This window comes from Thermobia domestica, chromosome 2 (genome assembly GCF_964235325.1).
Source record: "Thermobia domestica chromosome 2, izTheDome1.hap1.1, whole genome shotgun sequence".
Lineage (NCBI taxonomy): Eukaryota > Metazoa > Arthropoda > Insecta > Zygentoma > Lepismatidae > Thermobia > Thermobia domestica.
In genome coordinates this window covers 156,136,143-156,208,231 of record NC_137455.1, presented here as the reverse complement: position 1 = coordinate 156,208,231, position 72,089 = coordinate 156,136,143, and positions in this window count along the sequence as shown.

The window sequence follows — 72,089 nt, the reverse complement described above, 5'->3', positions numbered from 1 at the left end:
TATGATACCCAGGGAAGTGACAATGCTCCTGTGAAACACACAATAAATCCTCATTCTTCTACATCCCCTTGTCCTTCATTGCCTTCACGCATCTGTTTTCGGTTTGATAAATCTACCTGGACCTGCTATGGCTCTTATCTCACTAAACGCACTCAATACCTTTCATCGCCCACTTCAGAAGACGACCTATACGCACTATCGATACACTCAGTTCTACTATACAGGAAACTAGCACTCTTTACATTCCTACCAGCAAAAATATTCCATATCAACCTCGACTGCCACCACATTACCTGACTATGATAACACCTTCTCGCAAACTTTATCGAGACTACATTCACACCAGAAATGCTGAAATCTTACATCATCATCAACAATTGCAGAGAACTATTCTATCTTATAAACTTCGGTGTTGGGTAAAAACCTATAATAATACTCCTACCAAATTTTGGAAAAAGTTTAACGCTTTATGCGGCAAGTTCACAAAAACTCACTATCCCATTCTGATGGGAAACTCAGCATCGCACACAGATACGGAGAAAGCAAATGACTTTACAGGTCATCTACAGAACATTTTCACGCCACCACCACCTGGAATTACACCCCATGTTGCAGACAAAGCCGTGTAAGGTTGGCTCCTGTCACCACGGCATGGCGCGTCCTCAGGTTGCGGATCGAGGAGAAGGCCTCTAGATATAGAGGTTAGCTGCGAATATACTGAATAAGCAGTCGCGGACAGACGACTAGGAGCTTGGGGGTTTGGGTAAGGCTAACACCCTCATCCTGTAAAAAAAGGTACTTGTTCAGAAACATTCACAAAAGCCTCGGACAAGGACTGATAACTTGGCACGACATCAGCAAAAGAAAATGGACATGAGATTTGGAACATGGAATATTAGAAGTCTTTATAGGGCAGGCGCGTTAAAATCTGTAACGAGTGAGTTAGAGAAATACAGGATGGACTTAGTAGGAGTTCAGGAAGTTAGGTGGGAAGGAAATGGATCTGAGGATTCCGGAAATTTTACGTTCTTTTACGGGGAAGGAAATAAAAATTACCAGTTAGGAACAGGGTTTTTCGTTCACAAACGAATATTACCAGCAATTAAACGGGTTAAATTTGTTACTGACAGACTTTCTTTTATTACTCTTAAGGGACGGTGGTGTGATATTATTGTTTTAAATGTACATGCTCCAACTGAAGATAAGGGTGACGATATAAAAGATAGTTTTTACGAAGAAGTGGAACGGATATTTGACCAACTCCCGCGATACCATATGAAGATTCTCTTTGTGGTGGACAAACACCGTGTGCGTGGGTTTTCTCGGGGTTCTCCCGTTTCCTCCCACTTTCTTCATTCCATTCGTTACTCATCATCACCGTCTCCTTTAGCCTAACCGGCATAACCGTGGGACGTAAAACTCAGAGATTTCATTTCATATGAAGATTCTATTAGGGGATTTCAATGCGAAGGTAGGACGAGAGGATATTTTCAAACCGATTAAAGGGAACGAAAGTTTGCATAAGGAAAGTAATGACAACGGTGTTAGACTCGTGAACTTTGCAACATCCAAAAACCTAATCGTGAAGAGTACAAAATTCCCACATCGCGATGTTCATAAATACACTTGGACATCACCAGACGGAAAAACACATAATCAAATTGATCACGTTTTAGTAGATAGAAGAAGACAATCTAGCATAATTGACTTCCGGTCGTTTAGAGGGGCTGATTGTGACACTGATCACTACTTGGTAGCAGCGATAATACGGGAGAGATTATCGTTGAATAAATGTAATACTCAATATCCGAAAACGGAGAGATTTAATTTAAAGAAATTAGAAGAGAGCCAGGTAAGAGAGGAATACCAGATTGAAGTTTCGAATAGATTCTCGGTTTTAGAAGACTCGGAGTTCACTAGTGTTGAGGATACTTGGATTGAAATTAGAGATAACATTAAAAGTTCAGCAATAGAAAAATTGGGACACGCGGAAATACGTAGGAACAAACCATGGTTCGACCAAGAATGCATTAAACTAGTAGAGAAGAGAAAACAGGGAATATTACGGTGGCTACAAAATCCGAATGAAATAACTACACAAAATTTCGCAGATATCAGGCGGGAAAATTCCAAAACTTTTAGAACAAAGAAACGGGATTTTTTGAAAGCTAAAATTAAGGACCTTGAAGATAATAGTAAAAATAAAAATATTCGGGACATGTATAAGGGGATCAGCGAATTTAAGAAAGGCTATCAACCTCGTGCTTATATATTAAAGAAATCTGACGGAACAGTTCTCACTGATACGGATAGCCTCTTAAATAGATGGAAAGATTTCTTTGATGATTTGCTGAACACGCAGCCAAAAACTAGTGTGCGTGGAGAAAAGGATATACACACCGCAGAACCGTATATTCCAGAACCCAATCGAATAGAAGTGGAAGCCGCTATAAAGAAATTAAAGAAACAAAAATCTCCGGGTGTAGATGAAATTCTGGCTGAGTTAATTTTAGCTGGAGGCGAAAAATTGTGAAACAAGATACACAAACTCATTCTCCTTATCTGGAACAAGGAATAATTGCCACAAGAGTGGAAAGAGTCAATCATTGTTCCAATTCACAAGAAAGGCGACAAAACTGACTGTAATAATTATCGAGGCATTTCTCTTCTGTCTACATCCTATAAAATCCTTTCAAATTTTCTGTTAGCAAGATTGACCCGATACGCAGATGAAATTATTGGAGATTATCAGTGCGGATTTAGACGAAATCAATCAACTATCGACCAAATATTTACCATTCGCCAAATACTCGAAAAGAAGTGGGTATACAATACCCCGGTACATCAACTATTTATTGATTTTAGAAAGGCTTACGACTCGGTTAGGAGAGAAACATTATGCAACGTTCTTACAGAGCTTGGAATACCGAGAAAGCTAATTAGATTAATTAAGATATGTTTAAGTGAATCCCAAAGTAAAGTCCGGGTAGGAAAATTTTTGTCCACAAGCTTCCACGTCGAAAATGGCCTGAAACAAGGAGATGCGTTGTCGCCATTATTATTCAACTTTGTCCTGGAATACGCCATAAGGAAAATCAAAGATAGCAACCAGGGCCTAGAGTTGAACGGCATTCACCAGGTTATGGCATATGCTGATGATGTAAATTTAATAGGGGATGATAGGAGAACAGGAGAAAGAAATGCAGAGATCTTTTTAAACGCTTGCAGGGACATGTGTTTAGAAGTAAATGCAGAGAAAACTAAATACATGGAAGTGCATCGGGACCGTAATACGGCAAATTGTGGAGGCGTTAAAATATTAAATAATACTTTTGATAAAGTGGATACTTTCAAATATTTAGGATCAATATTAACAGACGAAAATCATATTCACGAAGAAATTAAATGTCGACTAAAAGCAGGGAATTCGTGTTACTATTCGGTTCAAAATCTCTTGTCGTCGCGAATTCTGTCGAAGAATTTGAAGCTTAAAATATATAAAACGATAATCATGCCTGTTGTTCTGTATGGTTGCGAAACATGGTCGCTTACTCTGAGGGAAGAACCTAGACTGAAAGTATTTGAGAACAGGATCCTGAGAAGAATATTCGGACCGAAGAGGAACGAGAATGGGGAATGGCGGAAGCTTCATAACGAGGAACTACATAGTTTATACGGTTTACCCAACATTGTTAGGGTCGTCAAGTCTAGGAGGCTTAGGTGGGCAGGTCATGTAGCTAGAATGGAAGAAAGTAGAAACGCTTTCAAAGTCTTGACTGGAAGACCAATCGGAAAACGACCATTAGGAAGACCTAGGCGCAGATGGGAGGATAATGTTAAGATGGATCTCGCAGAGTAGATGGATACAAAGTAGAAACTGGATCCAATTAGCTAAGGATAGAAGTCAGTGGAGAGCTTTTGTGAACGCGGCACTGAACCTCTCGGTTCCATAGGCCATAGAGTTAGTTAATTGCAGACAAAGCCAACACTTCTCCATTCTTGCAACCCAATACCATGCACGAACTGTGTCGATCAACATGTTACTGCATCCATCACTGTTCAAGAGGTCACAGATACCGTCAAATGTAAACGAAACACAGCGTCAGGCTTCGATAATATCACCTATCGCCAGTTCAGGGAGTGTTCACTACATTACTCATCCTCATCGCGAATCTTTTCACTTTTATACTCCGTACAGGTTACGTTTCTATGTCTTGGAAAACATCTAAAACACTTATGTTTCCAAAACCACATATGCCTCCTAATGAGATCTCTTCTTACAGGCCGATCCAACTCACAAGCACATTCAGTAAAATCCTAGAACGCATACTCGTCAAACGCCTTCATGCCTACCTCAACACAAGAAATATCATTCCTCTCACTCAAGCAGGTTTCCATCCTTCGTTCTCTATAAACAAACTCTTACGACTCATAAGCCTTATCACCACACACCATAATAGAGTGAAACCATCATGTCTCGTCTTATTCGATCTCTAGAAAGCGTTCGATAAAGTGTGGCATCTCGGACTAATTCATAAACTGATCGGACTCCTGCTTCCTACACTTCCTACAACATACATCCGGCTTAATTTTTACTATCTCTCAGGTCATTTTACTTATCAACGATAATCTATCTCATCCCATATTCTTACTATCCGGAGTTCTAAAGTGTTCTGCCCTTTCCCCGCTGTTATAATTCTGTTTGTTGCTGACATGCCACGTCTCCCAGAACAAATCTATTATTTCCAGTATGCAGACGATACTGCCTTTCTTGCTCTAGAAACATCCATCAAGCTCATAAATAATATCCTACAAACGCCATATCTGATTTCTGCTTTTGGTGCCGGAACTGGAAACTCACCATCAACTCTGCAACAACACAGGCTATCCCCTTTATCCCGCCAAAGAAAACAACTAAGTTTCGCCGCAATCGCCGTTGCCTATCTCTTCACGTCGACCAGGTTCCACTACGGGCTATTAAGGCAGTCCTAGTCAGCTACCTAGACATCACATTCGACACACACCTACCTGGACGCAACATCTTAAAACAGTTGTGACCAAACCATATAATCGTCTCAACTTACTTAAACGTCTCGCAGGAACGACATCGGTTCTCAAATCACACAAGTCTTAAGCACCTATAAAGTATTTCTCCGTCCTAGTCTCACCTATGGTTTCACAGCGTGGTTTGCAGCATCAGACAAATTCTACAACAAACTTCTTATTATTGAACGTCATGCCCTCCGCATTGCATTTCGCATACAATTACCTAACCCCACACAAGACTTGTATCAACGCATTACTTTTCCAACATTGCAGTACCATCTTGAATCCCTTCGACACTCCTACATACGGCGCAGATTTCAAACCCAACATCCACTACTTTTCGACACATAGCTCTACATCCCACCCCCACACGGTATCTTCACACGTCATTATCTCTTCTATTTACATTATACCATTACACGCTTTCTCCTGATAATCCCTCACTCTTGCTTCTGAACGATTACGGTTAGGTTGATGAGCCAAGAGTGGCTTTTGATATTTTAGTGACTTATGGTAATGACAAGTGGGATCATAGGTATTGTGATAGATTTGGGACACAGGAAGGCTCCTGTTTAATTGAGTGTATTGGTGTAAGTCAATTAAGGGTTGACAGTGAAAAGAAAGTGTATAATTCATTTTTAAACTCTAGTAGATTTGAGAAGTTAATTAAAATAATACTTTGCTTCCTGAAGGCACCAAAAATAAACAAATCTTACAAATGGCGCAGTTTTATGGTTTGGAATCTACGAATAAGATTATGCTGCAAAAGATGAGAGATCTAGATGCAAAAGGGCTTCGTGTGTGGATTACAGAAGAGATTAAAAAACGTGACCTTGTAATTAGTCAGTTGCAAGAAGAAATAAAACAGCTGAAATCAAAACAAAATGCACTCATTATACATCAAGTGGATCAAGTGTAGCAAGCAGTATAGATCAGAGATCTAGATATGTGTTGCCATCTGACTCCACAAGTCAGAAGAAGGAAGTTATATAAAATGTATTAAATGTAAAAGATCCCATGTGAAGCAAAAATGTCCAGCGTACGGCAAGCCTTGTTTTCGTTGTACAGGGCTTCATTATTTCGCGTCTGAGTGTGTGTTACGATCAGTAGAGGCAGAAATGAAACAAAAACAGGTGAAGAGCTTAGATATTAGTAGCGACAAAGGAGGAGAGGCAAGTGCAAGGCCAGTGTTGCTGAAGTCTGAAAAGGTGATGGATTCTCTTCCTGTTCTCATTATGAAGACACTCCATTATCAATCAGGAGAAAACAATTTACTGGAAGTCGATCAAGTAAAAAACGATTTAATAGATTTAAAAATGACAATCGAGGACTATCGAGAAGAATGTCCCAATAGAAGGAAAGCTGGATAAGGTTGTCCCAGTGATTTGTTGAGGACAACTTGAGAAAAGCAGATCAGTGCAGGACTAGAATCAGTGAGGTGGCAAAGCAAATGTACGGAGTTGAAAAGGAGTAGCAACGAGTATAAGTTGCTGTCTGATTCCAAAAAGGAGGAAGTTGAGGCTCTTGAAAAGCGGAAGCAGAGTAGTATTCATAGGGGTACAAAACTAAGCTGTTGAGGGATAGATCGAAAAATCGAGGTGCATACTACCACTCCGAGTAAGGAAAAGGATAAAGTACATAATTTGGAACTTAGTATGAAGCAACAAATATTGAAATTTACGTTTACCGAGCTTATGTGCAGAGATCGAAAGATGCAGAAGGTTAGTGACAAGATTAATGAACTTCAACAAATGTTGAAAAAGAAAAGAAAGAAATCAAATGATGGATTGCAAAGAATGTAGCTGTGAATTAGAGATCATCTTTGTTGTAGTTGTGTAGACTTTGAATTCTTTTGCTGTTTTATTTCGGTAATCGTCGGGAGAATATCGGGATGATACTGTGCTTTTTACAATTTGTTTTTTGCTATACCCGGGAGAGTGTTGGATTATATTAGTTAGTCGGATAAGGTGTTAATTTTGAATAATCGGAGAAAGTGTTGGAAAATAGAAAAAAATAAATGAAGGATGTTACTATGTAGAAATAAATAATGTGTAATCGTGTTGATGTAGAAATGGAGTCATAAGTGGCTGAAGTGCCTGAATGCCAATAAAAGTTAGAGACAGTGTGGCAATAGATATTTTAGGGTTTATGAGACAAGCGTGGCTTTTGATAATAAGGTTGAAGAGCCAAGGGTGGACACTGTTATGTTAAGTTGAGGAGCCAAGAGTGGATTTTGATATTGTAGTAGCTTATGGTAATGCCGAGTGGGATCATAGGTGTTGTGATAATTTTTGGGATACATGAAGGCTCCTGTTTAATTGAGTATATTGGTGTGAGTCAATTAAAGGTTGGCAGTGAAAAGAAAGTATATAATTCAATTGTAAACTCTAGTAGATTTGAGAAGTTAATTAAAATAATACTTTGCTTCCTGAAGGTACCAATAACAAACACACCTAACAATTACGTCACTTATGTTCATTTACCTACCATTTTCCCATCATTTCATGCACAGTAATTTTCTCATACTAACTTGGGTTCATCATGTCTCTCAGCATAGCCTAGAGTCCCCCTAGGCAAGATGATAACTGCATTCCGCTAATATGCTCCTATGTGTTGTTCTGTGATTGCACCTCATCCCGTATTTCATCCTCATTAATTAAAATACTATATTACTACGTTATTATCACCTAGTTTCTATTCTCCTGATATGTTTATTATATATGTTGCCTAAATAGTGTTTCTCATTTATTGTTTTATACATCTTTGTTCATATTCTATTTATACATTCATAACAGGTAGTATGTATGTTTATGTCGTCTATATATATTTTTCTATTTTATCCATCTAATGTTAAGGAACGCAAAAAAACTTCCTTATGTCAATTTCTGCTATGAAAGAAATTCAAGAAAGCACTTAGACCAACCAGAGATATCAGAACTCTCAATCCCTTCACATCACTTCATTAAAAGAGGGCGTAACCTTCTCAAAGGTAGCTAGCCTCAGGTAGCAATGTAAAAAAATACATAGATTTAATTATGAATTCAATGTTTAATAAACCATTATAAGCAGTTATTACACTGATAATCATTCAAGTTCAGAACTTGATTTTCCGTAATCATCACAATGCGTTAGGTTTATGTAGTAGTCATGCCAAACACGTTAAAAGTCTTTGAATATCCTTGTACTTTGCGGAACTGGCAGGCTTTAATGTTTCACTTACTTGCGGAACTTAGTCTGTCCATATAGCATGTCGGATAGATTTGTTTAGATCAGCTTCTTGAAAGTTTTCACCAAAGCTTTCCTGGTAATATAGCACTACAGACCTATCTTTACGTACTTGCATGTGTACCATTTTGGATATAAACACATCTTGTTAACTACTACCATTTTTAGGAAGACGCACAGGACTCGAGCATTGTTCACACAATCCCTTGAAATTCCTGAAATTTTCCAACTCCCGCTTAACAATGATAAAGAGTTGTTTATATCTGCAATTTTTAACAAGTTGCTGCCAGTTGTTACTTTTATAAGTGCACATAGCATTTTTTACCTCTCACAAAACGCTGATTTGGTTAGTTTACAATTTGCTATTTCTAAAACTAGCTGTTTCCGGACCGAAATCAGTTTAACACTGCAAAGATCTTACAAATGTAATAAAAAAAATATGATAACTGAATTTCGGCCAAAAGTGACTTGGCATAGTTTGTCTCTCAGTCCCAGACATATACATTGCACTACATTGAAATATGAATTTTTGGCTGGCACCTGCGTGACTTCCTTTCACTGATAGTGACCGCCATTCCACGGTTTGCAATTTTTTTAATTAACAGTTGCTGCAACTTTATTTTTAATGCCATTCAATAGCTCTATTTCTGAAACTAAGAACTTTTATTCACAAGTCAAAATTAACCTCTTTCTTATTTTAATATGAAGAATCATCTTCCACAGTTTGTCGATATGGTACCCTCATGCGCAAAAAATACTGTAACCTACGCTTTCTCGCAATTATTCCATTTCCCGTACGTTTATGGGTAAAATTCACTTGTTAGTGAGTGGAGATAATTAAAAGCAATTCATCTAAGAAGACATTTCTAAAATAATAAAAAATATAAGCAAAAACTAAATTATGACCGGTTTTGTGTTTACTGGTATACTGTTTTCGAGGGATTTTGCAGTAGCAGAGCACGATTGCAGAGGTAATAACACGATTGTTAGGGGGAGAGCTGAAACATGGAACTAGAAACTGGAGTAAAATATTGCATTTATTGGCTTAAATCTCAGGTTTAAGTTGTCTGCCAAATATAAATTAGCTTCTGTAACCAAGATGTTGTACGGAAATATACAAACAAAGAGGAAAACTGTTTTCTTAAGTTTGGAAATGACATACTCTATAGCCATGAGCATTTCTTTGTTAAGAAAAAACACAGGCAACAAAACGTAGTCTCTGTGGTCAAGTGGGTAGGGTGGCGGACTGTTAGTTCTTATACTGTTTTGCCAGCAGATCGAATCCAATCCCATCCCATCCATTTCATTTTTTACAAAACATTATAGAAAGTGTATAGGTTTTATGTTAATAAGAAACGAATATATTAAGGAAATAACTTTGTATCTCCTCTAATGAAGTATTTATTCAGGATTAGTGTACTATTAGTAATAGTGATTGTTTTAACTTTATGCTATTGTATAGCTTCTCTCATTGTCTTTTCTTGGAAAAAGAAAAATTTTGTACCAGATGCGATTTATCGTGATGAAATGAACAAGTTTCCCGTTATTAAGAAAGAAAGCTATAGAAAATTATTGAAATTCGTCTGCTTTAGGTTTTCAGCATGATATATATATATATATATATATATATATATATATATATATATATATATATATAGATAGATAGATAGATAGATAGATAGATAGATAGATATAGATATAGATATAAAATTATACTTTATAAATTATTCTTTATAAAATTATACTTTATAAGGCAAGATGTGCGATGATACGCACAAATTTAGGTCGTGAGTGAAAGATGTTTTATGCACAAACATGTTACAGGTTTAGGTGCATGAAACACCAATACGCAATAGTCTCGCTTATCTGACCGTCGCTTATTCCACATACCGTATTATCCGACATATCATTGCGGGTAAAAAGTATGATCAATCGGCAAGAAGAACTGCAAGTTGTGGTCTTAGACTCTTCTCAATGCTCTGGACTCTATCGCCTATCACGACCTGTTACACCATGACTCTTACGTCCATCATTCAGTGCAGGCACGTAACCAAGTTTTCTTTCCGGAGGGGGTCCAAGACGAATGCTCGTAAGCACGTAATTTTAATGTTTCAAAAATATAAATAATAATAATAATAATGCAAAAGTTATGTATTTCTCTTAAACTTCTTCTTACTTTATTTTTCAGATACATGTAAGGAAGACTGTCTGCTATGTATATCACATAACAAAAATAGCAAATGGCAATGAGTGTATTGTTTTAATACATTAACATTATAAACAGAACGGAATCGAAATTGTAATTCCTCTTAAAAGTGTTCTTTAATTACACATGGTATCAATGGCATTACGGTATGTTCCCAGAATTATAACACGAACGTATTGGCAACACTTTGGACACTGCCTCAAAGTAATCTAATATAAAAGAACCTCAAAAGGGAAAAAGGTTTATTAAAAAGTGCTTGACTTTTGGAAGGGGCCAGGACCTCACGCTCGACACGTCCCTGATTCAATGCATTATATTTATTTCTTACAAAACAATATTATTACATGCGTAATATGTAAAATTATATTATGGTTTGACTTTTAATAGGTCTTTTCTTAACACATCCATAAATTCCGGCGTTCTGCCTGCCTGTTTTATGTCGGACAAGCGAAACTCTGTTGTATTTCCAACGATAGCGTATAACAGGGTCTAGAGGTCTGCACGGGCCGGAACTTTTAGACCGGCCCGGCCCGACCCCTTGAATCTATAAGCATTAGCAAATTAAGGGCGGAGCCAATGGAGCCCAGGCTCCGGGACCTCAAGCTCAGGAGTCCCTTAATATCCGTCTGTTTAATACTAAAATATAGAAATCAACTTATTATATTATAGGCTTTACACCCATGCTAAATTTATTTCGGCTCGTTACCCTCGTGGTATCGCTAGACTTAAATCTTTGCATCAGCAGTATTTAACTGTTAATAATGAATATAATTATTTAACTGTTACATTGTAAACTTGGAGCACGTTAAAATATTACAGGAGAGTTCTCGGTGGTACGATAAGCCTATGAAGCAGTGGAAGGCAGCAAAGAAAATTTATGCGCTGGAACTATTCATAATATAGGGTCCCTTTAAAATAGTCGGCTCCAGGTTCCCAAAACCCTTAATTCGCCCATGTCTATAAGCAATATTTCACGAAAAGCTGGTATTTTGTAACAAATGTGATTGTCATCAAGTTTTCATAATGTAGTAGTCTCTTTGTCCTTTAAATAATTTCAGAGGCCGTGGAGTTTCAGTGGTAGAGTGTTCACCTCTGGTGCATGGAGTCCCTGGTTCGATCCCAGCTCTCGTCAAGTGAATCTTGTGCTGCACAAACGTCGTCTGCATGGGTTTTCTCGGGGTTCCCCCGTTTTCTCCCACTTTCTTCATTCGACCATTTCAGTCATCACATTGACGGAATGAGTATAATTGTTCACTTCCATAGTAATAGAAAAGTCTATTTGCTTGTATATTCTACAGGGAATACATGCATCCGTCCAGAAAGTTAGAACTAACAACAAAGGGATCCGATGCTCTGACCACACACCGCCCCAAAGTCGTGAGTGCCACAAGTTTACTTCTCTGCCTTGGCACAATAAGGGCTGTTGCATTCAGAGAAAGAAAGGAACAACTTAGTTCCATTGCAGTTATATGCTTTAATAAAAGTTAACTTATGTTTTTAAATTATTAGGCGATCGTATCGTTTTCTGTTATTATTATTATTATTATTATTATTATTATTATTATTATTATTATTATTATTATTATTATTAATTCTTATTATTACGGCATACATTTTTAACACGTTGATTGCCATATGTATGGAATTCTATACACACGGCTCCCCCATGCAGCTCCGTGTAATGATTTTCTATACAGAAACAATACAGATATTCCAAGTTTATTGTGTTCGTTCTATAGGTGTGTATGTAATTAGATACATATGGCGTACAAAACAAAATTTAATGTCCAGTCCATGTATATGTAAAACCACACACAAAGATATTTATGAACAAAGACATTGAGTTTGAGTTTAACATCTCGTTCAGCAACGAAGCTATATGAGACGTCGAGCTACTGATTAACGTGGATTCCGAACCACGTGGGCTCTCGCCGGGTCTCCCACGCCGAAGGTGCGTACGCTAACCGCTTAGCCACTAAGGAGCTCATGAACAGACACTTATGGGCTGAAACAAAGGCGAAAATATAGATGTATGATGTGATTTTGAGTGTATCATCCCTTTCAGCAGTCTAGCTATATGAGACGTGCACCTACTGATTAACGTGGAATCCGAACCAAATGAGCTCCCGCCGGGCGGGAACAAAGAATTACTGGCGGATTGCTGTCCGTGATCCACAGGTGATACTCTCAACAGTTTTAAATTTAAACAAATATAGTTTTAATTAAACACGAATTTAACTTACAGTGTACAGTGGGGAAGGCTCAGTAGTTCGCAAGGATCGTTACAATATCTAACCAAGTCAAATACATGCAAACCTGTCAGCAAACCTCTATCAATATTAAATAGGTATTGTGTTCTAATGTTCATATGAATGCTAACCTATGTAGGCATACGGACTTCAATACTCGCCCTCAAACGAAGGTGCAGACTGTCATTGATTTGCAGTATTGAACTCTCTCCCACCCTCTTCATTCTCCTAATATGTCTCCCAGCTATTACAACATTTTTGGTATCTCAATCACTTCTTAGTAGGATAGCTTTATCTAGAGGCCACTGATTAACTTGGCATTGTATTTTTCACGTTTTTACCTTTGGAATTGACAATCATCGTTTGGATATTTCAGTTGGACCTACTTAATATTAACAACGTTTCTTGGATAATGTCGTGTCATTATATTATTTCTTTGTATTATTGATTAGCTTGGTTAGGCTTATTTAAACACTTTTTTCTTTGCACCGATGTGTCACATTTCTTGGGCGAAAATACACTAGCTATTATTGCAAATCAAATCCAGAACCAATGCTCTTGAACCATTTGACCGCAGCAAGGTACATTTAAAAACAAGTTTCGATTTTGTTCGAAACTATTATTAGGAAACATTTATAAATATATTTAAGAAAGGGTACTGAGCAAACGCACTGTACTTTCTCGCTCAAATTTCTTACACTGACTCATGTACGGCTTCAGCTATTATTGAAATATTTATTTGTTAAATTGCGAATAAAATAATGTGTTTTGGAAACATTTGCTAGTAGAAACTTTAGCCCCAAAAGTGAACTACACATTAGTCATATTTCCGTCAGAAATAATTTAAACCATACATTAGAATTATTAAGGATATAATTGTATGTGAACTATAAACTAAAGCATCTGAGTAATTTCTGAGAAAATCATGAAAAAAGTCACACCAAGAAAAAGCTATCCCTTGTGGATCTTTTCGGGACAAACGAGTTATGCTATATTGTTAACGTTTTCATAAAACATTTATTTATGAAATAAGAACATAATCGCCTGAGTCGTTCTTGATGAAATCGCAGAGTACAATCAAAAGTAATATATCACTTCTAGATTTTCAGGATAAGGGAAATATACCATATAGGTAGATTATTTATGCAAGATTTATTTATGAAATATGAACAAAAACATCTCCAGAGTTGTTTTTGAGAAGGTCAAATCGTCGGGAAAAATTTCAATGTGAAAGCAAACTATCTCTTTTGAATTTTTCTTTACGGATCAAGCGAGTTATGCCATATTGTAAGATTACTACAGAAAAAATTTTTTACTGAAATTACAACAAATTCGTCTGTTATTATTGAGAAAATTGTAAAAAAAATCAACCCTTGAGAAAACGTCTCCTTCTGTATGTTATCGGGATAAACGATTTACGCTGTATGTTAGTTTATTAATGAAAAATTTCTTTACAAATATGATCAAACTTACCTGAAGCGTTAATGGTAAAATCATCGGGGGAAAGCTCACCCTCAGGGTAAACTATTCCTTTTGAATGTTTACTTGACGTACGAGTTGTCATATTGTTTGGTTATTAATGATACGTTTATTTTTGAAATGTGGTTGAAAGAGTTGTGCAAAAAGAACGCATACCATACAGTAAATTACACCATATGTATTTTTTCAGAAAAATGATTGATACTACGGTGGAGAGTTGTTAAGAAAATATGTATTTATAAGTAATAAATAAAATCGCCACTGCTGCTTTTTATTGTTTTGAGAAAATTGAACTACTTTAAATTTCCATCCTTGGGTAAACTACCCTTACTTTTAGTTGTCCATGGATATAAAATTCGAAACGATAGTATGCTATTAAAACGTATGTCTGGAATTCGGTCTAGATACGTTGAACAGTATAGTCTCTATTTGAGTGTATGTGATAGCGTGACAGACGAATAGATGGGCAGATATCGAAAAATCATTTTTTAATATGTAGAGGCCATGTAATTTGAATTCATTGAAATCTCGTATATAATTTTTGTAACTATTGCCACACTTTCTTCTTTCGTCGCTCGAATGTGAAAATGAATAGACCTACACAGACACATAAAGTGATAATTTGTAATCCCAAAAAATTAATTTCTTATGTTTAATTTGCTGTCACAGTAGAAAAAAACTTATGCGTGTTACATCATTTTATTATCAGTTTTTCACGCTACTGCATAATTCGGAAGAACGGTATGATTATGGTTAATATCCATGGCATAATTTGGAAGGATTTGTTTTCCTCGCAAATAGAGCTGTATAATTTAGTTTTGCTTCAAGAAAGCATTCTTTATTCCTTACACATACTTATGATTGCAGTTCATGCACTTGTGGATATGAAAAAGAGGAGAGACAGAGAGAGTCAATACTCTAAAAAAAACATACACAAACACTAGAACAATGATTTAATATCAGCTTTTTTATGACAACGAGCTATTCTACTTCATTCGCTGTGACTGTAAGGCTGCAGGTCGCAAGTTGTTTTTGTTCCTGACTCACAGACACATTCGAAGTGAGTTGAAGTTTCTTCTGCTGTGCAAAAACGGAGAGGGGAGGAATAGGCATACCATACCATAAACTGAAAACAATCGCTATTACTAATAGTACACTAATCCTGAATAAATACTTCATTAGAGGAAACAAAGTTTTTTCCTTATTATATTATTTCGGTTCTTATTAACATAAAAGATATACACTTTCTATAATGTTTTGTAAAAAAAGTAAAATTGATGGGATGGGATTCGATCTGGTGTCAAAATAGTATAAGAACTAAGAGTCCGCCACTCTACCCACTTGACCACAGAGACTACGTTTTGTTTTCTGTGTTTTTCTTAAACAAATAAATACTCATGGCTGTAGAACATGTCACTCAAAAACTTAAGAAAACAGTTTTCCTCTTTGTTTGTATATTTCCGTACAACATCTTGGTTACAGAAGCTAATTTATATTTGGCGGACAACTTAAACCTTAGATTTACACCAATAAATTAAATATTTTACTCCAGTTTCTAGTTCCATGATTCAGCTCTCTCCCTAACAATCGTATTATTCCCTCTGCAATCGAGCTCTGCTACTGCAAAATCCCTCGAAAACAGTATACCAGTAAAAACAAAACCGGTCATAATTTTGTTTTTTGCTTATATTTTTATTATTTTATTATCTTTTTTGGAAATATTTTAGATGGATTGCTTTCTATTATCTCCACTTACTAATAAGTAAATTTTACCCATAAACGTGAGGAAAATGAAATTGCAAAAAATCGTAAGTTACACTATACACGCAATATTTTTTACGCATGGGGGTACTTTAACATATACTCTATTTTGCTTGAGATGCAAAATTCGCTTTCCTCATGTGCACTCTACTTTCATCGTTCATCTTTCCTTTCCCAAACAGCCTTGCTGGTTCCACTAATGCTGATAACCGAAATAAAGTCCTCTTGGGTAGTGTGGTGCTGCACAATCACATAACACTATTTAACAAACTATGTACAATTTCTATGGTAAATATGTAGGTACCATTCTTTTTTGCCAAAACAAACTGCAGCAGGCTCTACTTGTCTCTGCATAACATAATAATGATGAATGGCGCAACTTCAAGAGATTCAATTGCTCTTTATCTTTTAATAATACAGTTCTCCATACAACTTATACCATCTTATGTGACTACGATATTTGCAAACGTTGAATTGATTGTACTTTAACTATGCAGATACTTGAATCGTCCGCTTTTTTAGTCTTTCACTTGTTGGATTTGACTTAGTAGGTCGGAAAAACCAACTTTATGTTCTCGGATTACCAATAAACATTGGTGAAGTGTATCAACCAATAAGCAATGGAATTTTGTTGATTACATCTAATGCACTCCGCTACGTATAACCGAAAGAGAAGTATTTTGTGGGTATATGTGTTACAACGAAGGGTACACGAAGAATGCGCTTACGAAAAAGAAGTCTTAAGAATGTAATCGACAACCACGTAACTTCTATATCAAGTTCGGTTTGCTATTTGGAAATATATGTAGCAATAAAAACATACTGGATTATTGAGTTTTACCTTATATCTGAATTATCTGGAGTTTAGTATAAGAAGTGAAGCGAAAGGGGGAAATGCACTCGTCACTATCACCCATTTTGTAATACACATTCATCAATTTTGAAAATTATCTACACCTTAAAATTCACAGACTAATGTGTGTTTCTCTATCTCTCTGAATAATCTTAAGGAAGTAAAGTGAAGGTAAAGATGCAGTTCCAAGAAGAATATAGAAGAACTGTTACTGTACTTTAACGTCAGTTTTCTTACTCAATTTAAATGGTGCGTACAGTGAGCCACAGAAATTCTTCATGCACAAATACCGTGAGTTACGCAACCCAACTAAGGCTGCTACAAGATTAATTACGCCTGGTACAGTAAGGAGTGCGATTTAAGTTAAGAGAACTTTGAATTTTTGTAATAACTTTTTTTATTTCTTGAGAAATCACAACACATCTTAACAAAATAAACAAATGATATCTGAAAAAAGAAGTAGTTTACTATTTGATGCTGTAGACACTCTTGCGGCCGATTTCTCGAAGCTAGAACCGGAACTTCCGGAAAAGCGCTTGTTCACTACTTTTGGGCATTTCTTTTGATATTTCCGACCACTTTTATTTGCATATCTTTCACATTCTTGATGGGAATATGCTTTTTAGCCATTTTGCGTTTTACTAGAGCTTCAAAAATGTTCAATGGGTCTAGCCAGAGGAACTTTTAGCGCGTTCTCGTTTTTGCCGCCAAACTCTATAACAGCGTCAGTAATCGCGTAGCGCACTTTTTTCACATAATGTAAGGATGGCTTATCGGGCCAAAACACAATGTTATGTCCGGTGAATTCTGTATGTATCCATGGAATGAAAACCTTTCCAATGTACTCTAAATAGCGATCACCATTGATTGTCCCACTTCGAACAACAACACCCGAAAGTTTGCCGTTTGTCAGTTCAAAAACTTTTTCGCATACCTGTCTTTAGGTTTTACGAACTTACTAGGATTAACCTGACGTTTATCAATGTGTACATACTTGGAAACAGGTGCGAACGCTAAGGTTTGGTAACAGTAAGTTTCATCTTCCATGATCACAATCTTGTTCACGAAGTTCTTGTCGGAGAGTTTGCGGAGGTTGGTCTTAGTGCGCTTCTTCTGTTCGTCTGTGTAAAATGGTGCACTTTTACATGTTTCAACCTTCAATCCATGTTCTTTCTTGATTTTCCTTACACTAAATTCAGAAATTTTGTACTTTCGTCCTAAAAGACGGTTTGACAAATTAGGGTTCTTCAAGAGTTCCCGTCTAATCGCAATTTTCACTTTTTGTGTACATTTCGAAATTAGGCAACCAGATTTCTTCTTCCTTGATGCTCCACCAGTCTCCACATAACTGTTCAATATTCTATACACTGTACTATAAGGATATTCACACTTAAAATGGTTTAAAGCAACCGTAAAGTCACGAGAGCTGTGGTTCTCGTAGAATTGGATAAGCCGTTCGCGGACAGCCTTGGGCTGTTCGGCTGTCATTTGCTTCCCGTTCATGTTTAAGTGCTTGTATTTCGCGAACACTCGTGAGATACTCTGATGAGCAAAGGGTGAAACTTTCATTGAGATCGAGTGAGTTGTTTTCGTTTTATGCATGTTTTTTGCCAGTAACCTTAACTTAAATCGCACTCCTTAGCTAGAACAGCAGCATGAAGTTGCCACACCTATTAAAAGAACAAATCGTAAAGTGTGTTTTGTGCAGGAGTGAGAAAAAACGCTGGCTGGCGAAATGACAGAATGGAGAGTTTATTGGATATTTGTACTCACAGTAAAAAGCACAATACCAGGAAAAAATGTACGGACAACAGAGGCGCTGATGAGTAGATAACAGTCAGGGGACTTAAATAATCTAACAATTAACTCAAATGATTATTATATAACAAAGTGAACTTACTTCAATGACTATACCTATATGCGTATCAAATAATATACGGACAGATTATGCAGTATATGTATTAGTTTATATTTTTTAAAATAAACACAAAAGCTTGCGCTGAGTTTAAAAACTATTAACAGTAGTCCTACCTGCAAATCAATTAAAGTATGGATTGATCATTCAGGGGAAGAACTTAGCTCCTATTGAAAAAATTGGGGTCTAACACGGTCTAAGCTTCTTGGTTCCGGCGCCACTGATTGATACTTAAAGTTACATCGAAAGAAGAACTTGTCTGATTTCATTATTCGTTAAATAATTTTTGAGAATGCTAAATGTTGTTATGCAATAATTCATTGAAATATTAAAAATGCAATATTCGATAACACTTAAACGACTTGGAGAACTTACCCGTACCAAGCGTATTACTCCTTAGGTTGCAAATATAACTGAAGGTTCGTGATTTGTTCAATATTTGTGTAAATTTACACATTGAGAAACAAGGAGAAAAGAGGAAAATGTAGTTTCAATAAACAACAATTTAAAAATGCACGAAACTAACGGTTAATAGAACTATAGAACTATATAATATAGAACTATTAACAGAAGTAACTGTAACTCGTTCTCTCCATTCATTTTCCTTTCTCTATTTTCAGGATTACATCATGACTGAATTTCTCCATTGGAGATTACCTTTCATTTACCAGCATCCAACTGGAGCTCAGCCTCGTAAATGAAACATTTTAAAAAGGGTAAACGGCGAAGACGGGAAGCGAACTCAGGTCGACAGATTAGAAAACTACAACTGTAACTAGTCGTCTAAAGCGTTACTTCTCTCGGATCGTCTAAATAAAGACCCTTTTCTGTTTGCTCAGAGCAGTAGCTTGTTAATAGTCAGATTGATTGGCAAAACATAAGAATATGTAATTGACTCCGAGGGCATTATATCACTGTATTCACTGAATTATCAACATTACAGATATTCTAAAAACAAAATACAAAACTCCTTTATTTTAATTCAAACACGGCGAGTGTATTATACTCGTAAACAAACTAAAGAGAAATCAATTGCTGCGTAGTAATCGCGGTTAAGTGGTCAAGACGCTCAACCAGTGATCTGAAGATAATCAAATAGAATCGGATCAACGAACGACGAGTACTTTTTTTCTTTAGAATTTTTGGTGGAGATTGATCGATGATCACACACGTTTCATTTTCTTCTGATATTTGAATACTCGGATGTTTCAATAGTTGAACTATCAAATTTTCAGGAATAATAATAATAATAATAATGAAGTAATAATAACTATTATTATCTCATACAAGATTAAAAGTTAGGAGGGCATAACAATACAACCAGAAATGTAACAGGAATATTTCGGTTTTGTTTAGTGTTGCGCGCGAGAAGAGAAATATCTCATCTCTTTTCTGAAACAAAATAAACAAAATTGAGACGAGAGTTAACAGTTTAGTTTAACGACGAGAGAATGCTAACTCAAATTATCGTCTCGCTTTGGAGATGGAAATCGAGACGAGATGAAAAGTATCGTAAACATTTCTCGTTTTATCTCGATTCTCGAAATAGTTTATATCTATTCTGTAAGTAAAAATTACTCTGTAGACTGAATCTTGTACGCTATTTTGTTACTTTGTATTTCGGAGGTCATTGAATTGATTATGGTCTGTGTATGTATTTCTGTAGCAAAGCTTTTATACTTATTTCTGTATATCCTAAAAGTTAGTCTATTATGTACCTTACTGTTCAGTGATATTAAGATATTTTTATAACAGTTATCTTCCTCAAAGTGTACAGCAGAATACTTTCTTGGTTTAAAATTGTGGTAGTTGCAGAGATGTGTTCTGGAGGTACAGACACCCTCCCGAAATCCCGACTTATCTGTAACTTTTGCGTAATTTTAGGGCAACTATAAAAATTTTAATACCATTATTATTATTATTATTATTATTATTATTATTATTATTATTATTATTATTATTATTATTATTATTATTATTATTATTATTATTATTTTATTATTATTATTATTATTATTATTATTATTATTATTGGTGAAAATTTAAGTTCTCAATATTCCGTCGTATTGCAATGTAAATAATCGTACTGAATGAAGTTGATAGGAAAAGAAAGAGAAAGGATAAGAGCGATTAGTGTCCAAAAGGAAACGAGAGTTGAGAGAGACGGTGTCAGCTCCTGGACATTATTAATATCGAAACTCCGGATGCCTAACCAGAAATTAAGTAGGATTTGTGTTCACCACGATACGCTTTTTTTGGTTAAAAGGCTTTGGATTATGTATGCGTTATATTGATACTTTAACAAAATATATATATACCAATATAAAAAAAAGAATAGTTCCTATTTAAAAATTTTGGTAGAACGGATATATGGAAAGTGTTGGTAATGGCGAACGAAAATATTATTATTTCTAGTAGTAGGAGTAATAGTGCAAGACATTCGGAATAATTGCTCGGAAACAATATCACTTCAGACACATATTTGGCCTTAAGCATGACCCTTATAGGTCATATTCATGAATTGTTTGCTAAACACATTACGTTTTCCACCATAGTACGCATCAAGTTTGTACACAGACATGTGACTTCTGATTGCTAGTATTTTCTCTGTGAAGAAAACCGTCTCCACTCTAACTTGTAAGACCGAAAGAAATTGAATATTTTTCATTTTATTACACATCAGAATTATGACTATTATAGTACATAAAAACAATTTACCGCAGCGAGAATCTAACCCGGGACCCCTGAATTTTGAAACGAATGCTCACGACACTGCACTAAGACTGCTCTGTTCAAAAGCAGTCAAAAATCACTCGTTTATGGAGCAAATTGCACACGTTTACGATAAGGACAAAACACACTGATTTCTGTCATGATTAAATGCTATAGTCGAGAGACTTGAAATTTAATTTTTTTAAAAAATAGACATATAGTACCTCAGTGACTTTCTTTTCTGATTCACCAGAAGTATCTGTGTAACTTGTCTTTATTATACTTACTAATACTCGTTTTAAGCTATTACCAGTAACTTTGAACAACAGGGACACGAACACAGATACATCTAGGACATATACGATTTCGAAGGATCTCACGGGGAATTGAAAATGGGACCGCGAGAACTGAACTATCTGAGGCAGTGATGGCGTGGATCAATGAAAACTTGACCCAGCACCCACAATGACCCACCATGACCCTCCACCAACAATGGCCCGCTCTGACCCGCCACCCACCATGACCCATTCGGACTCACCACCCACCATGACCCACTCGAACCCACCACCTACCAAAACATATCCTTATGAACTCTGACACATAATACCCAGCCTCTTTTGTACTGGCTAAAGAATTTATACTTGTAATAATAGAACCAGGTTGTTAAATTCTAACTAATCGAAGTTTGAATTTTTACGGTCACTCGTTCAAACACCGGCCTGTTACAATAACGGTGTATCTGACTTTTACGACATAAATGGTAAAGTGTTTGTTATGGGCCAAATTTCGATGAATTTCAATTAAATTATCATGGTATAATTATTTCCTTGATGAATTATCTATATTTTACGTGGAAAAACGCATGAAATTTTAAAGTCCCAAATCAAGGTTAGTAGACCAATAAACAGCCCAAACTAAAACATTTCGTGTAATTAAGCGTGCATTACAAATTTTGTCAATTTTTCTCATAATGTATTGCTTGATTGCCCTGTGCACTAAGCGCTCCATATAATAAACATAAGCTTCTGCAATTATTATAGTAGAAAGCGCATGGTTTCTGTTTCTCAATTTGTTTGTGAATTTGTTTTTCAACTAATATCGACCATTTTCAATTATTTTTACAAAACAACCCACTGCCAATTTTGCATATATAGAAAGTGCCCCCCCTCCCCGCTCATAAAAAAGAATTTTAAAAAATGCTATGATACGTTGTGTTCGTTTTCAATAGAGAGTTAATATACTGAATTTCAGCTCCGTAAGTTTAACGGTTTGAGAGATACTCATTTTGTTCGAAAAAATTCGGATCCCGACTACCCCCTTAAGATATTATTATAATGAAAGTGATATGATAACATCCCAGTTTTGATTAAGACCTAACTATATACCAAAAGTCATTTCATTTGACTTTTCAATTTGGCCGTGATGATCAGGCACATATAGTTACATCAATTTTTTATATAATAATTTATATATTATAGTGATTAAAAAATGTATTGCTTTCTGTAGTTAGCTCCTCTAAAAACTCACAGGCTGTCTGTCTTGAAAGCCAAGTAGTAGTATGGGTAACCGGACAAGAGTGAACGTTGGGGCAAGAGTGAAAATGCTATTGACGAAGAGGTGGCAACGTCAGTAAATAAACGAATGTTGAAAATTAGTTCGGCATGACACATGTAGCAATGGAAGAGGAGGGGAGAAGTGTGCGTGCAGTGTGAAGAGCAGCAGAGCAGAAAGTTTGTTACAACAGGAAAGAAGTAAAAGATTCGTAGTAAGTGTCACAGTTTATAACGTAGTTTCTGCTGAAGGTGCAGGATTGGAAATATTTCCTGGAAAAGCTGTACAAGTTCGTATTTCTTATCAGTGGTACGCAAAAGGAAAAAGTGTTCTGGCGGCAGATGACAGGCAATTATTGAAGCGGGGCAAGTGTGAACGTTCACACTTGCCGCTTGTTTTAAAGTTGGGTAAAGAAAACGTATGTGTCAACCCGTAACATCGAATAAAAAACATTTGCAGAGGTAAGACAGAAGTTGGCGACTATAGACGACTAACAAAACGTTTGCATTATCGTTTAGAATTTCGCAGCCCGAGTTGTTGAGCATATGTCATGTCACACGGGAACACAAAAGAAGCTAGAAATTCGCAGCAAAGTCATCCACACCCATGGGTACGCCTACCCAATTCAGTTGGAAATTGTTTTCAAATACACCAAACTGTGAAATAAGGATTTCCTGTATCATATGCAAGTGGTCTCATGAATAATGTTCCAATCTTAATCAAAGGAAGTCTGTGTACGTGTGTGACCACTGTGCACCGCAAGTAACATATTTGTGCTTCGTGATGAATGTTGAACCAATTTCTCCCATTTTCATATTTTGTAATTATAACATGTATGATATACAGTACTGTAACATTTGTTGGCAGTCTATTTGACACTAATCTGATTGGTATTTGATAACTTCCTTAGTTACATGTAACCAGTACATATAGATCTGTGATTTGATGTACTTTTTGGTGTTTATGCCTACGCTTCTATGTTTTGATTATACTGTACGTTATTACCCCAACCATTGTTTACTCTTACCGCACCATATGGGGCAAGAGTACAAAATTTTTCCTTCGTCAATACTATGTTATTCCTCTGTATCCTCTGCTTGATTTGCCGCAGTTAAACTGTGTATGTTATTAGAGATAACAGGCTTTCACATAGAGAACATATTGCGTTTTTCTCTGTCACCATTCCACCGCAATTCTTTGATTTACAAAAAGTGTTCACTCTTGCCCTGGTTACCCATATATGTCCTACTGTTATTATTCCAGTTACAAATATCAATGTCCAAAAATGCCTGAAGTTCTTTTTTCACTTACAAGAAGAAGGCAAACTTAGGTCCGTGAACCTGGCCCCCCCACTTTGAGCACTAACGATAAAATTAGTGTCAATCGTTAGTGCATCGTTAGTGCTTCTTAGTGCACCAACCGCTAACGTTAGTGCTTAATTAGTGTAGAAGCTACAAGCAAAAAACCTTTGGGGGGGCCAAGTTCACGCTGCCCCCCACTTCAAGCACTAACGAAATAACTAGTGCCATTCGTTAGTGCATCGTTAGTGCTTCCTAGTGCACCAACCCGTGACGTTAGTGCTTCATTAGTGTAGGCTCTAGAGCCAAAACAATGATACACGCTGGCCCCCCACTTCAAGCAATAAGGAAAAGAATAATGCCGTTCGTTAGTGCATCATTAGTGCTTCTAGAAAATACTAAAAGTTTCGTTAGTGCTTCACTATTAGTGTAGATATAGCCTATTATAAGTCACGAAACTCCCATAAGAAATGCAAGGGGAATTTTTCATTGCGTTAAATTGCTGCCAAATTCCAAAGCACTATTGACCTCTTCTAGTGCAATCGTTAGTGCATCGTTAGCGCTTCTTACTGCAAAAACCGCTAACGTCAGTGCTTCATTAGTGTAGAAGTTATAAAGAAAAAACATTTGGGGGGGCAAGTTCACGCTGCCCCCCACTCCAAGCACTAACGAAATAACTAGTGCCATTCGTTAGTGCATCGTTAGTGCTTCTAGAAAACACTTATAGTTTCGTTAGTGCTTAAATATTAGTGTGGTTATGACTTATTACATGTCACGAAACTCCCATAAGAAATGCATGGGGAATTTTTCATTGCGTTAAATTACCGCCAAATTCGAAAGCGCTAATGATCTCTTTTAGTGCAATCGTTAGTGCATCGTTAGTACTTCTTAGTGCACCAACCCTAACGTTAGTGCTTTATTAGTGTAGGAACTACAAGTGAAAAACAATTTGGGACTAGCGTGAACTTAGCCCCCTCCACTTTGAGGACTAACGAAAAGATTAGTGTCATTCGTTAGTATATCATTAGTGCTTCCAGAAAATACTGTTTTTTCGTTAGTGCTTCACTATTAGTGTAGATATCGCCAATTGTAAGTCACGAAACTCTCATAAGAAATGCATGGGGTACTTTTCATTGCGTTAAATTCCCGAACGTAATAGTAACCATTACACTAATATATGGTTATTAGTGCTTTTAAATTTGGTTGAAGAATTTTACAAAATGGAAAATGCTACCTGTCTAAATTTAGCCCTGCACGCATCTCAAATACAAAAAAACGTTTGACATTGTTAGTGCATCGTTAGTACCCATTAGTACACTAAACTCTAACGTTAGTGCTTTGATTCAACTCTATATTAGTGAATATTATTTGCAAGACTAAATTGATATTTTCTAATTCTACAATTATTGTCCTAGAAAGGTGAGATATATGTCAAAAGTTAGTGCATCGTTATTGCTTCCCGAAACACGAAGCATTGGTGTTAGCGATATTATAGTTTAAGAGTTATAAGTTTAAGAGTTTAACTCACTCTGTGCTAAATTAAATTTTGCGAATTTTACAATAATTGTCCCACAAAGGTTGAATAAACGTCAATGATTAGAACATCGTTAGTGCTCCGAAAGACACTAAGCATTAATGTTACTGCTATCGTAGTTTAGGGGTTAAATGAATAACTCAGGGGGGCTACTTTAGATCTTAAAATTTTGTACAATTTTACGCTAATTGTCTGACAGAGATGGACAAAACCAGCGTTTAGTCCTCCGCTGAATAAGCACTAATGCTAGTGTTATCATAATTTAAGTGTTATTAACGAATAACACGCACAAGTCTAAATTCAAATTTGTCGAATTTTACAATAATTGTCAATCAAATTGTAGGATAATCGCTAAAGGATCGTGCTTTTTTAGTGCTTCAAAAATACTAAGCACTGACGATAGTGCTATGATAGTTTAGCAGTTATCAGTGAATAACTTGCACGGAACTCAATTAAAATTTATGGAATTTTATAATAATTGTGTACAAATTGAAAAACCTGAAGTTAGCCCCGCCCAAGTTATTTGGTAAAACTCCTAAACTGTGACGGCACTGACGTTAACTGATTAGTGTTTCATGGAGCACTAACAGTCACTAATCTTCGGTGGTTATCTTATCTTTGTAGGACAATTAGTGTGAAGTTCGGAAATTTAAATTAATCCTATCCGGATTATTCATGAAAGCACTAACGACAATGCTTAATGTTTTATAGCTCTAGCAATGCAGTAAGCGCTTGTGTTTGTCCCACTTTTGTGTCACAATTAGTGAAAAACTGTTTAAGTTCAAAAACGTAAAGTTAGACTGGGTTGAGTTTTCATTAACAAGTCCAAAAATATGATAACACTAACGTTAGTACTTATTATTTTTTGAAGCGTTAAGGATGCACTATTCTTTAGCATTTGTCCTACCTTTGTGAGAAAATAAGTGTTTTTCGATATTTTTAAATTCAGTCTCATCCGAGTTATTCATTAATAATCAACATGCGCGGCAGTGCATGGCAGCCAAGTTCCGCGAAGCAAATGAACTGGCCTGCACTGCCGTAAGCATATTATACACGAACAAGAATTTTGGGTAAAATCACCGATTTCAAGGGTTTGTAAAAACGATTCTATTAAGGGTAGAAACATGAAATTTAGAATGTAAGGAGATATCCCACAGATGTATTCATATGCCAAATCTCACATTCCTACCTTCAACTATATTTGAGTACTGGACCCCCAAAATATGCAGTTTTCAGGCTCACTGACTCACTCATCAAATTGATTAGGTACTTCCCAATTAGATAGAAACGTGAAACTTTGCACAAAGGTACCCTATGACAATTTGAGTATGGAAAAATTCCAAAATCTGAGGAATGTTCTATGGGAATTTTTTTGTGGGCAAAAAACTGTCCTTAGCCAGGAAAAAAATCGTTTCACTCACTCACTCATCAAATTGATTAGGTACTTCCCAATTAGATAGAAACGTGAAACTTTGCATAAAGATACCCTACAATAACTTGAGTATAGAAGAAGTCCGAAATCTGAGGAATGTTCTATGGAAAATCTTTTATGGGTAAGAAACTGTCCTTAGCCAGGAAAAAAATCGTTGCACTCACTCACTCATCAAATTGATTAGGTACTTCCCAATGAGATAGAAACTTGAAACTTTGCATAAAGGTACCCTACAATAACTTGAGTATGGAAAAAGTCTGAAATCTGAGGAATCTGCTATGGGAATTTTTTTATAGGCAAAAAACTGTCCTTAGCCAGGAAAAAAATCGTTTCACTCACTCACTCATCAAATTGATTAGGTACTTCCCAATGAGATAGAAACTTGAAACTTTGCATAAAGGTACCCTACAATAACTTGAGTATGGAAAAAGTCCGAAATCTGAGGAATGTTCTATGGAAAATCTTTTATGGGCAAGAAACTGTCCTTATCCAGGAAAAAAATCGTTTCACTCACTCACTCATCAAATTGATTAGGTACTTCCCAATGAGATAGAAACCTGAAACTTTGCATAAAGGTACCCTACAATAACTTGAGTATGGAAAAAGTCCGAAATCTGAGGAATGTGCTATGGGAAATTTTTGTAGTCAAAAACTGTCCTTAGCCAGTTAAAGATCATTTCACTCACTCACTCATCAAATTGATTTGGTACTTCGCAATGAGATAGAAACCTGAAACTTTGCATAAAGATACCCTATAACGACATGAGTATGGAAAAAGTCTGAAATCTGAGGAATGTGCTATGGGAAATTTTTTATATGCAAAAAACTGTCCTTAGCCAGGAAAAAAAATCGTTTCACTCACTCACTCATCAAATTGATTAGGTACTTCCCAATGGGATAGAGACGTGAAACTCTACACAAATGTACCTTATAATGACTTGAGTATGAAAAAAGTCCGACATTTGAGGAATGTTCTACGGGAAAGTTTTTATAGGCAAAAAACTGTCCTTAGCCAAGCAAGAAATCGTTTCACTCACTCACTTATCAAGTTAATTAGGTACTTCCCAATGGGTTAGAAACTTGAAACTTTGCATAGAGTTACCCTATAATGACATGAGCATTGAAAAATTCAGAAAAGTGTAACATGTGTTATAAGAAATTTTTTATTGGCGAAAAACTGTTCTTAGCCAAGTAGAAATCGTTTCATTCTCTCAATCATCAAATTGATTAGGTAATTCCCAATGAGGTATAGACGTGAAACTTTGCATAGAAGCACCCTATAATGACTAGAGTACAGAAAAAGTCCGAAATGTGATTAATGTGCTAGGAGATTTTTTTTTATGGGCGAGAAACTGTCCTTAGCCAAACATAAATATGTTCGTCTTCTCATTCATCAAACTGATTAGGTACTTTCCAATGAGATAGAAACGTGAAACTCTGCATAAAGATACTGTACCTTATAATGGCTTAAGTGTGAAAAAATTCCGAAATTTGAGGAATGTGCTATTGGAAATTTTTCATGGGCGAAAAACTGTCCTTAGCAAAGCACGGTTCATTCAGTCACTCATCACATTGATTTGTTAGTTTCCAATGATAATGACGTGAAGCTGTGCATAAAGGTATCTTATAATAACTTGAGTGTGAAAAAAGTCTTAAATGTGAGGAATGTGCAATGGGAATTTTTTATGGGTGAAAAACTATTTTTGGCCAAGCAGATATCGGTTCATTCATTCACTCGTCACATTGATTAAGTACTTGTTTATGAAATATTGACGTAAAAGTCTGTATATTGGTTCCTTATAATGACTTGAGTATGGAAAAGGTTTGAAATTTAAGTAATGTACTAAAGGAAATTTTTATGGGTGAAAACTGTCCGTAGCCAGGCAGAAATCGGTTCACTCAATGATTGACTCATTCATAGCATTAATTAGGTACTTCCCAATGAGATAGGAGGATGAATCTCTGCACAAAGGTACCTTATAATGATTTGAGTATGGAAAATGTCCGAAATTTAAGGAAGTGCTATGGAAAAATTTTATGGGTGAAAACTGTCCTTAGTCAAGCAGAAATCGGTTCACTCACTCGCTCATTACATTGATTTTGTATTTCCAATGAGATAAGTCGTGAAACTCTGCATAAAGGTATCTTATAATGACCTGAGTATGGAAAAAGTCCGAAATGTGATGAATGTGCTATGGGAAATTTTTTATAGACGAAAAATTATCCGTAGCCATTAGGTACTTCCCAATGAGATGAAGATGTGAATGTCTACACGAAGGTAGCTTATAATGGCTTGAATATGAAAAATATCCGAAATTTAAGGAATGTGCTATGGAAGTTTCTATGGGCGAAAAATTGTCCTTACTCAAACAGAGATCGGTTCATTTACTCACTCATCATTGATTAGGTGCTTCCAAATGAGATAGAGATTTGAAACTCTGCATAATGGTACCTACCTTATGTAATGACCTGTGTAAATAAAGGTTCCAAATTTAAGGAATGTACTATGGGAATTTTTATGGGTGAAAAACTGTCCATAGCCATTTTGTACTTCTTAATGAAATAAAGATGCGAAACTCTCCATAAAGGTTCACTATAACGGCTTGAAAATGAAATTTGAGGAATTTTCTACGGAAATGTTTTTATTAGCAAAAAAACTGTCCTTACAATCAGAAATCGGGAACGATTCCGTTATTGAACACATCATGTGATTAGTGATAATGTTGTCAATCGTCTGAGTGGTCGAGTTGGTGCCCTCCTCGCTGGTGTATTGGCTATACTTAACATATGTTATCCATATGTTACACACGCACTGCCCTCTTTCCCGCTTAGATGTTACACAATGTCGGTGCAGGATGTCTGACATCTAACAGTCTTCCGTACATTAGTACGTCAGCTATAAGTTACATACGGCCATCTGTATGTGAGATCCTGACCGCCTACATACAGTCTTCTCGTTCGTGTGGAAAGTACGTTTATTCGGAACACTTATACGGAAAGTACATTCAAATATACTTTTTCAGTTATACGTTTAGTGTACGTTAAGTCCAACAACTACAGGATTTAGACATGTAACAAACGTTTTTACGTACGCCACATACAGTTTTTCTCAGTGTGCGAGTAAAATAAGTGAAAGCTAGTAATAAGTAGTTAAGCAAGTTAATGAGGCACTTTCTGTGAATCAGTTAACTTTTAAAACCGTGGGCTAAGACACGTACATCCTGCCGTAAATTTTGTGGTTGGAAACCCAGACAAGGAAAGCCAATATTGTGTCTTTTTTCGGTGAAGATTTTTCTTTTATTGCAGTCATTGGTATTAAATAGATATTGAAATTAATTTGATAAGTAAGATAATGTAGTGGTGAGAATTTTTAAAATTAATGAAGTTTTCGAAGAATGAGAAATCCAATTGTTCGAATTTATGTGAAACTAGCAACAAAAAGTAACCGATTTCATAAATATATTGGTACCAGAGTTATATGATAGTTACCACAGTCGTTATGTAAAAATGTCCTTGATACTTCGTGTCTCTATCTGTGAACAGTGTATCTCTTACGTATCAGCCTTTTGATCAACAGTGAATTTCCTGCCTTTGCTCTTCATATTTCCTGAATTTGCCCTCCTGGGGATTCGCCCCCACACCCCCGCCTTTGCTCGGCCTACTTCCTCACACCTCTTAAGCTTACAATTCCCGAATTTCAAGTTTCTTTTCCTATTTCAACTTTTTAAAAGATAAGATTTTGTATTCCAGGAAAACGCCTATTTAAATAACATGGTGATTTCTTCATCTTCCTTTAGACTTCTTAAAAATTAAAAGTATTCAATTTTAGCAATTTTCCTGTTGGTTAGTCCCGGGAGGATACAATCGTGACAAATTTCATCATTCTAACCCTGCCGATAGTGCCTAAACATTTTGGGGTTTAGAAGACGTCCAATATAAATAACATGGAAAAGGTTTTTCTGTTCCCTATAAAACCACTCTAAATTTGGATATTTTCATTTTTACTGACTTACTTAGGTAATACTAACGAAAACGTTGAAGCTTACCGAATTTCACGTTTGTATTCAAATTTCAAGTACCTAAAATATGAGATTATTTGTCCAAAAGAAGGCCTATTTAAATAACATGGGAAAATTCTTCATCCCCCTTCATCATTTCAACTTTCCACGTCAACCGGAAGCACCCCTTTAATTTATGCCAGTTCATGTAGCTTTATATACAGTTAGGATATGTTGGTGGCAAATATTATTAAGTTTACAAGCTATTTGAAAGGTGTATATATCATTGGAAGGAAAACCCGAGGCAGTATGAAACTGCGCAACATGCGCGTCATGTAATGAACTCCGTAATTTCGCAATGTGAAAAGGTAGAGAACAACTAGGTATATTGAAACACCAGCTATGTCTAGTGATGTAGCAGCGAGGATTCAGCATCAAGGGTTTTGGGCCCTGTTGATACTCTTCGTATTTAGGCAATGAAAAATGAGATGTTAGCGATCGTGATTTTTTGTTCGGGTAAATGAATTGGAATTTCATTTGGACATAACACTCTTACAGATATTTGATAGAATAAACCCTCCCCGCTGTTTTAGTGGCTAGCATGTGCGCCTTTCTTGTACAGGTCTTGGGTTCGATTCCCGGTGGGAGAGCCCTTGGGAACTAATGTTGTATGTGATACATTATGACTCTTTTAAAAAGGTACAATTTTAAATTTAAATCCAGCAATATGCCACAATTGAGAATTCCAATATACGATATTAACATGGTGAACTACAAAAAGAAGTGAAATATGAACAAAAACACTAAAGGTGCAAAAAGTGCAGCCACGGTCGTCAGCCTCAAAAAGTATTGAGATGAGGATGGATGAGCCAAGTTCCTTGGCCACTGCATCTGAAAGGGACACTGGAACTTGGCGCGAGGTGTCAAGGAAAATGATGTTAAGGAACCTTGGGGATAGTGGTGATGGGCGTGGTGGGTTTGGGACCACTATCAACCTTAGGAATATCAACTTTGCTAATGAGCTAAGGCACATATACAGAATACTGCAGTAAGATTGGTGGTTCGAAAGCCAGACAAGGAAAACTTATATTCCTCCACGAAGTGTCAAAGTAAATGATGTTAACGAGCCTTAGGGGTGGTGTTTGTGAGCGTGGTGGATTTGGGAGTCACCACTAGCCTTAGGACTGAAATGTCCCAGCCGTGAATCTAGGAAAAGACATCTAAATGTATTCAAATATGTTAGACACCTCGCGCCAAGTTCCAGTGTCCCTTTCAGATGCAGTGGACAAGGAACTTGGTTCATCCATCCTCATCTCAATACTTTTTGAGGCTGACGAACTTGGCTGCGCTTTTTGCACCTCTGGTGTTTTTGTTCATATTCCCAAACTACAATTTCACTCTATTAATGCACTATCCACTGGTGTTAGTCCCACTTTTGTGGCACAATTACTAAAAAATTGTGTAAAAGTTGAAAAAACTAAATTTAGCCTCGAACGAGATATTCATTAATAACTTCTAAAGTATGATAGTACTATCGTTAGTATTTAGTGCACTAATGTGCAATTACTAAGCACTAAACATGTAAGTAGTTTTACTAGCACTTGGGAATCGTGGGGGCTAAATTTAGACACTTAGCATTTTTCATTTTGTAAACTTCCCACATATTTAAAAGCACTAATAACAACATATAGTGAAATGGTTATAGTATAGTGTAGTGTTAGTAGCTCTTATTGCAGAACTCCAAACATTAGTGCATCAACAATTATGGACGATAGAAAATAAAACTTAGGGGAAGCTAACTATACGCTAGTCAATAAAAGCATTCACGATGAGGAGCATTAATGTTCGGTCTTGGTGCACTAGCCAGCAATAACGAAACACTAACGATGCCACTAGAAGAGACCACTACTGCATTTGAATTTCGTGAGAATTTGACCTAATGAAAAAAATTCCATGTTTTTCTTATCGGAGTTTCGTGACTTATAATTGCCTATATCTACACTAATAGCGAAGCACTAACGAAACTATTAGTATTTTCTGGAAGCACTAACGAATGACACTAATCTTTTCGTTAGTGCTCAAAGTGGAGGGTTAAGTTCACGCTAGGCCCAAAGGGTTTTCCACTTGTAGTCCCTACACTAATGAAGCACTAACGTTATGGTTGGTGCACTAAGAAGCACTAACGATGCACTAAAGATTGCACTAAAATAGATTATTAGTGCTTCTGAATTTGGCGGTAATTTAACGCAATAAAAAATTCCCCATGCATTTCCTCTCGGAGTTTCGTGACTTACAATTGACTATATCTACACTAATAGTGAAGCACTAGCAAAACTATTAGTATTTTCTGAGAGCACTAACGATACACTAAAGAATGGCACTAATCTTTTCGTTAGTGTTCAAGCTGGGGGCCAAGTTCACGCTAGGCACACAGGGTTTTTTACTTGAAGTTCCTACACTAATGAAGCACTAATGTTAGGGTTGGTGCACTAAGAAGCAATAACAATTGCACTACAAGAAGCCATTCGTGCTTTTAAATTTGGCGGTAATTTAACACAATGAAAAATTTTCCATGCATTTCTTATGGGAGTATCGTGACATGTAATAAGTCATAACCATAATAATATTTAAGCACTAACAAAACCATTAGTATTTTCTGGAAGCACTAACGATATACTAACGAATGGCACTAATCTTTTCGTTAGTGCTCAAAGTGGGGGGGCAAGTTCACGCTAGGCCCAAAGGGTTTTTCACTTGTAGTACTTATACTAATGGAGCACTAACGTTAGGGTTGGTGCACTAAGAAGTACTAACGATGCACTAACGATTGCATTAAAAGAGATCATTAGTGCTTTTGAATTTGGCGGTAATTTAACGCAATGAAAAATTCCCCATGCATTTCTTATGGGAGTTTCGTGACATGTAATAAGTCATAACCACACTAATATTTAAGCACTAACGAAACTATAAGTGTTTCCTAGAAGCACTAACGATGCACTAACGAATGGCACTAGATATTTCGTTAGTGCTTGAAGTGGGGGCAGCGTGAACTTGCCCCCCCCAAATGTTTTTTCTTTATAACTTCTACACTAATGAAGCACTGACGTTAGCGGTTTTTGCAGTAAGAAGCGCTAACGATGCACTAACGATTGCACTAGAAGAGGTCAATAGTGCTTTTGAATTTGGCGGTAATTTGACGCAATGAAAAATTCCCCATGCATTTCTTATGGGAGTTTCGTGACTTATAATTGGCTATATCTACACTAATAGTGAAGCACTAACGAAACTTTTAGTATTTTCTAGAAGCACTAACGATGCACTAACGAACGGCACTATTCTTTTCCTTATTTCTTGAAGTGGGGGGGCCAGCGTATACCATTGTTTTGGCTCTAGAGCCTACACTAATGAAGCACTAACGTCACGGGTTAGTGCACTAGAAAGCACTAACGATGCACTAACGAATGGCACTAGTTATTTCGTTAGTGCTTGAAGTGGGGGGCAGCGTGAACTTGCCCCCCCAAAGGTTTTTTGCTTGTAGCTCCTACACTAATTAAGCACTAACGTTAGTGGTTGGTGCACTAAGAAGCACTAACGATGCACTGACGATTGACACTAATTTTATCGTTAGTGCTCAAAGTGGGGGGGCCAGGTTCACGGACGTGGCAAACTTTGGTGTGAATTTCGGTTTTTTTTTTTTTTTTTTTTTTTTTGCGAATTGGCAGTGCACTTTTAAAGAATTAATACTGCAAACTGGGAGAGCGCAACGGCGAATAATAACGGAGAGAAAGAGTCTTAAAGTTTTCTGCTCACTGCATATATTGTACGACGTGCGAATTTACCAAGTGACGGCGTGGCAAAGTGATTAAAATCTTTGGCTGATGAGTAAAAGGTTCCGGGTTCGGTTCCTGTTCGAGCGATACATCTTTTTTTTTTTTGCTTCAATCAATAAAGCAACCATTTGTAACTATAAGTAAAATTTTAATTCGCTATATGTTTATAATGAATAAAACAATAGAAGTTTTCAAATCACTTGTTAAATATTTCAATGTTCCATGTTAACTACGGTAGGAACAAAATTTAATCTATTCCGTAAACATTATTGTTACCGCAGTCGTTGTATAAAAATGTTCTTGACATTTCGTGTCTACATCTGTAGACAGTGTGCGAATTACAAGGGGAATGAGGAAGAAATCTCCTTTGGTTATAACAACATCCAGTATTAGCAAAGGGGATTTCCAGTATTAGCAAGGACAGGTGTAGACAAGAAGCGTCTAGAACATTTATTACACAACGACTGTCGTAACCAATGGCGTATTTAAGGAGGCGCTTCCGGGCTTAAGCACCCCCGAAATGTTATTTATTATATTAAATTAAATGAATTATCTTAGACAGTTTTCACATTTCCAAGACTAAAGTTGGCAAAGTCCCCCTCCAAATACAGGTAAAATCGTAAATACGCAACTGAGCGTAACCATAATATAACTCGTGATATCAGTACCTACTGCTGTCGGTCTTCGTGGCCGAGACTCCTAGCACAACAGATTAGAAATTATAATAACTTTTAGCGTGGGTTCAAACCGGCCTCAGAGAAACTTTTTTAATTCTTGTATTTTATTTTTCTATTAAGTTTCCCTAACACGATTTCCATTAAAATATGATAAATAATACTCAAAAAGTGATTTACTTACGTTACGTGTGCAGTTTTGTTACACGAATCCATAGTATAGGTAATAATAGTAGTAGTAGTAGTAACAACTGGTCAGAAGCTCCGCAGGGCTCGTTTTGTTCCAGCTTGACTGCCATGATATTAATCTAACCTCAGCTGCTTCTTCAATTTTCGTCTTCTTTAATTCCAACAAAGTTACAATTTTCTTCTATTACTATAACACACAATACATAGACTAGAAGGTTTGGACAATCGCAAACTGTAACCATTCAGAAACGTGTATTTAGTTCCAATGGCTAGGGTCGAAGGTGGAATAAAAATATGCTGTTCAGAAAATACTGTCTACAATGCAGTAAGTAGAGTGGGTCGGTAGATAAGAGTTGGTCGGTGGGTCATGGTGGGTGGTGTGTCGCAGTGGGTGACATGCTGTTGACCCTCGACCACTGATCAAGTCAGAAAACTCGACCTACTGACCCAGTGACCCACTCCATCTCTGATCTGAGGGCGGGGTACTTGGTTCATTCCCAAGGCCAGTAAGCTTGAAGTGGACAACATCATGCTTGTAGGTTTTCTCGGGACACTCCAATTTCTTCCCATTTTCTCCTTCCACTAATTTGCTCGTCATAATTCACTTTTTTAAATCATGGTCTTCCTTAACCTAACAGGCATAATCGTGGGACATTAAACGCAAAGATCATGAAATATCAAAAGTGCTAATAACAGTATGTCAGAAGTACGTAAAAGACATGATGAGTTACAACGAAACTTTGCGTAGGGTCAATACGCAAAAATAAACGAATAAGTGTTTTTTTTTTAAATTTTCTGTGGAAAAAATGGTTTTAGTTGACAAAGCCCCCATCCAAAATTTTGAAATTTGACGAACCGAAAATCAAAATGTGGACTGAAGCAAACAAAATTGTGCACAGATATTTAGACCCGAAATGAGGGAATATGTGTTTCATATTTTCTGAAAAAAAAAGGTTGGGTGGGCACGGATTCCAGAAAGGCCTTGATCATGAAATATCAAAATTTGCTAATAACAGTATGTCAGAAGTGCCTAAAAGTCATGAATAGTTGCAATGAAACTTTGTGTAGGGACAATACACAAAAAGGATACGAATATTATTTTTTGATGCACAAAAACTGTTTTAGAGTGCAAAATTGTGAAAGTTGACACCCTAAAGGCAAGAATTATGGACTGAAGTGAATGTAATTCTTCACAGATATTGTATACATAAAATGAGACAATACGTATTTCGTATTTTCCTTAAAAAATCTTCCAAACCTTTGCTTACGAATTACACTGGTATACAAATTTTGATCAAGGTCGCGCTTATGTTGGTTTTTCGTCGGTTTCTTAATGATTTGCAGCCGCTGAACGCGAATATAGCGGTTATTTTCTCGTAATGTCAAAATTTGTAATGATATAAGGATATTACATTTTACTGAAACAGTAACATATTATACAATTGTATCTAATAGGAACATTGAACTACAAACATAACACACACATTTTGGTCATCAATTTTCTGGGTAACAAAAATCTACGTAACAATACATAAATACCAAAATATGTGAATATTACATTTCTTATAAAAAAAATATACAAAAGTACTTGAGATTGGAGGAAAGTGTTCATCAAGTACTGGAATTCCGTAATTAAAAGTGAAGGTTAGTGGTTCTTTTTCTTTTGTGGAGAACGTTCACTTCGTCACGAAATAGTCCCCAAATATAATCACCCAACATTGCACAGTCCCACATTCCTTGGTATCTGCTTTCCATTACCTCAATGTCCTTATGGAAACGTTCCCTGTGCTCTTCGCTAACATCTCCTAAATTCTCCCTAAAGAAATCCGAGTGTGAATGAAGCATATGTAATTTTAAAAACATTCTAAATCCCAATGCTCGATATTGATCAGTGAGTGTCTTAACGTGGTGATCCAACGCTTCATTTCGGTTATGCACAAGAAATCCCGTCAACAACTTAAGAAAAGCCTCCAAGCGTCTCTTTCCAACTCTGTCATTTTTTGTTTAAGTGTAGCACTATTAAGCATGACACGAATCTGAGGCCTTGTGAAAATGCCTGTTTGCCTCTGACAAAGCTGGCAACATTTGTTTGATACATTGTGGGGCAGGTGAATTGCGATCCAGAGCTTTCACAAATTGTTTTGCGGTTCCCAGCTTAATATGTAATGTTGGCAAGAGAATCTTCTCCATGGGCACTAATTGTTCATTTATCACATTATGAATAAGCTTCGTTCCTGGAATAGGCTCCGTTCTTTCAGGCCACACGGTTTGATCATAATGTTGGTTAGTTGCCCGACTGTCCCACAGACATAGAAAGCAGGAATATTTAGTATAACCATTTTGCAACTCAAGAAGAAAACCAATAATGTTGAAATCCCCACACACGTCGCATTGATGTTCCTCATATTTAATTTTCTCCAACATTGCTTTACACTTGAATAACTTTCCTTCATGTGGATGGAATGTGCAACAGGGATTGAAGGGTACTGGTTTCCGTTGTGCAAAATAATAGCCTTCACACTAGTACTCGAACAGTCCATGAACAGTCGCCATTCCTTTGGTTCATATTGAAAGCCAATAAACCTAAAAAACCACCGATATCTGTACAGTAGCACACTGAATCCTCAACAGCAAAATAAACGGAAAAACGTTGGTGTCTGCTTCTGTACTTAGATATTTTGCAGGAAGGAAGTAGGAAGTTCCACTCTTTGAGTCATGATGCTAGCAATTCGGACTTATTTTTCGGTAATTGCAAATCTCTAATCAGATCATCTAGTTCTTTTTGGTTCAGTAAATTAGGTTGCCCACTATCTTCAAAAACGAACGAACTATCTGAACTGCCGGAATGAGCTGCTTCTTCACTGAAAACCGTTTGGGGCAGAGGTGAGGGAATAGGGAGTTCACTATGTGGAACAGGTGCTCGGGAGGATGGTATGTTTGGGTATTGTAGATGACATCTGTTCTTGCCTTTCTTGTAGTGCGTGAAGTCGATCATGCAAAAATAACAATCATCATGATGGTTGGTAGGTTCTCTCCACACGCGCGGAATGACATGGCAAACGGTGTGCTTTTCCTATTCCCACGCAACCAATGTTCCAACGTCGACCTGCAATTACCAGAAGATACATGTGGGGTCCATGGCTTGTCAAGATCCCCAACCGCAATTCCGAAGTACTGCACAAAATTTTGTGCAGTATCCCATGCTTTACCTGCTTCGGAGCAATATAGTATCCACACACATAACAAAAGGAATCCGCAGGTAGCTTGCACTTCCGACCCGACAACATGTTGCTCAAATACATTAACTACACACTGACATTTACCCACTAACATTTAACTACACGCACATACACTCAGACTTATATGATAATATAAAATAACTGTGGAAAATGTGTCAGCAGCACTTTTCAACCATTTCATTACTACCAGAATTGGCTACAGCTTAATTATTGCTTAGACTCTATTTAATCAATTTACAATTCTGCTATGAATCTTTAGAATCTATATTCTCTGTTTGCTACTCCGAACAATTTATCTTTAATAACAAATGGACTACCACCTAGCGAGCATCGAAATAAATGCACGAAAATTGCTGTGCATAAACCAGTATAGGTAGAAAAATAAAACATGCTTATATCACTGAAAATGTTGACACTACATAAAAATAAGTGCCGGATTCGTGTTCAGGGGGTCAAAATACATAAAGATTCATCAAGAAATAATAATAAGCAAAATTTTGTTTACCAGTGTTATCTAAAGTATACGTCAGAAGTGCCTAAAGAAATAGAGGATTGCGACGAAACTTTTGTAGGGACAATACGCAAAAAATAAGTAAATATGTGTTTTCACCTTGTGCGGAAAAACAGTGTTGGGGCGAAAGCCTCTTCTGCAAAATGTAAATATTATCGTAGAAGTACGGGAAGGGTCGAAGAGATTGAAATTGTGTGTAGTTGTTGTATATGTAAAATAAGGGAATTCGTGTTTCCCAATTGTCCTCATGTAATCTATTTCGTAAATATATTGATATAACGAGTTATATTATAGTTATCACAGTCGTTGTGTAATTTTTTTTTTTTTTTTGATGCTTCGTGCCTACATCTGTTGACAGTGTGAAAATTACAAGGGGGATGAGAAGAAAATCCTCTTTAGTAATACTGGATGTTACTATAACCAAAGGAGATTACCACTTATTCCACTTCTATTAAGCGGCTAAAATTTGTCTCCGGTATTGGAAGGAGGGGAGGACGAGGAAGGCCGTGGCCATATTTTTTAAAACGATATTCAAAATATTTATGATCTTGAAAAACAATACTGTGGAGCAGTAGGGGAGTAGAGTTATCTTCAAAATTGGGAGGCGGGCCAGATTTGAGGCTTATTCTGAGGGATGTCAATTTCACCTCATTTTCCTTTGTGGCAATCAGACACAATTCATCATATTTCTCCCCAAAAACAAATTTGAAATCCGATTATTGGGGGCACAATCCCTCAGTTCCAAGATTGTAAGTGGCATGTTCTCCTCCTCCCCCCGTGCCATTTGTGCCAGTGTTTGTAATACACACACTGTCAACAGATGCAGACACGGAGCATAAGAACATTTTTTACACAACGACTGTGGTAGCCATAATATAACTCGTGAAATCAATATATTTACTAAAAAGAATATATCTTGTTGCCAGTTACCACGAAATATTGAAAGATTTTACAACTGATTTGAATATTTCTTTTGTTTTAATTCATTACAAACATATGGAGAATTAACATTCTACTTGTAGCTACAAATGACTACTTTTTGGTTGAAACAAAAAACAAAAAAAAAAAATGTTGACACCGTCGGGAATCGAATCCATAACCCTTGGAACGGGAGTCACAAATGCTTGTGACTCTGCCACGCCGTCACTTAATAAATTTGCGCAACGTACGACATATGCGGAGAGTCGAAAAGTTTAAGACGCTTTTTATTTTGTATATTAGGCCATTGTGCTCTCCAAGCTTATAATATGAACTCTTTAAATGTTCATAATCATCTTGAAAAAATGGCTCCGATGTTAATATACCAAAGTCTGCTTTCTCCTTGTAAGTGAAACAAGAACTTCGGGAATTTTTGGATATTGATATTTGTAATTGCAATAATAGCAAGATACTGAGATACTTTCGGTGAATCAGAGAAGAAAGTGGTCTGAGGTACTATACGTCTATTTTTGTTTTTTAATTTAAATTTGAAGTCTCTCGACTATACTATTTTATCATGACAGAAATCAGTGTATTTCGTCGTTACCGTAAACGAGTGCAGTTTGTTCCATAAACGAGTGAATTTTGACTCTTCCTTAACAGAACAGGCTTAGCGTAGTGGCGTGAGCATTCGTTTCATGATTTATGGGCTAGGGGTCCCAGCTTCGTTTCTCTCTTTGGTAAGTTGTTCTCATGTAATATAATATTCATACTTCTGATGTGTAATTAAATGAAAAAATATTCAATTTCTTTCGGTCTTACAAGTTAGAGTGGAGACGGCTTTCTTCACAGGAGAAATACAGGAAACTGACGTCACATGTCTGTCTACAACCTTGATTCGTACTGTGGTGGAAAACATAACGTATTTAGCAAACAATTCACGAATGTGACCTATAAGGGTCATGCCTAGGGCTTAGTATGAGCCATAAATGTCTGAAACGATATTGTTTCCGAGCAATTATTCCGAACGTCTTCTACTATTACACCTACTGCAAGAAAAAATAATATTTTCGTTCGCCAATTCCAACACGTTCCAAATATCCGTTCAACCAAAAGTTTTAAATAGGAACTATTCTTTTTTATATTGGTATGTATATTTTGTTAAAATATCAATATAACGTATACATAATCCAAAGCCTTTTAGCCGAATAAAGCGTGTTACTATGTATCGTGCTGAACACAAATCCTGCTTAATTTCTGGTTAGGCATCCGGAGTTTCGATATTAATATTGTCCAGGAGCTGAAACCTTCTTTCTCCCCTCTCATTTCCTTTCGGACACTAATCGCTCTTATCCTTTCTCTATCATTATTTCTTATCCTTTCTTTTTCTCCTCCTATCAACTCCAGTAGTCTTATTTACATTGCAATAGCACATAATACTGATGTTTTAAATTTTCACTAATAATAATAATAATAATAATAATAATAATAATAATAATAATAATAATAATGCTATTAAAATTTTTAAAGTAGCCCTAAAATGAGGCAAAACTTACAGATAAGTAGGGATATCGGGAAGGTGTCTGTATCTCAAGAACACACCTCTGCAACTACCAAAATTTTAAACCAAAGCGTTCCACTGAAGTTTCATGTAGAAAGTATTTTACTGTACGTTTTGTGAAAGATAACTGTTATAGAAATATCTTAATATCACTGAACAGTAAGGTATATAATAGACTAACTTTTAGGAAATGCAGAAATAATTATAAAAGCTTTGCTACAGAAATACTTACACAGACCATAATAAATTCAATGAGCTCTGAAATACAAAGTAACAAAATAGCGTATAAGATTAAGTCTACAGAGCAATTTTTATTTAAAGAATGGACATACACTATTTCGAGTATCGACATAAAACGAGAAATGTTTACGATACTTTTCGTCTCGTCTTGATTTCCATCTCCAAAGCGAGACGATAATTTGACAGCTTTGTCCCGTCCTAAACGTAAAATGTTAACTCTCATCTCAATTTTGTTTGCTTTGCATCAGAAACGAGATGACAAATTCCTCTTCTCGTGATCAACACTAAAGGAAATAAAAATATTCTTGCCAAATGATACATTTTTGGTTGTAATGTTATGCCCTGAGCGATAATAATCTCCTAACTTTTAATCTTCTATGAAACAATAATAATAATAATAATAATAATAATAATAATAATTATTATTATTATTATTATTATTATTATTATTATTATTATTATTCCTGAAGATTTGATAGCTCAAGTATTGAAACATCCGAGTATGCAAATATCAGAAAAATAAAACGTGTTTCATCGCCGATCGATCGCCACCAAAAATTGTAAAGTAAAAAAATGTACTTCTCGTTCGTGGATCCGATTTGATTCGACTACCTTCAGATTACTGGTTGAGAGCCTTGACCACTTAACCATGCTTACTACGCAGCAATTGATTTCTCTTTACTTTGTTTACGAGTATATTACACGTGCCGTATTTGATTCAAAATAAAGGAGTTTTGTATTTTGTTTTTAAAAAATCTGTAATGTTGGTAATTTAGTGAATACAGTGATATAATGCCCACCGAGTCAATTACATATTCCTGTGTTTTGCCAATCAATCTGACTATTAACAAGCTACTGTTTTGGGTGAATAGAAAGGGCTCTTTATTTAAAGAGCCGAAAGATGTAACGCTTTAGATGAGTGGTTACCACTTAAGGGATATAGTCATTGTTTCCAATTCACCGAGGATCCATACCCATTGTACTTCACATTGGAAAAGTAGGATTGACAAAATATACGTCGCTCTTGACTTGTTTCACACTATTATTGACGTACAGACTATTATACCATCTTTCACCGGTCATGCAGCGTACAAGCTCCACATAAAAACAGATCTACCATTGCCAGCCCTTAGCAGGCGAGGATACTGGAAGTTAAATACATCCTTACTTCACCATGACGGTTATCGGGAGGAACTGGCACAACGATATTCCTATTGGGAACGGATGCAACAATATTTTCCAGATCTCGCCTCTTGGTGGACAACATTTCTTAAACCTAAGATCGCTCGGTTCTTCCAAGGCAAAGGACACGAAACACGACACGATCGGCAGTTGATGTTTGAATTCCTCTATGAGGCATTGCGACAGGCATGGCGTGGGGCCCCCTCACTACAAAATAAACGCACCGTGCAACAGCTCAAACTACGACTCCAAAATCTCCAGACTCCCACACTCATGCCTTCTTTTATTAATGAGACCACATATTAAAGGTTTGCCCAGGAAACTGTCACTATTTACGACGTTGCACGTCTATTGCACCGGCGGAAACAGGCTACAATAGTAGCTTTCCGTCTCCCGAATGGTGATATCACTAGTGATTCGATTCAGATCCTAAACGTTTTTCGTGAGTAGTACTATAAATTTGTACAATCCCGACCTTCTGACACCAATGTTACAACTCAGTTTTTGTCGATTATTCCCAAACTGATTACGGAGGAAGAGGGTCGTGATCTCATGCGCCCCATAACTTCTCAGGAAATATGGATTGCCCTCTAGGCAACAAAATGAAAGGGCGCGCCAGGATATGAAGATCTGCCGTACGCGTTCTATAACAATACTGGACCTTTCTTTCAGATACCCTAGTCAAGTTGTTTAATACATATTTAAAGGGAGTCCCCATCCGCGGTAACGTAGGAATCATAATATTTATCCCGAAATCCGACACTTCCCAGACTGTACAGGAGTACAGACCCATCACTTTACTGCCTACCGATTTGAAACTGTTCACCAAAATTCTGACGTTTAAAACCCATATTACAAAAGTATATTAGTCCATATCAGGCAGCCACCCACCCCAAATATAACATCTATTATGTGTTACGTTCGTTACGGGATTTTATAGCGTACGTGCAAACTCGGCGCATTAAAGCGGCGGTCCTTGGCATAGATTTTTTTTCCGCATATGACTGCGTTGATCACGGGTTTCTTCTTCAAACTTTAGACGCCTGGGGATTTCCTCCTGCATTTCAACAAGTCATAAGACAACTCTACCAATCGGCTCAATGTCGAGTGCAGATCAATGGTCACCTTTCCGACCCATTTGCTCTGCAACGCGGATCACCCCAAGGCGATAGCATCTCGACGAGCCTCTTTGTGATCTTTCTATATACCTATCTCCGGGCTCTGGCTCAGATTACCTCTTCCGGTATACCGAAATACCATCAATTACATGTCTTCGGATTTGCGGATGACGTAACCTTAATTGTAACTACGCCCGAAGATATGCTCACCGCCATCCGCATAACTAACAAGTTCACCCAGTACTCCGGCTTGGCATACAATAAACACAAGACCAAACTCCTGTCATTTCACGGATTCTCCCTACCCTCCTTGCCTGATTCACGCTCTCACATTCCCACGGTTGATGCTTTAACAGTACTCGGCATAACTTTTCATAGCGATGCACGCAAACAAATGGATGCTGTCTGCCTCCTATCGTTCATCAGATTAAGCAGATGCTATACTTACAACAGTTCCGAGGTCTGCATATAATACATAAGATTCAATATCTCAATCAGTATGTTGCTGCTAAACTTTGGTACTACGCGCGCACTTTTCCCCTCCCTTCTGTTTACGCTCGCCAAATTGAATCTGTGTTTATGTGGTTTCTTTGGCGTTGCTACTTCTTCCGACTCCGCCACAACACTATTTATCTTCCTCGCAGCGAAGGGGGCCTTGGACTCGTAAACATTCGTCTTAAAAGTCAAGTTTCATACATGCTAGATGCGTATCAAGACGTTAAGCCCCACATGGACTATACACGGGTGTGGATCGAATGTTTCTGGCCCGAATACTCTGAACCAAGGAATCCGCCTTTCTGAAGATTTGGCAACTTATGTCCTACGTATGCCACCAATCTTGTTCAAGCATGGACATATTCTGGTGAGCTTGCTTCCCCTACTACATATACTCCCCAAACCTTATACCGGCAATTGTGGAGAGCGTCACTTGTAGATGTGAGAGTCCGGGTACAGGATATGTTCCCCAATAAACAATGGCGCCATATTTGGCAAAATCTACGAACCAATGTCCTCCCTTTGCACACACAAGCAGTATGGACGACCATATTTCATCAACTGCCTGCCACACAAGAAAGACTTCTGCGCATTGGACGTACCACAACCCTCACCTGCAAATATTGTGGCCACTCCGACACACTACAACATCGCTACATGTCATGTTCAGGTGCCGATATTATTTGGAACCTCCTCCTTCGTATGTTGAGCTTGATCTGCCGTACACCTGTTCCTTTATTTACCGTATTTCTCCTATTCTTTCCTGCATTTCAGTATTACCCAAAATCCAAATATAATACGGTCCTCTGGTTAGTTGGTACCCCATTGTTATATGTTCATCGTTCCATGCTGTGGAATGATGAGTGCTTATATTTTGACTTTTTACAACGGAAACGCCGCAAATATTTTTCAGGCGACTTAGAAAGACAGTCTTTCAGTGGCTTTTTGCAAGCAGCTCTGTCCCACCTGTCGGGAAAGACCGGGAGGCAATGAGTTGTGCTTGTGAACATTTTCCTTGTTGTGATGCATAACCATGATCATCGTACAGTGGTCGGTCCTAGATTACACCTATATTTTCTCCATGTAATTTTGCTATGTAAAATTAGTGACAGAGTACAATAAATATTAAGTGGTTACATTGTAGTTTTATAGTCTGGCGGCCGGGGTTCGATTCCCGCCTTAGCCGTTAAAACTTTTTAAAATTCATTTACAAGGCTGAGCTCTAGTTGGATGCTGCTAAATGAAAGGTAATCTCCAGTGGGAAAATTCAGTGATGATGTAATCCTAAAAATAAAGGAAGCGAAATGAATGGAGAAAACGAGTTACAGAGTTAATTCTGTTAATGGTTCTATATTTGATATTATCTGTTAATTTCACGCTTTTTTAAGTTGTTGTTTATTGACACTATATTCTCATGTTTTCTCTTTGTGTAAAATTTGACAAATATTATACAAATTATGAACCTTCAGTTATATTTGCAAGTTAACGAGAAATAGGCCTACTTAATACGGTTAAGTTCTCCAACTCGTTTGAGTGTTATTGAATTTTGCATTTTTAATATTTACAAATAAATTACCAATAGTTAACATTTTCAAAAGTTCTTTAACGAATAATGAAATCAGCAATTTCTTCTTTCGAAGTAGTATTGAGTATGAATCAGTAGCGCCGGAACATAGGAGCTCACGCCCCGTTAGACCTCCAAAATTTTCATTGGGTTTGGGTTCTTCCCCCCAAATGATCCATCCGCACTTTTAATTGATTTACAGGTAGGACTATTGTTAATAGTTTCAAAACTCAGCGCAAAGCTTTGAGTTAGTTAAAAAAATAATCTACCATATGTACCCCATAATCTATCCGTATATTATTTGATACGTGGATATGTGTGGTTATTTGAACTAAGTAAACTTGTTTATATAATCCTCGTTTGAGTTAATTATAAGATTAACTAAGTCCCCCGACTGTTATCTTCTCATCAGCGCCTCTTATATCCGTATATTTTTTTTCAAGTGGCTGTGTATAGTTTTACTTGTGTATCATGCAAACAAGAAGTACTGTGAGTACAAATATCCAAAGACTCCCTTTTATTTCATCAGCCAGCGTTTCGCTCCATTTCTGCACAAAAACACTCTTTACGATTTGTGCTTTTAATAGTTGGGGGCAACTTCACGCTGCTGTGCTAGCTACTACCAGGCGTAATCTTCGAGCAAGCGTTAGTTAGGTTGCCTAACTTATGGACTTTGTACATCAAGAATTTCTGTGGCCCACTGTACTATCTACACTTAAAGGAAGAAGATATATTTTTTTCTGTAATTTAGTTTCTTCACAGCTTTGAGAAAATATATTTATTATATTGTTACTATAATCTTTAAAGTAGACATCTCTAAAAGCATTTATTGGCTAGAAATGTATAACCAAAAAGAAAAAAAAATACTGTGTCCATTAATTTTACCCTTTATCACTCGCTTTTTGAATTTAAATTGCCTCTTATCCACTGAAAGTATTCTTCTGGCCCATTATTCTACATATACTCGTACTATTCGTGCAGTAGTATTGGTGACTTCGCATTTCAATTTATAAAAGACAATATCAGCTAGTACTGTTTTTCTACTCTTTCGACTGTGTTTTTATTGTGCAACCTTATTTGAATCATATACTGTTGTAACCATTCCCCTAAGACCTCGCTTTATATTATCTTGATGATCTTCTTGCCTTTCCCAAGGATGTTGTCCTACATGTTTTGCAGTTGGTACTTTCTTCATCCCGCAAATATTACTAATGCTAAAAGTGTTCTATACATCCTAGCGTTATAAATGATAAAATCTTCTTTACATTTTATTTAATATTTGAGTTTTGTTTAAGCTTAATTTATCTGTTCAGAAAGTAATGTCTTTCCAGTTTTCTTGAAAAAAAGTTTTTACTATTATTGTTACTAGTACTACTACACAACAACAACAACTACAACTATTGATATATGTCTCTTGCGAACGGTTATAGATTCTATTCCCAGTGAGGACACTCAATCGAAAAAGGTAAAATATTTTTCAAGCCAGCCATCCCTGAGTGAGGTTTCACTCATTCACATTAGATAAATGACAGGATGGTACTTAACATAATGATCCCAGGCTGCTCCTTCCTTCTCCGTTCCTTTATTCTTAATTTCCGTGAGTGCCAAGGAACTTCATTCTTCATATGTGAGGGTCAAATGAGCATATATGCTGAAAGAAAAAATCTTACTTCTATTCCTATTATTATTATTATTATTATTATTATTATTATTATTATTATTATTATTATTATTAGTAGTAGTAGTAGTAGTAGTAGTAGTAGTAGTAGTAGTAATAGTAGTACTAGTACTACTAGTAGTAGTAGTAATAGTAGTAGTACTAGTACTAGTAGTAGTAGTAGTAATAATAGTAGTACTAGTATTACTAGTAGTAGTAGCTATAATTGCTAGTACATGCAAAACTTTCTGTAGTTTAGGTATATTTTTAAATAAGGCTGCTGAGTTTGTTATTGTTCTCCAAATGATTTCTAATGTTACTAAATATGTTGAATTTCTATTTCTCAATCTCATCTACATATATGTTTCTGCTCGAATACTTTGACCGCTTTACACACCAAAGCAAGGTACTTTTTTTTTTAACAATTTGGTCGTGTAAAATTTGAGCAAACTTGTATGTCATGCAAGCAAAATCAAATGAATTAAGTGACTCTAAAACAATTTTCAGCAAGGTCCAACCATTATCTTGACTATTTACAATTGCTGCAGCAATTTCTTTTTTTAAACCAAAGGTGACGATTCGATGCAAGAAACTTTACTAGTTATTCCGTACACTCGGCGAACTGTACACCTCCAGATAGTGATTATTGTTGGTCAGTGTCAACCATGTGGTACCCACGAGTACAACTTCTTTACCTCACCGTCCGCGTGGAGCTGCCAAACAATAGTGATATGATATATGATTAACTTGTCCACAATAAGAATAATACTTTCCCGGGGGGGGGGTGCTTCCACGCTGATCATGAAGAGCTAATCCAAAGTCGAACATGATGTTTGTTTCTGTCCACGGGCCTCACTTTGCAATGCTGCATCACCAAAACGAAATGTAACAAACCTAAAACGAATGTTGCGTTCATTCACCATTTCTAACCCAAATTCACTGTTAATGTTTCTTGCTACATTCTGGGTAGAATGTACCAGTTTAAATATGTAAAAAAAATTAAAAAATCCAATTATGTGTTTTTCATGGTATATATCCATACGACTCTGATCGACAACGCAGAGCACCTCCTGACTTCAAGAAAACGCCAGGCTATTGGCAGACGTCTACAGAGTTTGTGATGTTAAGCCCGTGCAGGCATCACAGTGAATATTTCGTTCGCATCATTCTTATGACCTCAACGAGATACAGTAAATACCTCCCTAACAGAATGTGAATGTTCAAACGTTTTCGAATACAACCAGAATTTGCGAAAGACACTGAAAAGTTACGCATTTAAGTGAAAGAATGTTCATGTTCCGTCTGTTTCTGCGAAATTCTAATTTAATTTCCATAAATTTTAGTCACTAACTTATAAACTAAATACCTCTAACTTACAAACTAAATATTCCCAGTTTAAAGGAAATGGAAGTATTTGTTATTGTTAGCTCATCTTACTACCCATTACTGAGAGACATGTCAACTGTGGGGCAACATATTTTTATTTAATTTCAAGACGCTTGTCAACATCACTACACCAAGATAAGGGTCCTACTACCATTTGAACTAATATCGCAGTAAAACTTTACTTCACCAAAACTACAACTATGGATTGATCAAACTATATTTTCTTATATCTACATACATACATACATACATATATCTACATACATACATAAGCTTTTCCGATCTTATCATACACCGCCACAAACATAAAAAATCTTCTTTCAGCACGTACTCATGGAAATTTACATACTCTACACGTAGAGAGAACTGTTTTGTTTAGAAACGTCCGTTCTTTCATCAGCAATAATACTGAAATGTCTGCTTTGCTTTACTCTGTCCACAATTTTAGAATGTGTTAAATGCCTAAACTAATCTACGAGTATTAAAACATTATGCACTTTAACACTAGTGTACACGTCGTTTTGGACTATTTTTTAAATGTTCTCCAAGTACTGTCTCCAGACTTGACGCGATATCGGAAGAGACTCCTGAACTTGCTATCGTTCCATTTTAGAGTTGACAAGTCAATTGGTCACCAGTTCTTAGTTTCTCGTAAGGATAGCCGTTGACCACACAAGCGGTTTCCACGAAAGGGACGAGTTTTTCTATTTTCTTGCACTTCACTTTTCTTTTGATTGTCAATTTGTTGGTCAATACTGACTATTTTCCCTTCAATTAAACTGTATACTCACCCTTATTTGACCCTATATATTTATAGTTCTTGTGATATTTGTGTTATCTGGATGATTCTAGTGCCTTTTCTAAATTGTAAAAAAAAAGTTTCGTTACAATTGCAAAAATAACTTAAACTTTGTTTGCCTACCTCATTGTTTTCCATAAACAGGACACAAATTGCCCAGAACAGACCTCTTTTGTTATGGGAGTAACTCAGACTACCTAACGTTCTTGAGCCACGTTCTCTAGAGAAAAACGCTTATAGCTTTGTGCGTCATCACAGGGAATATTATATAAGGGAATATTATATAAGCTATCTGGCTTCCATAGATCTTTTTAAACAAGTTAACTTTTTCTAAATTACTCAATTTTACACCAATAAAGTTTTGAATATCATTTGGATCACATAAAGGCGACGGAGAGGAAGAGCTCGTCGATGCACTGGTTTTTGCGGAAATGGTACTTACAGTATGAACAGAGGACTCTACGGCTTTACCTTGAGACGCTGTTGCTTCTTTGGGGACTTTCTTACTTCTTTAGTGAAAAAGTTGCGTATATGTTACTAACTAACATGAATACCTAAAAACGAATGCAAAACACACTACGCTGATTAGAATAAAATCAGTGTTCGTCGCAATGCAAGATAACAACCGCTCCAAACATGGACGCCCGAAAGAAGGACAGGGTGCCCGGTCCCAAAGCTCATGAAAATGTGTACGTAATATAGCAAATCGTGTATATTAAATACCAGATTTAATATAGCAACCAGGAAGATGACCCCCCTACAAAGTTTTCTTCGGGCGTCGCTGACCCCAAACAAAACCTCAAGATATTTGAAATGAAATGCATCACCATGCCAGGTTATTTAGTAATAGATATAATAGTATTGTTTCATAAATTTACTGCTACCACCCAAGCTCGCTCTGTCACATGGATTGAACCACAGACAAACATTGCCTCTATTTTGTGTGCTTCACGAACCACCACAGATACTTAAATACGAAGGTAAAACAACACCAAACTCTAACCTCTGCCAGTCCGTTTTTCTTACAAATAGTAAGAAGTTATCAAATTCTCTTAGTGCGAAATCTGATATTTCAAGGAAGTCAGAATCACAGAACACGCTTATCTTCAAACGCTGCTGCATAAAATTTCAGAAATCACTGTTAATATTTAATTTCAGAAAGCAACAAATAAATAGTATTTTCTGGTTCGTTCTCGTTTCTTACGTACGTGTTTCCCAGTAGACCTCCTACTGAACTATCACGATCAATTTTAAAATATCATGTTCTTTTCTCTATAATCATATATTTATTCAAATTCATAATTTACAGGTATGCAATTAAAATTGTTTGTTTAGCGAAAAGAAATGAATATTACAAAATATGTAATTTGTCCTAACAAATAGTCAGAAGGACCCTATAAAGAAAAGAATGGAGTCTGGTAATTTTTAACGCGTTATTTATCGGTGTAGCTTTGTGCAAGGAAAAAAATGTATATACAAACTATTAAGTTTATACAAGAATCAGTAAAACGCTCAGAAATGTAAGAAAGAGAAAAAAGAAACTCAGATCCGTCGAATTCCGTTTGTTACACACTTTTGCTGAACACAGTAGCAGAGAAGTAGGCATTGGTGGATCTAGAAAGTAAAAACTGGGGTCAGTCAGAACCCAAACCATGATATGTATATCATGAGTTTGCAATTTTTCCAGGGTCCTGCAGAAGTTACAAACTTAATTCTCTCCAGTGGATGTTATGGCTAGGTTGGATGTTGACATTGTGGACCTCAAGTGTATTTTACACATTGCGTAACAGAAAACCTGCAACTGAAACTATATCTAATGTTTCCAAAATTTTACAATAAAGAATAAAAGGTAACGCTTGCTACACACTTTCAGAAATATATAAATAATGGTTTCAATTAATTTTGTTACCGAAAAAACTAGGGGGCCTAGGTTCCATGGTACCTGGCAAGATCCACTTCTGGAAGCAGGACCATTTTCATTTCCGTTTATGTATTCTTTCGTTTGTTCAAAATATATTTTTTTTTTTAGTTAATGAGGGGGGTCATAGCTTCCCTGGTCATGACTACATCCAACTACTCACAGGGGGAATCATGACGATGTGATAATCGTTTCTTTGTATCTTGAATTCTCTGGAATACACCTGGGATGCTTTTAAACATAGGAAAAATGTTAATTTTATTATAATATCTAGTAAATATTAGAATAAAGTTTATTACATTTATAGCACAGTTTATATAAAGACTGGTGTTAAACATTTACTCTTGTATTGTGGGACTCATGATTTAAATAATCATTCTCTCAGAAGAATCAAATTAGAGCAAATTATCCTTTTCCATGTGTAATTAGCTTGTGTTTTTCTATCTCTATTTCACTTTCTGCTTTACATTCGAACAATTTGCTAATGATTTCCAAGAATCGATTGTTTATTCGTGTTGTAAAGGATGTTTTGCTTCCACATGTTCAGCAAATTTGTAACAGTTGGTTGAATTGATTGTTCATTCATGTGACTGCATGTTTGCAAATGGCTGAGAGATTAAATAGATTTGCGCAAAAAAGTAGTTAAACTTCATTTGAAGGAGTTCGTGTTGTAGAGAGACTATCTATTCAAATATTATAATACATGTTTGCTATGAACACATATACATTATAACTAGTCTGATATTCCCTTCGTCTATTAAACTTTTGGTTTTACAGTTCTTGTATTATTACCATACTTCTTTTAGTGAAAGGAAAGTTTAGGACAAGCCATAAATACCCAAAAGAAGGCGTTGTTTATTAAGCTGTCTCTGGAGATAAAGACACCACATTTTTCTGATTTGGGCTCTCATGTATTTATGGAGCCAATGTAATCAACTCCAAGCTTCGTCCTCCTTTATTACCCCAGCTGCTTATTTTAAAAAGGTTGAGTGAACCTCAGAACAGCATTGGAATGAAAAAAAATCCCATCCCCACCAGGTATCGAACGCGGGTCACCAAATTGATGGGTAGACGCGAAACCAACTACACATCTACTATACTATATATTATACTAGCCGAATGCCTGTTCTTCGCACGGTGAAAATACGTTTCATTTTGAGCATAAATGGCACCAAAACTGTCACAAATCAACTTGAGGATTCCGAAATCTATGGACTCGACACTAACATAGATCATTTTAAATTATTTTTACATGTCACCATCCCCCATTAGGAGTACTAATGGGAGCTGAATTTGGATTTAAACGGCATCGGAAGTCCATTGTTCGTCTCAGCAATCCCGACAACTATTGATTTGACACTAATATATGTCGACTATGTCGACACTACTACATTTTCGATAATTTTTATATAAGTCCTCCTCTCCTTCTCCAAGCTTCGGGGCTGAATTTGTATTTGAACGGCATCGAAATTGTCACTTTTCATGCCAGCGTTCCCGAAAACCGACACTAACATCAGTTATTTTCGATCATTTTTTTTGTATATCCCCTCCTCTCCTAAGTTGCACCGTCAAAGTGAAATGATAAAAACCATCCGAGACCCAACCTCATCTATGTTGAAAATTCTACCTCTCTATCTTGATCGAGATCTGTTGGGTGGTTCAAGAGTTATTGTCACAAAGATAGCAACTTCCTTTTACACACACACACACACACACCTTGTTTTTCTATGGATTATGTATCATCTAATGCAACATGAAATACAAATATGAACAGTGGGTGGTATAACGTCTTAGACGTTTGTTAAAATATTCCAGTAGTATGTTCGTAACTATTAAGACTTGGAGTAAGTAAGAGCGCATCCAGAAATTTTTATTGGGAGGGGCCCAATACTACAAGTCGCTACGTGTATGTAGTGTTGATCAGGTATTATTTTCGACCAAAAAAAGACCGTAAGTAACTGTAAAGTACTAACGTCTATATTTTCAGAGAAAAATGATAGGACTAGATTTTTTTAAATAAGATAAACAGTACAGATAATGTGTAAGGTCAAATTTTTATGCTACATCAATCATTTTCCTGTTAAACAATTATAGTTTATTGAGAAAATGTATAAATATATGTTGAATTATGAAGCTTTGGGGGAGGTGTGAACCCGGCGAACCTCTCATGGGAGTGCTCCTGGAAGTAAGTGTGTCGCTGATGCGAGAAGACATGATCTGAACTGAAGTTTCTTCGTACACAGTACAAAAACATACTATCAACAATTTAGCAGAAGTACTAGCAGAATTACTAATTATTATCAGTAATGAAAGATATACTTGCTTTTAGTGCAATAAAGTTAGTTTCTGCCGATTTTCTCATAAATCAAACATCGTAATTTATCCTTAAGCATGCCATTTTGTTAATATGTTCTCTCGGCTGATATACATATATATCTTATCTTTGGACAATATTTTAGCTAATTACAACTTGAAGCTTAATAATAAATCATAATTTTACAATATATCGCACTAACCATCCTACGTACTGTCTATTTGCTAGCGTCAGAATGAAGAACTTCATGATAGTATACTTCGATGTGTCTTACTTTAATTATTATTTATCTTGTTTGTCGTAAGGATAGATTCTGTTGATCACACAAACAGCTTTCAAGATAGGTACGAGTTTTTCTATTTTCTTGCACTTCACTTTTCTTCTGATTTGTTGGTCAATGCTGACTATTTTCCCTTCAATTAAACTGTACACTGACACCTTATTTGTCCCTGCATACTTATGGCTCTTGTGACTTTGTGTTATCTGAAGGATTCTAGTGCTTTTCAGTATTAGTATCAGCATCATATTTTAAGTTTACAAAATAATTTATTTGTCTCAATTTTCTTGAAACCTATGCATAAGCTGTTCTGCTGAAACACATATCATTCTGTTACTGAGTGAGATTTTATACGTCTCATTTTTGGACATTTTTCTTCGTTGAAAACTAATAATAGTGCAGAGTTTTGTTAATTAAAAAATCGAACATTCATATCATATTTACAATTTCGTGATCGATCTGTGAAACCAACCATGCATACATGCCAGAATAAATAGACAAATACTTTGCAAACACTATAAGATTCAGTTTGTCTTGGTCATAGATAAACTAAAACTAATATTTTTAAATATTTTTTTGGCTAACTTATTCTTACCATTCAACTAATGTTCTAGATTCTACATTTCACCCACACTTACAAGATTTTTAATTTATATATGTGTAAGTATCTAATACCTGTTAGTTTTTATCAATTTTTAATATTAAAATACAACTAATTAGAAAGGCTTATATTAAACACTAGCAGCGTTCACCCCGCTTCGCTGCGGTCACCCTGGAACGCAATAAACTTTGTTACTTAGATAATTTTTACTTTTTCGCTTTCAAGTGATATGATAAAAACCATAGAAGAATGTTAACATTATATCGCCTGTCATTTATGTTAACCCGCCGAGTGACACGGTCATGTGGGTTGCATATAAATACGGTTAGATTTAGCTATGATGAGCTAACAAAGGATTTGTACGTTATGGACACTTGAATGGTCAATTATCTCAAGACACTGGTAATTAAAAATTAAAGTGATATGATAAAAACCATCTAGGGTCCAAATCCTAATAACCCCCCAAAAATAAAAGAAATTGGTTCAGCCGTATTAGCGTGATGAGGTAACAAAGGATTTGTGCGTTCTCTTTTATATATATAGATTTAATCTAGTATTTTGTGGCTCACATTAGAATGTGAATGTAACTAATCGTGGATCAAATTAGTGCAAATCATTGCTGTCGGTTGTATTATTAGCTTCTACTTGGTAATCTCAATTTCACTCTTTTTATATATATCGAGTAAGTCTTGGGGGTTCTAGAAAAGTCCCCGAGGAATACAAAGCACTATTGTTTTATAAGTGAAAATAAAGCTAAACATAGTATACCTTTCTGGTCCTCATCTGGAGACCCAAGTTGTCCTATGTACCATCGTCGTAGATAAAGAACCATAGAGTAGATGTACCTATACGTCAAATAGTTACATCATTTATTTTCAGATGGTAGTTGAAGTCGACGGGTGTAGACACTAGCACCACTTATTATGTTAACAATCGATGTAGCTGCTTGATGGATTAATAGAATAATACTAATGCTTTCACGTTTATCTACGACGTTGGCACATAGTGACATTTTTCTTTTCCCATAGCTGCTGAAGGAGACCCCGGAGCACATATCGATTTATTTTGACCTAAACAATACTGCTCTGTTGTCCGTGAGCAACATTTTCAGAACATTATATACATAGGCGCGGACCCAAGGGGGGCTATAGGGGCTATACCTCCCTTGACGCTTAGGTATATAGTGGATAAAGCGGCAAATTATGGTTTATCCCCTCCCTTGATTATATCCTGGATACGCCACTATATATATATATGGAACAGCATATTATGTCGTATACTTTTCAAAAATAATAATTTATTCAGATACAAACTATGTAGACTCCCATTAATTCTCTCTATTGAAATTCATAGGGTGAACCATTTTTCTTGAAATAACCTTGTAACTTGAAAATTAATTGATAGAAAAAAGATTCTGAAATTTAACATGATGAAAATATCGACTAGGGGACATTGTTTGACATACTCCACAATATCGTTAACTAAACGATGTTTGTAACTTCAAAAATACATATTAAACTTATAAGCAATTTTAATTCAGTGTTAGAAACTAAAAGCGCTACAATATTAAATCATCCAGACTTTTAATTGACTAATAACCCAAGTGAGACGAATGGCGCAATGCAGATTGGGAGAACCTTAGTGAAATCAAATAAAATTTCTAGTTCTAATTCCAACAATTGAAGACCTGAACAGCAGAACATCCGAAGTCCACCGGAGTATTCTTTTTAGAAGAAACAAAATAAGATTATACTTTGCATCTTACTCTATTTAGCTGAAATTATTTTGTATTTTAAGTTTTGATTTGGATTTACGTATTATGCAAGTGAATAGCACTTAAAAAAGATGCTAACATAATGACAAACAAAACAAAAAAACTTGCAAAATTTGAAGAAAAAGAGTAGAGTTTTGAGGTTTCAGGTCTTCAATTATGCACTGAGGCTAAGGAAACGGTGATGATAATAATATTGAGTGAAATGATGGAATAAATAAAGCAGAAGGAGACTGCAATACCCCAGAAAATCCACGCATACTGTGTTTGTACAATATTAAACCGACATCTCGAGAGTTCGAATCGAACCAGGTATTCCATGCATCAGAAGTGTACACTCTGCCACTGAGTCACTCTGGCATTAAATCACTTATTTGATACGTGTCAAAAAAAACACAATATAAATATAAGTTATCTGCTATTTACAAATTTATCTTTTTTTTAAAAAAAAATGTGGTAAATAATACGATGTTCACAAATATTTAATATTATAGTGATTTATATTCTTGGATTTATCCTTGAAGATGATATCAAGTATTAGCTCTTCAACAAGATATAAAATGTAAGCCTCCTTCTATTTTACTCATTGCATCATTTACCAAAGCATTTTATGTGATAATTATCCAAATTTAGAAACGAATTATCATATCAATTTACTTTATTGTGGTCTTGAACACGGAAGTAAAGGAAAAACAATCAAATTGTTTCAATACAAGAAACAAAATGAAAGCAATTTGACATTATTTGAAAGCAGTATTAAAGGGAAACAGAAACTAAAAGACGGGTTTCTTTCGAAATGTTTAATATCGTCTTCTTAGTGTTTCGAACTTATTTCATCTTTTGCTTAAAAAAAGTTCTCCTTCACTGTATCCTCTACCCTTCGTACATCTTAACTTCGGTCGAGTTTTTTTCCTTTGACGATGTCTTCCATGTTGTGTGTCGAAACTTTTCTCAGAAATTCCGCGAAATTGAGGAGGATGTACAGAATATAGCAGTATAGATATATTCAGTAGCGCCAGAATTTGCACGTCATTGTTACTATTTGATGGGGTAACAGTTGGGAGAGGGTTTCTCTAAGAAAGAGAAGAGAGACACAATCATAATATTCCTTTTTGTCGTTCTTTTTTTCTGGGAGATTGAGAGAAAGAGAGAGAGAGAAAACACTTTTGAGAGTTCGGCCTTTCGTTCGATATGTCGCTTCCTCTTCCAACAATTCTTGATATTGTCAGGAATTCCGATAAAATATATATCGGCTCCAAGAGGCTCAGCGGACCGAGAAAGAGAGTGAAAGTGGAGAAAGAGAGAGAGAGTATAAAAAGAAAGAGAACTAGGGAGTGAAAGGGTGGTTATGTGGAATGAAGCAAAGAATAACGGCGACAGAATCCATATTGAGAAATTCTTGTTTTGCACTCAACCAAACTGAGAGATAAGACTCGATCTTCAAATCTAAAATTTGAAGGGAGGGGAAAAAGGGAAACAATATTGCGTTTCGTGTATCGCATCCTTCCTTACTATTGCGTGCAAAGAAGGATGTTTGGGGGGAAATAGGGTTGAAAGTACGAACAAAATCACAAGTCAGATTTTGTTGGATAGAACGGGGAGAATTTTGTAATTTAATGAAAAGACTGGTTTGTTTCGGAGTCTTTATTTTTTTCCTATTGAAAATATTGTATAAAGGGCCTTTGAACTAAAGAAGAAAGCCGACAATAATGAATTACATCAATGGCTTTTTTGTTTTGCATCATCAGTCACACACAAGAATGACACATCATTTATTAACAATTCTATCGTTGGGGTAGAAGACAACTTGAACTTCACGGAATTCAATAATTGTCTGTAACTTTCTAATGCTTATTCTTGCGTAATTTGAATGTACACTCATGTCCAAAATTCGCGTCCCATATCTTTAGAAATTATATATTAAAAAAGTAACTCATTTTCTTATGAGAGATAATTTCATATGTCTTCTAGGAAATGTGCGCTAAAAGAAAACACACGTTTAAAAAACATTAAAAAGAAATAAAATGACTAATAAAAGATTTCTATTTATTATACCTAATAAAATATGACCAAATTATAACTAATAAAAGATTTCCGAAACTTACTCTGTTAAATCCCAAACTTCTTTCTTTTAAACGTGATAAACCCACAGCGAAATTTACAGAGAGGAGGAATTTTATGCTTTATTGGAAAGATAACCTAAATATCTCATAATTATAGTTATTTTACATATAGCACAGTCCAAATCTACATAGATATTCAATATTTTACACATAAACAAAAGACTAAATTGAAATGAGCCAGGAAGTATGCGAAGCGATCAAGTATACTGATAATGATTTGTGTATATATAATTCTAGTGCGTATATATAATTGTGTATATATAACAAAGAGTGGGCTGCGGTGGTTCAGTAGTAGAGCATAGGGTTCCTGGTTCGATCCCAGCCCGCGCCAAGTGAGCTTTGTGGTGGACAAACACCGTGTGCGTGGGTTTCGTCGGGTTCTCCTGTTTCCTCCCACTTCTTCGTTCCACCATTTCATTGATTCCTGTTCCATCATTTCATCACCGTCTCCTGTAGCCTAACCGGCATAAGCATGGGTCGTAAAAAAAAACAAAGATTTCGTTTTATTTCTACCAGCAAATGAAACAACTCGATTTCATAGAGTGGTACATTATCATATGACGTCTGGTTCTTTCATTTTTTTCAATGATCTACATGTCAATTGGTCTGCCGTAAAGCTTCCTTCTTTATTAGAAAAAAAGCTTATCTCTATCAGTATGTTAAACATCAATCTTTTGTTTCAAAAATGTTCCATAGTATTATCCGCTTCATTCTAGTTTATTTGAATATATGCAAATAATTCAGATTATATGGTTTAAAATATTAAAACTTCAAAATGTTTGTTTTTAATAAAAGAAGTAAACTTCAATACTAGTCATTGTCATAACTGGAGAAGGAAAATTTTAACATTTGAAACTTTTACTATCATATGACCAAACTTCAATAAATCATTGCTAAAATAAAACAATAAAACATTTGTCCCGAATAAGCTTTGGAAGTAATATGTGGGAAATGGACAAAAAATAATGAATGTTAGCTATTAGTTGACAATTAAAGGTATAGTAGGGATAGTTTTCAACCCAAGTAAAAAATTTACCCTTTGCTTCATGAAAATAATAAACATTTTACAAAAATTTTTGCACATAATTAATTGGATAACATTTACCGAGGAAACATAGCTTAGTGGTTAGCGTTGATGCTTTATAACTGGGAGTCCCCAGGGTCGAATTTCCTTCCTGGCTCATGATTTTGTAGTTCCACTGGACGAATGTCAGGATATCTTTAATACATAGTCCTTTGCAACTTTATTGAGAAGTTTGTCCTATTGTTAATGTTTCAGTATAAAATGGTATTTTTGCTGTATCTGAAATCTTTTCAATAAATAAATAAAGTACACGTAATATACAAGGTGTTCATTTATTATGTAGCCAAAATCCACTGATGAAATCCTCACACCTAAACAATGGAAAAAGTCTATATGAACATAGAGCAAACAATGCATTGTTTCAAAGTTATGAGATGCCGAAATCGAGAAAATTGTAACTTTGAGGCTGCCTAGCTCAAACACTGAGAGATATCAACGGCGGTTAACGAAATATTAAAGGAAATAGTACGCTGTCTATCTAAATTACAATGTTTCAGAGTTGGGTTGTACCGGCGCATATGATTTTAGAGAGAGGGGAGGAAGAGCGCAATCTACACCACAGCTCCCTCTATAAAATCCGTTGCGCCGATAAGTCTCAACTCTGAAACATGGTTATTTAGATAGACAGCATACTAGTTCCTCTAATATTTCTTTAGCCGCCGTTGATTTCTCTAATATTTTTCGAGCTAGGTAGCCTCGAAGTTACAATTTTCTCGATTTCAGTATCTCGTAACTTTGAAACAATGCGTTCCCCGCTTTATGATCATATGGACTTTTTTAATTGTATAGGTGTTAGGATTTCACCTCTGGATTTTGGCTACCCCATCAGGAAGTCGCGGTCGGAAAGAGGGGGTGCCGCCGTCGACGATGACGGGCCGCCGGAGGCAACCGGCACCAGTCCGCGGCGGCACGACGATCTACTTGTTCAAAGTTACCGACCTTTTGCCGAGGCGGCAAGCGGTCGAAAATCGTAAAATAAAGTGCCCTTTGCCGACTGTTGCTGACCGTCCGAGTCCGGCTCAGTTCCGGCTGTTTGCCAACTGCTCGGCAAGGCAACTATTCGTCGCAGTCGAAAATCGCGCGGAAAGACGCCGGTATCCGGCGCCGGCAATCCGACCGCGGCATCTGGTCGGCATGGACAAATTATTCGACTGTAGGCGGCAAGATCCTGATGGGGTATATAATAAATTAACACCCTGTATAATATCAGCTTGACAGGTGATTGAGTAGAAACTGAAGTTAAAAATACTATCATGTTCCGTTATACAGTTAAATGAAGAGAGTAACCACACATAATTTATTCTAAGTGAACTGATGCAAATGAATAGGAACACAATTTGAAATCTTCAGATAAACTGATAATTTCCAATGATTTCATGGTCTCAGTCATCAAGTTATTGTGACCTTGCTGTATAGTTACGATCATGTGCAATTATCATCCTAGTTGGTAATGTCTTCATTATTTCAATTCCCAAGAAACAGACGTGATTCAGAAGCATGAAAATCGTTTAATCAAAACGTTCGGTAGTTTTTACTAGTTTTCTTGTGAAAATTCACGTACACACAAATCCATGCCTCATAGGATAATAGAAAGTCTCTTTTGCCCGTTTCAGTATTAATAATAATAATAATAATAATAATAATAATAATAATAATAATAATAATATGTGAGATGTAGTAACACAAAGTGTATACAGCAAAGACTCTTATGCAAAAATTTAAGATACTGCAAAAATATTTTCAATATTATACACCCATCCAAATTGTGATTTAATTCCTTAAGATGGATAATTTCATTTTTTCGTTTAGTGATTACTAAAGGCTTCTAATTTGGGATTTCTTACTCAAGATATTTGAACTCGGTTCATTAAGCACTTAGATCCTATCGAGGAAGGGATGTTGAATAATGTTTCAATTTAAAGAAAACCAAAAATGCACTCAAAAAAACCTTTCATTTCGACTTTTATTCCTGTATGTCAACGAAGTGTTGAAAATCTACGATTTCCAGTTTCAACACTGATCACAATAGTGCAAAAAGGTAAGAGATAGAAAAAAGTAATATGGAGTTAATATCTTGTAAATAAGTTTTAATCTTGAACTTTATTACTCTATTGCTACCTGAAGATTAGAAATATATTCCTACTTCCGTTTGCAGTGTTGATCACAATAGAACATAAACGGTAAACTATAGGGAGTAATTGGCTTCTGACGTGAATTCAGCGTCGCAGGAAAAGTTTTACCTCCACCTTTATCTCTCTGTTGATACCAAAAGTAGTGGACATCTATGATTTACGATTTCAGAGCTTATCACTATAGCTAAAACCGGCAACAGAGAGAAGTAGATTCTGAACATGGATTCAGTTCAGCAAGAATACTTTCCAATCTCTAACTTTACTACCCTTTTCCAACGGGAACTGTTAGAAATGTAATATTATTAAAAGTTTTAGTATTGTTTCAAATGAAGAGAGAAAATAGGAGTCGACAAGCTATTTTTGAAAGCAGAAAATCAATATCCAAAGAATGGAATTAATCTCAGCTTTGGCTCTGTATTGAATCCGGAAGTAGTAAAAAAAAAATAGTAGAACTATCGGTTTCAATGTTCATTTCTATATAGTAATACAATCGTAAGAGACAGCAAGAAACTGTTTTTAATCTGGATTCAACGTCAGAATCTCAATCTGGATTCAATTTTTCACACGATCCCCCTATTACAGCCAGAAGTTATAGTTCTGTTTCAATATTGATTCGCATAGTTTAGAAGTGTACCGTACTTACAAATCTGTTTGATATAATTTGCTTTCGTTAAAAAGTGTATCCTAAAAGAGGAGAAAAGTCCAAAGTATATGTCAAAAAATTATCTCATAAGCCACTAAGAATTAGAGAGATGAAACTCGGTACATGACAGAGTGGAAACGAGTGCCCGCGCTTTCGAAAATTTTAATTTTAGGGACGGGAAGATCAATTTTCGATTTCTTTTAATTTCCCACTTTCTATTCATAAAATAGCCAAAGTGATAAAATAGTTAAACATTTTAAAATAAATTAGTGGCTTGGACCGACCTGGATATTTATAATTTCACTCTAATTTATAGACATGTCCTAAGGTGGAGAAAGTGCTCAAATACATCTTTCAAAATGTTCCACAAATCTAATCTTGTCGAACAAAGAAAGGACATTTTAACTAGTTTATGGCAGAAAGAAAAATCGACCTGTTGTGCATCATTACAAAGAATAAAAAACTGTTAACCGTGTGAAGAAAAATTTAACATTGTCTTCTATCTGGGTTTTATGCTTCTACTAGCGTGACCATATGGTCACATTACGCAGCGTTTTATGTTTCAAGCTGTAGGTGCCACTACTTTAGTGTTATTATTCTGCTATGACTATCTAACTTTCACACTCCGTCACGCCCATAATAAATGATTGCCATGACAAATTTGAGTAGTTCTGTTTAATTTCATTCCTCGGTGACACTAAAATGACAAAAACTGTCTTTTCCGAGACAGAAAAAAATTCAATCCGTGTATTAAGAGGGAAAGAAGTTCAAAATTTATGCCAAAAATAGAATATCTCAGTGTCAGACAAGTTAGGGACAAGCCACAGTATTATATATAATGCGTACCTTGTTTATTTACTAAATGATTTCAGATGAAGCCAAAAGGTCATTTTACACTGAAAAATTAACAACAAAGGAATTTAAAAAAATAAGGCTTATGTATTAAAGGTAACTCTAAATTCTTTGGTAGAACTGATAAATCATCAGTTAGGGTGCTTGGTGTCGAAATTTGAAGCTGGGGACTCCCAATTACGAAGTTATTAACACTAATCATTAACCACCTACGTTCGCTTGGTAAATATCATCAGATTAAAGCTGCAATTATTTTAATAAAATCTTCATTATTTTCAACTAATCCCCTTTTTACATGTTATTTGCAAAGATTATTCGGAATTAAAATAATGTGTTTTATTTTAATGATGTTTCATTAAGCTTTGGTCACATGTTAATTAAAATTTCATTTCCGGTTACGACAATGAATAGAAATGAAGTCCCATCGTTTTATAAATTTCTTGATAATCTTAACATTTAGGGAAAAAAAGCATATTTCAGACACGGGAGGGTCCCACAAGTTGTCGCTAAAATCTGATTGCCACACAGCACATCTAATAGAGCATTATGTGAAATGAACATTAGCAAAATTTAAGGTGCTATGGACCAGAAGAATAGGAGCTAGGGGCTTCAAAATTTGAGTATCCAAAGAATTATATCATGGAATTATGTACGTTTAAAGTATGTATCTCGAACACCGTTAAAGCAATCGAAACAAAAGTTGCACAATATAATGACAACAAAATGCCCTATTGAAAACCATAACAGTGTTCCTATGGGTGAAGCAATGTTGCCAACTCAGCACAAAAATATTTTATTATAAATAACACTATATACAAGTGTGCACAGATTTAAATGCACTATTATCACTAAGCATAACAGCAAAATGTAGTGGTACAGTGTTACACACTATTGGAGCTACGTGTGCTGAAAGTGTACAATGGAGAGGTGTGATATATGGCAAAGATTCTAATTAAGGAATCTGGGTCTCATATTATGAATTTAGTTCAAATGCATAACACAGATAGTATAACATAGCAAAATGTCAGCAGTGTCAAAATATTGATGCATTTGAAAAACGAAATTGAGTGATGCCATTTTTACGTCTTGTGTCAACTTCGAAGCTATATAAGAGTGCAAAGTGGGATTCGAATCACTATGAAAGAGAAAGATAACAATGAAATGTAACAAAAACATATCCGAGGCGGGATTGGAATCCGCGATACCTAATATGTCGGTTGTCTAGCCTTCTAGACCACACCGCTATTCGGTCCATCTATAAACGAAATGAGGTAGTAACAAAATAATTATATTTCCAATGTGAATATGGTAATATTACGGTGTACAAACATAATTATATGGTATGTAGGAGAGGAAGTAAAAGAATATCCCACTTAACAGGAAAGACCAAACCAAGAAAGTACTCTTCCAAATACTGATAAGATAACCTGGAGAACTAGTTTACAGGATTAGAAAACACGTGTTTCTTTCCTCGCGTGTATCATTTAGTTTTCGCGAGTTTCTGCTTATTCATCGGGACTACAAAAGTACTATGTTGCAAAATCCTCACATTTTTCTAATGCATTCTTTTATTACCCTTTGATTCCACATATCAGACTTCTCCATTGTTACATTTTCAGCACATGTAGCTCCAATAGCGTGTAACACTGTACCAGTACACTTCGCTGTTATGTTTAGTGATAATAGTGCATTTTAAATCTGTGGACACTTGTATATGGTGTTATTTATAATAAAATAGTTTTATACTGAGTTGGCAACACTGCTTTACCTATGGCAACACTGTTACGGTTTTCGATAGAGCATTTTGTTCTCATTATATTGTGCAACTTTTGTTTCGATTGCTTTAACGGTTTTCAAGATATATACTTTAAAGTACATAATTCCATGATAAAATTCTTTGGATATTCAAATTTTGAAGCCCCCTAGCTCCTATTCTTCTGGTCCATAGCACCTTAACTTTTGCTAATGTTCATTTCTCATGATGCTCTATCAGATGTGCTATGTGGTAATCAGATTTTAGCGACAACTTGTTGGACCCTCCCGTGTGAGTTATTTGCAAAAACATTCTAATAAACTAGAATGAAGCGGATAATACTAAGAAACTTTATGGGAACAAAAGATAACAAAGTGATAGAAACACGTTTAAAAAGAAACCTTTACTGTAGACTTGATTTGATTTTGAGTGTAATATCCCGTTCAGCAGCGAGGCTATATGAGACGTGGACCTACTGACTAACGTGGAAACCGTACAACATGACTCTAATCCGGGTCTCCCACGCCAAAGGCACGTACGCTAACCGCTTAGCCACAAAGGAGCTCTTTAATGTAATCTATGAGACTTCAACTCATAATCTTCGAAAAAAGTGAAACAACAGGAGCTTCCATACCAACGAACTACCTAACGAAGATGAGTTGAAGTTTCCTTCCTTGGTGAAAATATATATGCAAACCACTAACACAGAATACTTAAATATTTCGCATATTTCATGTCTTGTTTCTATTTAGCCCTTTTGTTTAAATGTAAAATGTTTAGTACATACAGTAGTAGAAAATGGATCGATCTGGCTCAGACCTGGCTCATACTAGGCCAACTCAGGAGCCCCTGGGAAAATGACCATCGTACACCGTGACCCCACGGTCTTTTACGACCTCCATTTTAGGGGTGAATTTATTCCCTTTTATGAGCACTTTTTAGGGGGTGTATTCGTTCTCTTTTACGAGCACATTTTAGGGGGTGAACTCGTTCCCTTTTATGAGCATATTTTCCAGCCCCTACGAACACATAACAGAAAATCAGACTACGTAACATAACGAACATACAGCAGAGCAGATTGAACTCGTTCTCTTCTATGAGCATATTTTCCAACCCCTATTTTAACATAGCAGGCCTCCATTTTAAGGGTGAACTCGTTCTCTTTTCCAACCCTTATTTTAACATAGCAGAAATTACACTGAGACTATGAACATACAGCAGAACAGATAATACATAAAAATACGTAACACACAAGGGTGTATTCATTCTCTTTTATGTCCACTTTTTAAGGGGTGAACTCGTTCCCTTTTCAACCCTTATTTTAACATGGAGACTATAAACACATAGCAGATACATAAGACTCGTTCCACCCTTCCAACCCATGGTCTTTTAGGGGGTGTATTCGTTCTCTTTTACGAGCACATTTTAGGGGGTGAACTCGTTCCCTTTTATGAGCATATTTTCCAACCCCTACGAACACATAACAGAACATCAGTCTACGTAACATAACGAACATACAGCAGAGCAGATCCCTTTTATGAACACTTTTTCAGGGTGAACTCGTTCTCTTCTATGAGCATATTTTCCAACCCTTATTTGAACATAGCAGAGAATAGAAGTGTACTCGTTTTCAACCCAACATTATTTTCTTTTACAGGGGTAGCAACACCCCCAACCCTCCTCCTTTCTCATCCAGGGCTTGGGACCGGCAATGGCGGAGTTTAAAAAAATAACATCATCATACTCTCATAAATGAATAAAGCATAATATCATTAGCATCAATAGTAGTGAGTGAGAATTTGTTTAAAAAATCCTGCATCGAATACCCAGATGCACGACATGCTAGATATAGGAAACAGTAATGTCCACAAAATTGAGATAAATCACCTTGAATACGTCTATTATTCCATGTATAATACAGACAGTTTCGTTTTAAAAACCTTATATGATGTTGTATAAAGGGAGGTATACCATAGCTATCGAAATACTCTCCCACACACATATTAGATATATAAACAGCAACCCAATGTTCACCAGGCTTATCACTAGAATCAGTGTTTATAATTATGGCGGCTGGAAATGTATGAATAAACAAAGGTAACTCATCAGCAGCATATACACCAATAAAATGATCTTTAGGCAAATTTTGTTGTAATGCTTCATAAAGCTCAATTGTATTTAACATTTTCTTTAATTAATATATATTTTTCTCTGGAAATCAATTTCTAATTCTGAAGAGAATTCACCATAAATAATTGTTGTTACAGGAGATGGCAGTGCTTCTTTAAAATGAACCTCTAAACGTACACTTTCTTGCCGTTGCGGACTAGTATGAAATGCAGCACTTGCGCTTAAATCAGGAGTTAAATCAAACACCAGTAGAGTATAACCATTAGGATATTCAGCGAGTGAAATATTATTACCTTGATTAGAATAATAAATACCTGAACCTGTAAATAACGTAGAATATGCTTGTACATATAGCTTATTATCAAAATCTGGCTGTAAAGGTTTGAAGGGCATTGGATTTCCATCAACATACAATGTAAAAAATGACATACTAAAATGTTGAAAATTGAATGGATTTGTTTGGTAAGTACCATTGAAAGCAGTATTAGTAACAAAACCAATAATAATACGTTTAGGCACTATGCCTGAAAACAGATCTGGAAGTGTACTATCCATAATTCCTTGTGGCAGAGTTTCTGTCTTCACCTGCACTTTTGTTATAGGATATTTTATTCTAAATTTAGGATTTTGTAATACTTTATTTTGTGCTATTTTAACTGCTGGTGATACATCAACCTTTTTCACAAGCAATGTTGCATCTGTAATTACAACTTTTCCATCAGCATCTGCGTCACCCATTAGACAAAATGTAGGTTTAGCTGGAATTAGTTTAATACGCAATTGTACACCATTCAGTAAAAATTTCTCCTGATTGAAAATATCAGAATGAATATAACCCAATAATTCAAATGACTGACTTAAAGCAGTGAGAAGAAAACGTTGTTTAAATCCTACATTAGCATCGGCCACACTGTCCATATGCCCTGCAGTATCTTTAAACCACATTGATGTTTGAAGATGCGTTGTTTTAGCTTCAGCATTATAATTTAGTAGTTTTTCAATATATGATCGATATGGATATGTATGTGAAGAGTAGGAAATAATTTGATTATTTAAATATAATTGCACTTCACTGAACATTGCATTGAGAAAATCATTTACAGGGCCGATTTTCTTATCGGCAGAAGTTAAATTAGAACCATCTGATTTAGTAATTTTACCTTTAACATATAACATTGTGTGCGGTAAGTCAATATAGTCATCCCCATGACCGGGGACTACAAATTCTATTGGTGCATTATCAGCTATTGAAGCCACAGGCTTATATGGAACTATTTTATTACCTATAATACTGGTTTGAGTGGGTAAACCAGCAAATAAATCTAATTCTGATTTCATACACTCACACTGCATTTTTCTCTTTTCTTACTATTAATATTCACACATGGTAAAATTTACAATACCATATTACGTCTACGAAAATGTAATTTTACACATACACTGCCATATTGGAAAGGAAGTGGATTACCTGTACTATCTCTTAAATCAATAATAATTTGATCAAATTGTTTACGTTGCACAGTGACATAATGAGGATTATCAAAAATATGTACATTATTAATACCATGCTCTGTAATATTTGTATTTATAATACGTAACAATGGAGCTACGGTGTCACCCACCATTTGTGGTTCTACAATATCACTGTAAATATACATAAGTGTAGGTAGCGCTTTTTGTAAATCAGGTGGATAACGAGCATGATGAACAACTGCAATATCTTCTTGCTGAATATGATCAAAACCTAGTATTCTGGCTAGTTCAGGAGATAGACGTACTTCTATATGCTTCTCTTGATCTTTTATTACTCTATTAACCTCAATTCGTTTCACTGATGCTTTGACTTTTAATTGTAAATTTAATATATCACTTTTATGATTAATTTGAGATAGAATATCATCAACATGATAATAGTGGCCTGGTAAGATTTGAGTTATTTTCCAGTTTTTTGTATTCATGAGACGATAATAAATATTATTTGTATATTTGGAAACATTCTGAAATGAACTTGTATAATGAACTTCAACAACAGCTGTTTCCCACACTCCCTTTTCCAGTACAATAGGTTGATATAATTTAGTAGTATAACAAGCAAGAGTATTTTGAGGAAAATATTCCATAGAACTATTGCTAGGAAGTGTGAGATAAAAACTATCACTTTGCTCCATAATTGATCAAAAATATCTTTGGATCTTTTTATCCGTTTCACACCATCACCAGCACCACTAAAATGAACTTTCTTTCTTTTTCTTCTTCCAGATCCTTCCAACACCTGATTTAATTTATTTTGAGCTTTATTTTTTAAATTTGTTTTAGCTTCTTGCTATCGATCATGCAAAGACTCTTCAATAGGTCTATTATTATCTAGTACATCTCCTGCTACATTAATTCCTGTACGTATCAATTTTTTACCAACAGTTTTTGCACCTTGTTTTAATAAAGGAAATACAGTACGAAATAAGCCTCCTAGAAAACTACCAATGCCATAACCTTCTTGATATGCTGTACCTCTATACACGTTATAATTACCTCCTGCTTGATATATGTAATAATTAAGGTAGGGTTCATTCATCTTTCTTTCTTTCTATATACTTAAAAATATCAATAGATTACAATAGAATATTAGTATTATTGCTTATAAGTACACAATTTGCGTTTACGGGGTGAGGACCATCCTCTTCGTCTTCTTCGTCTTCTGTTAGTTTTCTAATATAATCTATTCGTTGAGGATTACCAATGTACTCTAAGGGTATATTGGCTTTTGCTAATAATGTAGCAAAAGGTTTCCAGCCGGCAACTGAAATATTTTTCTTACGACATCTAACAAAATCGGATATCAAATCCACTATAGTTGCACCTGGAATTAATTTATTATTAATATTCACATTTCCATTATCGTCCCATTGAATATTTGGATTTTGTTTCAATTTACGTAATAAAGGTCTCGCTTTACGTTTACAAATTTCAGGGAGAGTAGATATTATTTCATCATCCTCCTCCTCCTCCTCCTCGTCCTCTTGTTCTTCTTCCTCCGTAGTAGTAGTGGTAGTTGCTGTTGTTGTAACTGCTGCCGGTTTTTGAATTATATTTAAATATTTTTGTAAGACTTCTCTATATTTTGTCCATTTTTCTTCTGCATTTAAACTTTTATTATTTAAAATTTCTTTCATTTCATCATCAAGATTAGATATCGTTTGATAATGATGTAATTTTTCTGGTGAGATTAAAATAAGTTTCTGTGCGTTTTCCATAATTATTTAATTAAACTAGATAGTATACCTCCAATAGTAGGTGCAAGCAAAGCAGTAAGAAAACCACCTTTTTGTATAATTATTCGTTTTTTTCTTTTGTTTTAATGACGGACCTTTTTTCACCAAATATCTCAGTTCCTTTTTATATTTTTTTAGCTTATTTATCTCTGTTTTATTTAATGGAACATTTCCTTGTAATACGTTATAGGAACATTCACAAATAGAGCGAATTAAATCAGGATCTGCATTTTGTAAAATTGCCTTACGTGCTTTCGGTTTTGACTTTGCTAAAAGTTTTAACAAATGTGCATTTTCCTTACTAATCATTTTTTACGGGTATTAAAGCACAAATAGTTGTTAGAATATAAACCATATTAGAATTATTTTTTTACAGGTACATAAACATAATTAAAGGAATCTTTTGGAAAGATATTTGTTCGAACTCGCTGCTCATCAGGAGTATTTTGTTTTAAATCAAAAAGTAAATAACCATGTGCAATTCGAGTTGCATCTTGATATGCTTCTTGAATAAATTTTGTATTACCTGGATACAATTGTCGTGCGAGATAATTAATTTGAGCTTGGTCTCTAGGATTTTTAAAACAAACAATATAATGA